The sequence below is a fragment of the Lissotriton vulgaris genome, chromosome 2_1 (genome assembly GCF_964263255.1).
Source record: "Lissotriton vulgaris chromosome 2_1, aLisVul1.2, whole genome shotgun sequence".
NCBI lineage: Eukaryota > Metazoa > Chordata > Amphibia > Caudata > Salamandridae > Lissotriton > Lissotriton vulgaris.
Genome location: NC_141687.1, coordinates 2,100,759,682 through 2,100,831,056, shown reverse-complemented (window position 1 = coordinate 2,100,831,056; position 71,375 = coordinate 2,100,759,682). Strand labels below are relative to the sequence as shown.

The 71,375-nt window shown below is 43.9% G+C and overlaps 1 protein-coding gene across 1 annotated transcript; it reads right to left on the bottom strand.

The window, feature by feature from the left end:
* Positions 1–41,040: 41,040 nt before the first annotated feature.
* On the bottom strand, positions 41,041–57,665 carry LOC147733768 (uncharacterized). The gene is made up of 5 exons (XM_086957453.1): positions 57,025–57,665; positions 52,171–52,206; positions 45,531–45,968; positions 42,766–42,981; positions 41,041–41,325 (listed from the first exon to the last, which is right to left on the bottom strand). The coding sequence occupies exons 3-5, from the start codon at positions 45,966–45,968 to the stop codon at positions 41,041–41,043; spliced, it is 939 nt and encodes a 312-aa protein (XP_086813579.1). The 5' UTR covers positions 52,171–52,206; positions 57,025–57,665.
* Between the last annotated feature and the right edge of the window lie 13,710 nt (positions 57,666–71,375).

Sequence of the window (71,375 nt, the reverse complement as noted above, 5' to 3'; positions counted from 1 at the left end):
GTGATTTACAGCTCCCGTTGCCATAGTAGGCCCATGGCCCCTGCACGTAGACACGTAGACATATATGCACGCACTAGTATTCAGTATAGATTAGCCTCTGCCCGAGAGACCTTTTACTTCAGATAATACGTCCTCCAAACATAAGATACCAGATGTGCTATAGGTCCAGGTTGTTCTGACATCCCAGACTTCTGTCTCTTTTGCTAGTGTTAAAGTTCCCCCCAGTTACACATCTATGTCACGTCATGCTAGTTGCGCGCGCATCCGCACTTTCTGCTGAATCTGCAACTTTCTCTATGCACCCACTCACATGTGACGATTCTTGTGACGTTTCTCTGACATGTACAGTGCACACCTCCGTGTACGCCTTCTTTCACGCCTCCTGTTACGCACATGTGTTCTTATCTTCTCTTTTTCACCTATTACGCCTACTGTATTGAATTCAATGATGTTTCTTTACTATATATAATGTGTAATGTTAATAAAACGTTGACTATCCCCTTCCCGAACCCTCGTGGTGACGGAACATGATCTCCAACCTCGAGGTTCTTCCATTAAAGCCCGTAAGACTCAGATACCACGGATTCTGCCTCTCGTTTTTATGAGCTGTCTTGTAATGAAAATTATACGGAAAAATAGATTAGGTAAAATATTTACCACAACTTTCTCACCAAGCCTCCAAGTGTTGCATGCTGATGGTCATTTCTAAATATCCCTTATATACCTACTTTAAGAGGTTTCAAATACATATTATTATTCTGTTACAAGTACACATGGGCCTGGTACATAAAGGGTGACAAAGGTCACCCCTATTAGTGGCATATGAGTGCTCAGTTGCCACTCTTGAATCCCATGTTTCCATCCTGAAGAATCCAGCTGACTCACATGAGCCATCAGGCAGAAACATGTTGACAGAACATTCCCCTTATCACAACACTTGTTTTTAATACCAAATGATATTTCCTGTGAATATAAATGTCTGTTTAGGATGTAACATTCGTTTTTAATCTTTAGAGATCATGGGTTCTTAGGTAGAAGTGCCTTCCTGATTTCGGGTGTAGGCCCGCTCTTCATCAAATCGTGTTTTTGGAGAGAGTGGGGAGTCCTATGATGAAGCATGACACCTGGTGATGTGTGAGGACATCCCATCACATTCTTGTGTATGTCCAGTAGTAGATTCCTTTAGGTAGAATCCTGAAGGATATATGATAAGCAAAGAGCAATCTTGGGAGGTTTTGTTGTGTGAAAGACTAGGTGTTTACCCTGCCATCGTAAGAGAGACTGTGGGGACAAGGGCTTAGAGGAAGGAGAGTTTGATTACAATTCGGCATAAAATGATGAAGAGGATGGCTTTCTGGATGATTTATTGGATTCAACCCTCCTGTAGGTCCACCATCAGAGGGGCAGGAGGTGGGAGAGCTGAGATCAAGTGCAACTAAGAATGAAAATGTACCCTTTGCACCAAATGCACTGGTATAAGAATTACTTCCTGTTGAATCAGGCCAATCTACTGATGAAACTGTCACACCTATGGTTACCACTGTTGCTGCCATAGATCCACAGCCTCTCCACAGAAAACAAGTGGGCACAAATATTAATTACATTTAATTACAATTAAAGACAGAATTCAAAGAGATACTGAAGGGTACAATTGGCATAGAGAAACCGAAAACATATAATAAGGCTGCGTTGAGATACTTGAGTAAAGAACCTGCCAGGGAGGCCTTCGAGGCTCACAACAAATTGGAAAACCTGACTGAAGAGCATGAGATCAATTTAAATAGAAGGATAAACTTGTGAAAGAATTTCTGAATGATAATGAGTGATGAAGAAACCAAAGAAATTAGATCACCTAGTCCGAGAGTGAACATAAAGTCATTAGTAAATTGTACAAAAGAAAGGGGAGAACTGTAAATGTTCATGGATCGATGGGCAAGGAAAGAAGGGTTCAAGTTGGAAAAGGCAGCAAGTGAAGAAAAGAAGTGCAAGTGAGCCAGAAACTAGAGTGACTAATGAGTTCCCTTTGGGAGAAGCGCACAGAGGACAATTTGTGCAGGTGCCTGGTAGTTGATCTGATCTTCTTTCATTTACAAAGATTTTCCCAAAGTTTAGGGGAGAGCCTAATACGTCGTATACAGAAGTAGAGGGACCTTTTACTATTTCCAAAGTACTTTGGGAGGACTTGGATACTCTATTTGAGATTGTGGTTCCCCAAAGCCCTGTGGATGGAATGTGACAGGGTTATGAATTGGTCAACATAGGAACTGGCAAGGGTTGCCCAAAATGATGGTCCATTTCTGAAAGCTATGAACAAATACAAAGCATCATTGGCCATTTGGATCAAAGGCTCTACACACAGGGGTAAATTGATCGAAACTCACAAAGGCTACCCAAGCTCCAAAAAAGTCAGTGCATCCTTTTATGAGAGGCTAATTTAAATCTATAGATAGTTCAGTAGAGTTGAAGAACCAGCTCACGAAAGCCTTAATGGATTAATTTCAATGTTTCTGCTTGCTTTGCTTCCAGATCGTAGTTCTCAAAAACCCCAGAATGTGATGTGTTGGCAGACCACACCTCTTGATGAAATCCTGAAGTATGTGAAATGTTGCAGTGACACTTATGAGGAAGATGAAGGAAACGTATATGTTGTCGCAAATGAGAATGTCTCTGAGGAGTGGGCAGAGAGGTTCTTTTGTGTCAGAATTAGGTTTTGATTCCCTCTCTGCCTAAAGCGCAGGTACAGATGTGTAATGAATTGTGTTCAAGGTTGTGTATAGTCTGAGCAAATGGGAAATGTTGTTCCTAAAGGAGGTCAAGGCCGGATTGGTAAGGCGGGCACTCTGGCAATGGCCGAGGGGTCGGCATCCAAGTTCCAGCTGTGGGCTGCTTTTTTGGACAGCCTGGGAGCCAATTTGGGCAGTGTCTGTTTTGTTCGGATGCCGCCAATGGCTCAGTGGGTGCCTGAGTGTCATTTCTGGTGGGCGTGCATTACCTCCCTTTTACCAACGGGCAGAGGTGTCACTCCCTTTGTCTCGCTGGGCGGACCCATTAATATATGCAGATTGAGAGGGGGCAGGGGGCCTGAGCAGAAAGGGCCTCACTTGTTTTCAGGTGTTTTTCACCAGTGTGAACTAATCCATGCATTTATGTTTTATCTAAGTAAAGTTCAGAAAACATTTCTCTTTCAGAGCTGTGTTTTGCAGAAAGGCAATATGCTAATGGAGGCCACGTTTTTTTTTGCGTGCCAGTCAATTTTTAATCCCAATCCAACCCTGAAGGAGGCATAGGTTCTGGTGATAATTTAAATGTGAATGTGAGCAATAACACCCTGGAAAGGAGCACACATTGCAATTATTGTAACAAGACTGGTCATCGGAATGTAGACTGAACCCTGAGAGAAACTGAATGAACAGGGTGATAAAGTCAGCAGTCCCAGCCTGACTGACCCCAGTGTAAAATATGCAGAATCAGAGACCATACAATGCAAATATACCACATGCCCCACTGATGCAACAAAACACACACAATAAAAGATTTCATTTTCAACCAAATCCTAGAATTCAGGAGAATGCTTTAATAACCAGCCTGTCCTCGTAAGTCATCACTTCTGAAAGTCCCACTGGAAGTGGCCCCTATCCGCCAATATTACAGTGCCTGAGGGGAGAGGGGGACTGCATGCTTGAAGTCTTTGTGGTAAACCAGAGTGGCCCATATGTAGATGGTGAAGTGAATGGCCATCTAGATTCATTTTTGATCGATGCAATAGCAATCCTTTCCACTGTACAACCGATGGAGGTTCCTAACCTACACCTCTCAGGAAAAGAAATCCAATTTGCAGGAATTTCAAATAGGCAGATCACTAATCAAGTTTTAGAAAATATCCCAGTGAAGATTTGCCCCAGTAAAAAAACAACCATGGGCACCTAATATGTGGCACAAGTTTTATAAACTTACTGGGAAGGGATCTTGTGTGCAAGATGAATTGCCCAAAACGAAGATTCTAACTTTAAATAAAATCACAAGAGTCAGATGTCTGTTTGTTCCCTGTTTTGACAATAAATGACTTACCTCCTGAATTGAAAAGTACAGAAAACAAGCATTGGAAATGCAATAGGTCTCGCATTAGAAAAGTTGGAGCTATTGGTATTGTAAATATAATTATTTTTTAAGTTATGTTTAAGTTTTTAAAATATTACATTTATTAATATTGTTCTTTGAAATGCCAATAGTTATAAAATTAGCAAATGTGACACCTATAGCATTAGTAAAGCTACATGTTTAGTTTTTCCCTGACTTACATGTTTTGATATTACAAATCCCAATGGCTTTGGTCTTTGCTTTGAGTGTTGCTGTGGTGGTGCTGATTTGTGTTGCTGTGGTGTACAGTGATGCTGTGGTGTTGCTGGTGTTGCGCTGAGTGTTAATGTGTTGCTGAGTGATGCTGGGGTGGCGCTGAGTGAATCTGGGGTGGCGCTGAGTGATGCTGGTGTGGCGCTGAGTGATGCCGGTGTGGCGCTGAGTGATGCTGGGGTGGCGCTGAGTGATGCTGTGGTGGCGCTGAGTGATGCTGTGGTGGCGCTGAGTGGTGCTGTGGTGGTGCTTAGTGGTGCTGTGGTGGTGCTGAGTGATGCTGGAGTGGCGCTGAGTGATGCTGGGGTGGCGCTGAGTGATGGTGGGGTGGTGCTGTGGTGGTGCTGAGTGATGCTGTGGTGGTGCTGAGTTGTGCTGAGTGATGCTGTGGTGGTGCTGTGGTAGTGCTGAGTGATGCTGTGGTGGTGCTGAGTGATGCTGTGGTGGTGCTGAGTGATGCTGTGGTGGTGCGAAGTGATAATGTGGTGGTGCGGATTGGATTGGTGCTGGATGGATGAGTGTATGGATGAATGCATGGATGGGTGCTTGAATGCATGGCGGATGAATGGATGCATTGCGGATGGATAGATGCATGCATGGATGGATGCATGGATGGGTGGGTGAATGGATGGTGGATGGATGGATGCATGGGTGTATGCATGGATGGGCGGATGACTGTATGGATGGATGCATGGATGGGTGTATGCATCGATGGGTGGGTGGGTGGGTGGATGAATGAATGTTCAGGCTCGCAGATGGGGACGGGGGAGGGGGAGCAGGCATATGGGTTGTGAGTGAGCACGCATGTATATAGAGATAACTATAATCAACAGTCTCTTCTTTGTCTTCTTTGCGTGAAGACATTTAAACATTTTTTATATTTGTATCTTTTATCAAACGCATGTAATCCAAAGTCCTTATGTTTTGCAACTGGTTCTTATGTAAAGCGCTCTGACACCTTCGGGTAAAGTTCACGCTATATAAAATCGCATTGAGTAAAACTTTACCCAAAAAATCCACCCCTCCATCCATTTGGGCCTAGGCTTAAGTTTTAGGGCTCAAAGAAGACAGAGAAGGGACAGTTTACGAAGTCGAGGCAGGGCGGGGTAGTTTAGGGATGTAGGGAATGGAGTTCAGGGCTCAGGGTAGGGGGGCTGGGGTCGGGGTCGTTTTGTGGCCAGGGCAGGGGGGGAAGGGATAGTTTGCAGGCCAGAGGGCCGAAGGACACAAAAAACGATTGAAACAGAGGGCAGAAGGACACAAAAACGAGGGATACAAAGGGCAGAAGGACACAAAAAACGATTGAAACAGAGGGCAGAAGGACACAAAAAGCGAGGGATACAAAGGGCAGAAAGACACACAAAACGATTGAAACAGGGGGCAGAAGGACAGAAAAAACGAGGGATACAAAGGGCAGAAGGACACAAAAAACGATTGAAACAGAGGCAGAAGGACACAAAAACGAGGGATACAAAGGGCAGAAGGACACAAAAACCGATTGAAACAGAGGGCAGAAGCACAAAAAACGAGTGATACAAAGGGCAGAAGGACACAAAAAACGATTGAAACAGAGGGCAGAAGGACACAAAAAACGAGGGATACAAAGAGCAGAAGGACACAAAAAACGATTTAAACAGAGCGCAGAAGGACACAAAAAACGAGGGATACAAAGGGCAGAAGGACACAAAAAACGATTGAAACAGAGGGCAGAAGGACACAAAAAGCGAGGGATACAAAGGGCAGAAGGACACAAAAAACGATTGAAACAGAGGGCAGAAGGACACAACACTTCTACAATCAGAATTCTATTAAAGGAGAAATCAGCTTTATTACTGATACAAGAATACGAACCCAGTACTACACTTCGCTTCACACATTCAAAAAATATGCTACACCTAGGAGGTAATTCAGTGCTATATGGTACACCTGCAAAAAGACAAAAAATATTCACCCTACTAATATAATTCCCATACCAAATGCAAGAAGTCTCAAATGCCTTTCTGCTCCCAATTCTTATTGAATTGAGTGAGTAACAGAGGCACCTCCTCCCAAGATCACTGTGAACATTTCTTCTAGGACTATAACTTTGGATATTCAAAGTTGGGAGCAAACATTTATGCTCTGAAATTCAGTGTTTTAGATGCTGAATTAATCATTAGCATATGACGGGACATAGTGGGGGCAAAACATAGAGAGATTGGATAGGGCGGATTTGTATGGCTTCCAGGACACAAAAATATGCCTGGCAGAGTAAGGACTGGTCAATTTCCAGCCACTGTAAATGTATTCTGAGGATTAAAATTACGCTTCCAAAATAAATAACAATTAACATTTTAATTGTTGAACTGGTTAACTAAACAGTTTCTAATTAAACTGCAAACGGCGCTTCCAGCTACGACGAAGTCATACCCAAGTACAAATGTCGATATAATTGAACTGTGGAGCATTGACAACTACTTTCCCCGTGTCCTGTAGGTGGCGCAATTGCGCCATTAGCTTGCAGGGTGCGCCTCATTTATGCGCGTGATCGCATATCGTACTCCAAACAATTAAATGTGGGGGTAAAGTATTAAAGGCTGGAGAGTCAAATCGTGCACCAATTCTAGGAAAATGTTATTTAGGGAAAGGGTTGCATCTGCACCAGTGTTGATGCATAATCTGCATGGACAGCATCTCACGGTCATGCCGAAGACACTAACGGATTGTTCTGATGTTGTGTTAGTTCCGCTGCTCCGTGACAAAACTCGATACTAAAGGCTGCAAGAGGACACCGTTTGTTTGTGGCCGTCTGAACATGTGGGAAACATATGTCATGAAATAGAGACGAGTTATGACATCCCCCCACGGTTATCAAAGCTTAATAACATGCAACCCCGACAGCAACAAGCATTAGCAAAGCAACCAATCAAGCGGAAAACGAAAGCCGTGGAAAACTAGATGCGCCGACAGGCCAGCAGTGAATAATTAGGGGAGAGAGAGGGGAGGTGCTGGGGAACAGATGGCCGTGAAGCAGGGGGCGGGGCAGCGGAACCCTTTGAAGTCACGGCCTGCGGCCGTGAATAAGTGACGGCGGGGGTCGGGGCAGCGGAAGCCTTTGATGTGGCAAATGCTGCTGGCAGGGGGAAGCTCGTGCACGAGGAGCTTGTCACGTGATTCGCTTCTCGTGAACTATTGAAAATCCGGATCGTAAAAAGTGGATGGACGGCAATAGGTCCGAGTAAACTCGACCTAAAAAGGAAGCTTGGGGTTTTACAGGCAAGGACATTGAATTGATAAAAGATGTAGAGCCAGTGAAAATAAAATTCAAACCATATGCAGTTTATCCTCAAAAGCTTCAATCCAACCTTACACCTGAGACAGTGCCAGGAATGACCCCAGTGATTGAACAGTTAATAGACCAGGGCATCATAAAAGAATTATTGGGCAGTCCAAGCAATTCACCGACAATGGGACTTCAAAAAGCAAATAAGAACAGAAAATAGTACAGGATTTTAGGAAATTAACTGAATTGTATTCCCATGTTGTTCTGTGGTACCAAATCCTGCTGTAATCTATCAGACGCAGAATTGTTAACAGTCATTGACTTGTGCCAAACCCTATTCTCTATTCCCCTGCATGAGAGCAGCCAATATTTCTTTTCACATTTAAATTTTTTAATAAAATCCTAATTTTCTTATTCTTATAGGGTTTCTCAGGGCTATACAGAAAGCCCTTTGATGTTAAATCAAATACTAAAAAATAATCTGAAGACCTTACAGTTGCCCTGTATTTCAGTATTGGTTCAACACATAAACGACCTCTAAAGGGTGTCTAAGACAAAAAAAATTGCAGGATAGAAAAAATTGCACTGTTAATTTATCAAGCAGAAAATAAGCACAAGGTGCCTAAGAAGAGTGTGTCTACACAATTCTGAGAATCAACCCACCCACACCACAGAAAGAGGTAAAAATGTTTCGTGAAATGGTTGGCTACTGTTGTCAGTGGATTCCTAACTTTTCCATAGTGGCAAAGCCTCTACAGAGGCTTATATTGATGTGAATGATCTGGTACCCTAGGGTGAAGAATGCCTTAGTGCCCTCCTAGAGCTCAGAGACTAACTTTGTAGCGCACCAGCATTAGGAATACCAGACAACGATAATGATTATTTCCCTTTTTGTCACAGACATCACAGGTGTGCATTTTCTGTGCTTGACCAAACTCCCAGAGAAGTGAAACTGCCTGAAGCCTTCTCATCAGCCACATTGGATACTGTGGCCACAGCACTTCCCCATTTCCTGAAATATGTTGCATCAGGCTGTGTAGGGAGTCAGCAGAGTGAGGGGATTGTGATGGGTTTCACTCTGATTGTGTTGATTCCTCACTCATGAGATTTTGCTGACTTTTAAGTGATTCTGCAGATGACATATAGCCATTTAACAAAGTATGAGCAAGTGATTTTGGCAGCTGAATCCATTTCCATCAGATGATTTAATGTTTTGAATCCTGCAACATTTTTGCCAATACCAGATCAGGATAATGAGGAAGAAGGTTTTGACCATGATTGAGTGGTGTCACAAAATTTGCATCAAGCCAACACCATGTATGATGAATGCACCACTAGAATCGGCCGATATGACATTATTTATAGTTGGATCTTGTTTGGAACACCCTTATGGAACTATGGATTGCAAAACATTTGGTATTATGGAAGCATCTTACTTGAGCAATGTAACCTCAGCACAAGTAGTCGAATTGATTACCCTAACGAGAGCGTGGTCTGTGGATGATGATTTGAGTGTTTCCATTTGCACTGACAGTCAGTATGGGTTTGTCATGGTCCATCAATTTAGACCAGTTATAGTTATAAAGGGGTTTCATGACCTCCTCTGGGTTCCCTCTACATAACAGGGAACACATTCTAAATCTACCTGAAACACTGCAGTTAACTAGAGAAAATGTGGTTGTATAATGTGCTGCATATAACAGTGGAGATGACCTGGTCACAGTGGGCAAGCGATATGCAGATCAGGTGGCAAAATATTGTGTTCTTGATTCCAGTTCATTTAATGTAGAGGAACCATGGAAAACTGACAGTGATCATGTGACCAGTATGTTTTTACCAACAGTTCAGACATTCAATGGGCTCAAAGAACAATTTGAAGCCCCAAAAACTAAAAAAGAACTGTAGGTAAGAGCAAGATGTAGCAAACATGCAAGTGACACCTGGGTTTCAAATGATGGTTGTCCTGTGTTACCCGATTCTAGGATGCATGCAATGGTGTGACACCTGCATCGACCTAATTATGGGGGTCATTAGGATGGCGGACGGACCTGCGTCCGTCCGACACCCCATGGGCAGCGGCGGTTCCTCCATGCAAATTAGGATGTGACTGCCACCCTGGCGGTCACATCCCGTATATTTAACCTTGCGGCGGGTGCTGCTTGAAGCAGCACCCGTCGCAAGGTTAAAAATGCATGATTTGCATTTACATGCACAAAGCGGCAGGCACCGCGCGGTGCCTGCCGCTTTGTTCATGTAAATGCAGGGGGGTATAATAGGTACCCCCCATGTGCACCCCCACCCCCTGACACCCTGGGGGCCCGCAACGGGCCCCCAAAGTGACAAGACCACATGCTTATCCTCGGCAGAAAAGCCGCCGTGGAAAAGCATGTTTCCTGCACCATCCTAATATGGCTGGTGGTGTCTGATAGACACCGCCAACATATTAGAGCTTTTCCGCCACGGTCGGAAGGCGACCGCGGCGGAAAAGTGGCGGACGGTTTTCCTATCCGCCGATGACCCCCCAGCCATCCTAATCTGGCGGGGGGTCTTTGGAGGCACTGCTGTGGTGATTCCGCATCCTCTGGGCCGGCGGTGGCTTCCGCCGGCCCGGAGGATGTGGAATCACCTCAATCCTAATCGGCCCATTATATTGGGAGGGATTGGATGATTTGTACCTTCCAAAAATACTCATTTCTCACTCACTTTTGCTCCATGGTTGAGATTTGCGCCAGCAATGCATCATATGCCAGCAGTTAGATTCCTGCAAAAGAACAGTTGTAACCATGAGTCAGATAGAAAATGTCATCGCCCATTTAATTGTATGAAGTTGGATACTTGTGTCCCTAAAGTGCCTTAATGAGGTCTTCGTTCCGTATGCAACAGTTCTTGTATGATGCCGCAATTGGGGGGGAATGTTTATGTTTTTTTGCATAACCAAAAATAAAGTTTAAAAAAAAATTTGTATGAAGTTGGACTTTGTGGCAATGTCTGTGTATAATGGGTTAAGTGATATAGTTTGGTGGTAGTATGTCTTTTTCCAAATGGGTTGAGACATACCCAACTAGGAGATGTGACAATCTCACTCTACCCAAACCATTATTGAGGGAGTTGATCCCTATATTCGGCAGGCCACCTTGTTTAGAGTCAGACCGTGGGACCTACTTCAAGAAGACTCTGTATAGCCCTGAGGTTTGGTCATAAATTCCATTGTTTTTACAGGCCAGAAGCATCCGTTGCCGAGCAAGTTATCAGTACTATAAAATCCAGGATTGTAAAGGTGTGTGCCTCCACTCCTTTCAGTTGGCCGATGCACTTCCACATGTTTTGGTGAGACTGAGAAGTAAACCAAATAGGAAAACAAGACTTTCTAGCCTTGAAGTGCTGAAGGTGAGAGCCATGGGAGCCTACAAATCTTCATAACATAACATGAGAATTCGTACTGTGCCTGCAGTTGCACATGTAAACATCAGAGATTATATTGTTCTTGAGTATTACATAGGACTGGCTGATGTGGTACTTTTTATCTCTTCATTTATCATAATTCTTTGTCTAACCTTATCAGTTGACAAACTTGATGGTGCACCCTTATCAGGGTACACCATCAAGAATGTCTTTCGAGGAGATAGCGCAAATCACTGCAAACAAAGCAGAAACACTTGTATACACTGCAGAAGCACCAACTGAAATGTATGATTTAATTCAAGAAGCCAGATCATCAGTCCTCAAGTCAACACTGTTACACAATTTGAATATGTGAGTAAGAAAGAAATCCACCAACGATTGCATGCCACAACACTTATCCATTACCATAAGACAAAACGCATCCCAAGAGAGCTTTGCATAACGTTAAACCCAATGCTAAAGTAGAAACAATAAATCATTTGTTGAGAAATGGTATCAAATTTTGAATAAATGTTCCCTAGATTTGATTTGATTAATTATAGAAGAATTATCAAACATTTTGAAGACACTAGAAGAAGAGATTACAACGATTAAAAGGGAATTAGATACACACTCCGATGAAAATCTCAGTAACACATTGGATGACATTAATCAAAAATTGGAAAGATATGCTAAAGAAATATATGACCGTAAGATTAAAAAATAGCGAAGAGAAATGATTGATTACAAACTTGAGGAAGTATATACTTGTGCAGAAGTATACAATCAAAGAAAATGGCAACAGAAATCCAACATAAGCTCATCACAAGAAAGCATGTTATCAGAATCTGAAGTTGCCCAAAATAGACCATCATTGAGTGGCATTGAAGGAACATCATCACAGCAATCGACAAACATGGCAGCACTAAAGCCAACTAAAGTGTCTTTTTTGTCCAGCAGCAAACAATGCTCCGCACACAGAAAGACCTGGGGCCAAGGAAACAGACGCAGAAACAGAAAAGAGAACCTTACGGAGCAAAACAAAGGCGACTTAGTGATCAACATATCTAACGTCAACCTAACCAAGACTCAGAAACTCTTGTTAAATAAAGGAACATCTTTCTACCAGTTTACCAAAGCAATGTGGCAGAAACAGAAGTTGCAATTTTTAAAGTCCTATGTTCCTTACGGTTGAAATGCTTCTTTAGCACAATGTAAACATCAATCAGTACTCAAGAGGATTCTGAATATAAAGATTTTAAAGCTAAAAGCACCTTTTGCTCTACAATCTCGCACAAAACTATTGATGCTTTTGAACCTCTCATCATATTGGAAGTGAATAAAATAAATTTCACAGAAGGTAGAAATTGCAATTTTTCCAAGAAAGAAAGGAGCACCTTACACAATATAGCTGAGACCCAACATCTCACGTTTCAGAAAGCAGATAAAGGAGGAGCACTAGTAGTTATGAACACTGATTTCCATGAATCAAATGTGAATGCTCATGTGCGAGATCAGAAAAAACGTATACGTTTCTGGATATTGAATATCCTCGCAGTACACAATTTTACGTGCTGCCACAGGTGCATAAAAATGTGATGCAACCTCCATTTAGACCGATTGTTTCAGCTTGCAGATCAATATTAGAACCCATTGGTCAATATTTAGATTTCTTTTTTATACCTATGGTATAAAAAAGGGGTACCTAAAAAAGGGATACCTACATGAAGGACACAAACACTTTTTTGAACATACTCAAGTCAGTGCCCCAATAGGATATGGAAACATGGTGGTTATGTACGGTGAATGTCACCGCTTTATATACTACCATCCCGCATAATGAAGGAATTGAAGCAATTGAATGTATCCTCTTAAACAATGAATGTACAGGAGCAAACAAAATCTTTTTCCTGGAATTAATGCATTTTGCACTATATCACAGTTATTTTCAATGGCAAGGAACCTATTTTTCACAATGTAATGGAAATTCAATGGGATTTGCCGGAGCCCCCTCATATGCAAATATATTTATGTCGAAGTTTGAACATGATTATATTCTTCAACAACCCACATGGTTTGAAAATTTGGTGATTTTCGAAAGATATATTGATGATATATTTATTATTTGGAAGGGTAAGCTCAGACAACTTCAGGACAACATAATGAAGCTTAATTTATGCCATGACCACATTAAATTCACTTATCAAATCGAAAAAGAATGCATTTCCTTTTTGGATGTCTTGGTACAGATAGACGAAAAAGGAATCAAAACTCATATTTATTCTAAAGAGACAGATCATAATAACTGCTTACATTACAAAAGTTTCCACCAGGAGTCATTAAAACTGCATCTTCTGTTTTCACAATTTATCAGACTCAAGAGAATCATATCTGATCCACAAGAAGCGTCAGAAAAAATCTATAGATTTGCAATGAGATATAAGCAAAGAGGATATCCTAATCACATTGTAAAAGAATCCATCAAACAGGTGAGCACCCTTGATCGACAAACATTATTGAAACCCAAAGAATTCAGGAGAGAGAAACCTATGATGTGTATTTTAAAATATTCCACTAAAGCCAATCAAATTAAAAACATCATTAAAAAGCATTGGACCATGATCCAAACAGAACAAGATTTGGAACATTTATTCAACACTAATTTAGTATTTGCATTCCAACCCTCTCGCAACATCAAAGAACTGTTGTCAACCAAAAGTTCAAAGCACATCTACAAAGGCATGCAAAAGTGTGAAAATTGTATACATTGTAATAACATTATTGACGGAAACCAGTTTACACAACCCACGCAAGGCACCACTATATCGCTTCTACAATCTAGTACATGTGATACAACCAACGTGATATACGCATTAAAATGTCCCTGTGGGAAGATCTACTTAGGCAAAACAGAGCGTAAAATTAAAGTTCATATAACAGAACATAAAAGTAACATCCTTTTGAAGAATGTGAAATCTACCATAGCCATGCACTGGTAAGAAGCTGAACACAATATTGCTCAAGTTCGTTTTACTATACTTGAAGCATTAAAAATTCGACCTGATATGGATCCACGTAAACATCTTTTACGATCTGAATTCCTTTGGATTAAAAAACTGAATACCATGCAATCCAACGGGTTGAATGATCGTACAGAACTCACATGTTTCTTATGACATATTGATTCACACATCATTTGTTTTTACTGTTTTTGGGTCTAATGTCGTGACATTCAAAAACGACAAGTTAGAGCTTGGTAATCATTCAGGTAACAGAATAGTGCTCTTAATTCTTTACATATATTAATTCCATCTTACATCCGCAAGCCATGACATATACAGCTAGGCATATTTACGCTGACTACACTGTTCAGTAGCAGCTGGGAACTGGTGTCAATAAAGTTCAACGCAATCATTATTTTTGGATTAAGTTTACATTTTCAACGTAAATTCGCTCTCGTGCGTTACAAATATTCACTTGAGTTATTTAGATGCGTCTTCACGTCCACGGGTTTTCATTACCCTTGGTGCGTAGCTTTCGGGAATTTTATTAACAATATTGTGCCTTTGTGCAACATTATATTAAGTTCTTTCACTTTAAAGATCCAGACCACTCTGGTCATTTAAAAACGTCAGCACGTTAGCGTGTAGGAGGAAACATTGGCGCAAATCAAGTGTTCAGCACGGACCCCTTTTTTTCAAATATTTTTTCGTACACCGGGTGAGTGCAATGCATGTTGCAGCGGTTTTAGGATTCGACGGGATAGATTTGGGTTCTTAACATCAATTCACTGTTTGTTTTGATATCAGCATCAGAACATTCTTTGTTAATGACATGAACGTACCATTTGTTTATCGACATGAGTAGCCTTCTCGCATCGTTTTTAAGCACTAGACTCAACATGTTTCAGAGCTCTAATTCTTCATAAACATTGTGAATTGGTGAATGTTTGCTCTAACTTTTATGCTTTGTATTTATGCGACACATATATTTTTGATTTATGTGTAAATCTATACGTTTATTTAGGCTGCTACATGAATGTTACATGAAGTCAGAAATGAATTGGCTCTTATTTTTTTTATAATTCATAGAAACCCTTGATAAAGGGTCAACTCAGACCCGAAAGGCATTGGGTTGCTTAAAAATGTTGATGTTATGTTCATCAAGCAATAAGACCTGATCACTAGAGAATTCAATGAATTATCAAGCAATAAATTGATGACAAAATCAAGAAAGAATTGCCTTTTAAGAGTCTCTTATTGATACATTAAGGATTTACTCAATTTTATGATGAAAAAAATAGTGTTTCAAAGTAAAAGTGCACCCATCTTCCGGGGACTGGTTCGCCTAACCCGACAATCTTTTGTTTTAAGTTGCACGGCACTGCCAGACACAGTGCTCACTATGGAGTAGCACACAGTTACTGTGGGAGAGCAAAGAAAAACTATGATAAAACGAGTGCACCCAAAATATATATTCTTCATTTATCAATATCTATCTCTCGCCAGGTTGAGTGGTGACACCACTAGTGAGGCAAGAGCAGCGTCACAATCTCAACTCTGAAAACTGGGTTCTGGTGGAAAAGACCAGTTTGGAACCTTGCTGGAAGAGACCTCATCAAATGATCCTTGTGACCAACACTAATGTAAAATGTGTCGGGTTGCCACTGTGGATCCATGCGTCGCACTTGAAGTGTCTGAGAAAAGCTGATTAAGAATTAGTAAAAACAGGAACTAATTTACCAAGTCAGACACCAGCTCGATGCATGGATCCTGAAAAAGAATACGTGCAAGTTGAGTCACTACAACATAATTCCCCCTCAGGTCTTCTCTTCTCAAGTCCTAGAGCTACTGGGGAAAGATAAGGCTGTGGGTACTCAAGAATTTCAATCTCAGGGAAAGAAACCAGGAATGAAGCTCACTATCTCCCAAACACCTGGTGATTCTTGGTTTACTGTGAGGGGTGAAGATGATCAAATCGAAAACAGTCCTCAACCTGTGGCAAATGAAGTAAGGCTGCCAGCAGGAGACAAAAACGGTTCTAAAGATGAAGGCTATTACAGTGAATCATGCCAGTTGTAAGCACATCAAGTAAAAAGGTGTATGGTGAAGAAAGCTGGCATGCAGGAGATCTTTCTTTTTGAATGAAGGGAGCGGCTGCATAACTGCTGAACTCACAATCATTTTTGCCCCAAATTTCGATACAAGTGATAATAGATGATCTACCCCACACTCGCCAAAAATATCACAACTGAGTCCCTAGTTTCTTGCTCACAGTTTGCTGAGGTTTTCCCACGCAATCAAGGCTGCCACATCTATGGTTGTGTATCTTTGTACTCCAATCCTCTGATTTTTGCTCACAGTTTGCAAAGTCTTTCCCATGCAACTAAGACTGATACATATACGGTTGTGGGTCCTTGTACCCCAATCCTCTGGTGTGTCCTCTTATTTTGTCCAGATGATAATCCTGGTTTAAGTATTTGTGCCAAGGGGTTGAAACGTCAACAACATATGGGGACTGATTTTAAATTATGATTGAAGTTTTTGACACTCATTGTTTGGGTGCCATGCAAAACAACATATAATCCCAATCAGTCACATGTACATATATTTATGTTTAGCACAAGTGCACTTTTGTATCCGATTATTTACTTTTCACTGTGACGGTCACCTTGCAGGAGCATTTTGTTTTTCGACTAATGTAAATAATATGTCATATTTTGTGAACTGTCTCTGCACTATTAGAATGTGATTGCCAAAAATAAATGCATTTACCTCATACCTATGAAAACTTGCAGGAAACATTATTTGCAATAGTATTGCTGTGGAAGTCTTAGACTACACTTCCCCCATAGAGACCAATTTTTTGATAATATTTGCCCCCTAGGTCCCTGGTTTACTGGGTTGGTGGCTCCTCCGCTAAGGCAGAGGAACGTCGCCCCACTGCCAGGAGCAGCAAAGAAAAGAAAACATAAATTGATAATAACAAATGGTATTATCATTTTATTGTTTCCTCCGGCTGCGGCAGTGCGTGAGGGGGCGGGGCAAGACTGCAGGGGAGGAGTGATATTCACTCCTGTGTGCAATGACTGTTTGGTCGGCACTCTCGGGCGGCCCAAAACAGTCATGCGCACTCCCCTGTTCTCCAATGAGGCTGCACCCCTACAGCCCCTGGCTGAGCGCCGTGTCACAGCGCTCAAATCAATCACAATGCTCCATTGGAGCTGATTGGCTTTGGGGTGGGAGCCTGGCTGCCTGCTTTCTGTTCCTACCTGGAGTGGGATACAGGCAGCAGGAGAGAAGACGCAGGACCTGGTGGCGGCGGCGGCAAGGTAAGTTTTATTTTATTTGTTTTTTTTTTAAAGCAATTGTCTCGGCAGACTATTGTTTTTCAAAAGAATTCATACATAGCATGCATATTAAGATGTGCTTGCAGTTAAAGGTCATCTATTTGTTTGTTGAATTGTCATTCACGTTTTCCTTCTGCCCTCCACAGCTTACAGCATGGAGTAATGGGTCAGCCTGCTATATCATTGGTTTGAGTGCCTGCTCAAAATTTTAATATTAAATCCCAGCTATTTATTTTGACAGGTGTATGAATCGGGTGACTGTTGGGTGAGAATCAAGATGTGATGTGTTATCTATTTGTCACAGTTAATATTGCAGGTACTGCTGTAAGCATTGATATGTCACAAAGCATGCAACCTATATGATACTCGGTTCTACACAATTCTGTTGTTTGCTCGTGGTGGAAGACTGTATTTCTGTAATGGTGCATAAATGCAGAGTATATTTTTCAGATGCTCTTTTGCAGTCTAAGAACTGCTGCACTGCTTTAAACCAAAATCCACATTAGCAACATTGTTTATTCTCAGGAAGTACCTGCTGATGAAATGGTGTTAATCGTTCCAGCCAGGATTTGGAAAAATGGCACGTAAAGTGCACAGACTCATTTAGGTACAATTTGATTAGTTTTTACATCTGCTAAGCGTACATGCTTGCATTAGAGAGATGCATGTCACACTAAAAGCTAAATATTTACAGACACACATAAGAAAATTAAATTAGAAATGCTCGCCTTTTGCAGAAAACCTAATTTGCCACTATTGTTAAACTTCATTGAATGCGAAAAGTGTTTGCATGATATGCAGACTGGTCTTCTCGAAATGATTTGATAAAAAAAATATTTTGTTAAAATGCTTAAAGTTTCTTGCGCATTGCCTTCTATGGCTGTATAGCATTTACAAGGTAATTAATTCCTTTGATTTTTTTGCAGATTCAATATCTTTTCATATTCGGTAATTGTCCACGATTCATCAGGAATTTCTAATACACATGTCTCTCCACTACCCCACCCTGCATGCAGAGATCATAAACTAAAATAAGTGAGATTTGAATGTTTTAGACCAAATCTTTTTTTTTAACAATTCTTTTTATTTAAGACAAGCATCAGTAAAAGACACAATACAGAGGACTGTTGTCATATTAAATAATTCACCACCAGGGGAATACGAAACAATAGCACAAACATGGAGGGTTCATCAAAAACAGCAGCTCTAGGTGGCACACAGATCTCTCCTCTATATTTATTCCACGGTCCCCCATATCGAAGCCCACTTACGAGGGCGGCCCCTTGCCATAAAAACAGTTTTCTCCCGAAACATACATCTGTCTAAGTTATTCTTCCAGATCTCAACGGTGGGAGGCTGCCCAGATCCCCGCTGCTGAGCGATATTCCTTTTCGCTATCATGAAACCCAATGTAGCCCACTATGTCTGTGCAGAGTTGAGATCCGTAGGTTCCCATATGTTAAGGAGGTACATCCTCGCCTCCGGTAGCAAAGAGACCCCCAGAACCTCGTGCATAATGCTGTGAATCTCACACCAGTACTCAGCAACATATCGACACTCCCAAATAATGTGAAGGAACGTCCCAACGAGACCACACTTCCGTTTGCACCAATTGGTGGCAGACAGACCCATCCACACAAGGCGGCGTCCCGTAACATAAACCCTATGCAGTATTTTAAGCTGAACGAGCCGCAGCCGAGCATGAATGGCAACTACTTTAGGAGAGGACACAGCCGACGACCAGTCCTCATCATCTAGTTCTATTCCATCCCGCACACACTTATCCCTCAACTCCCCAAGTAAATCCCCCCAATGATTAATTAACTTCTTATAAATCAGGGAGATCGTTTTTTTCGGGGCGGTGACCATCCAAAATTCTATCTTCAAGAGGCGAAGCCTCCAGTGGATCAGCGTCCACAAGCAGAGCAGCTTGTAAAGAATGCTGAATTTGTGCGTAGCGATAATACTCAGAGTTCGTCAGCTCAAATTCAGCCTGTAATTCCTCAAAGGACTTAATCCTCCCTTTGCCCCAGATGCCCCTAATGGTGGAAATTCCTATCAAATCCCACTTATCAAATCCTTTCGTATTCCAGAGCTTACCTAGCTGCTCTGAATCAAAAAGTGGGATGGCTAGCGTCAATTTGTCATTCCATCCCAGCGAGCTTGTGGCATCGTACCAGATCCGGACAGCATGCTTAGTCGGCCGTGTCAAGGCCAGCTTCGTCGGCCTAGAATATAGCGCTCCATTGTAACTACCTCCGGGGAGAAGCCATTTATCCAAGGCATAGCCAGGATCAGAGATAGGACCATACGTTCCATGGTTGATCGTAGACAGCTGGGAGGCCCAATAGTACCGTTTAATATCTGGGAGGGCAACGCCTCCATCATACCAGGGAAGCGTCAATTTAGCTAAAGCGATATGGGGTCTACCCTCCCATAAGAGACTATGCTGCAACCCTTCAACCTCACGGAAGTAACTGGCTGGCACTACATCTAAAGTATTCTGAAGCGCATAAAAAAAACGAGGCAGAGCCATCATTTTAAAAAGGGCCGCTCGCCCCAACAAAGAGAGCGGAAGTTTCTTCCAGTGGACGATATCACTCCTAAGCCTCTGCGAGGGGGGAAGGAGATTTTGGGCATACCTGACCGCTGGATCAAGAGAGATGAAAATACCAAAATATTTTAATATATCTTTATTTATTTGAATGGGACAATTACGCGCAGGGACCGGGGGGTTCTCCCCGCAGAACGAACAAGAGAGATTTACCGCAATTGATAGTGAGCCCGGAGTTCCTACCAAAAGAAGCCAGGATGTCACAGATGACAATAAGGGACTAACTGGGAGAGGTTAAATAAAGCAGTATATCCTCAGCATACAAGGAAATTCGGTCCCCGAATGCCCCGTATAGAGGGTTCCCAGCGCAACCAGCGCAACCAAGGGGTTCCAGAGCTAGCGAGAAAAGAAGGGGAGAAAGAGGGCAGCCCTGCCGAGTACCCCGACCAAGTTGAAAGGACGCGAATACCCGATTGATGACAACTATCTGGGCAAGTGGTTCAGCATACAGCAGGTGCACCCGGCTGATAAATTTGAGGCCAAATCCAAATTTAGTCAGGACCGCCCACAAATAAGACCCTTCTACAGTGTCAAAAGCCATGGTTGCATCAAGTGAAAGAATTGCGACTGGTTCCTGCAAACTGTGGGCCTGGGCTATCACGCTGTGCAACCAACACAAATTTAAGGCTGTGTTTCTGTGGGGGATAAAGCCTGACTGATCTGGATGGATGAGGTTACTTTTCACTTTCACCAACCTATTGGAGAGAAGCTTGGCCAAAATGTTGGGCTCTGTATTAAGTAAAGAAATGGGCCTGTAAGAGGCACAGCTCGTCTTGGGTTTGCCCGCCTTGTGAATCACCACCACTGACTCAATTCTCTGATCCCTGGGTAGGATCCCTTTTTCCCTGGCCTCAACAAACATACATTTAGGATAGGGAGCCAGCTTGTCAGGTCTGAGCTTGTAAAGTTCAATAGGGAGCCCATTGGGTCCCAGCGCCTTACCCGAATTCAAGGAGCCGATAGCCTGGGTGAGTTCGTCCGCTGTTAGAGCACTATCCATAAAGTCACGATCTTCGAGGGAAAGACACAGGAGCTGTATATCACGAAGCAACAGATGAGAGTCTTCCTCAGGTCGATCAGAGACCGAGGCATACACAGATTGGAAGTGCGCCGCAAAACTGTTGACAATACTTTGTGGATCAGTAAGCGAAGCTCCCTCCTTCTTAACAATTTCTGGGACGACACGGTCAGCCCAGTCCTTTTTGTCCAACCAAGCGATAAGCTTCCCTGCCTTATCACCCTAGGTCATAAAGCCTGCCCTGCTGCTCCCTACCAAGAGCCCTGGCTCTATCAGTAACCAAAGATTTGTAATCATACTGCTTAAGGCTCAAGAGATGTAATTTAGCTTGCATTACCTCCGGCTCCAATTCCCCTTCCTGCCGACCAATCGGCGCCTCCGCCTTAACAACCTCTCTACTCCTTTCCTTCTTAGTTCCAGCTAATAATGACAGAGCCTGACCCCTAATGACTGTCTTAAAGGCTTCCCAGAGGGAAATGGAAGAGGACACCGACCCTTCATTATCCACAAAATAATCATCTAAAGCCTTAATGAGGTCCTTTCGAAGCTTTGGGTTACATAAATACCAGGGGTTAATGGGGGCCACCCTACCCGCTGCTCCCAAAGTGATACTTAGCCGGAACCACAGCGGGGAATGATCAGAAATGCCCCAGGCGAGATGAACAGCCTCGGTGAAGTAAGACGCCTGAGCCGCCAGGACCAAACAATAATCCAGGCAGGAGAGGCTGTTGTGAGCACTGGAATTGAATGTGTATTGCTTCTGACCGGGATGGAGCAACCTCCAACCATCCACCAAACCCATGGCCTCAATAAAGTCGGGTAACCATTGCACAGCGCGCCCTATATCCCGCGGAGGATGCCTATCCATGACTCCAGACACCACAGAGTCGAAGTCCCCACCCAGGAACAAAAGCCCAACCGGCAATTCAAGCAGAAGTTTCCCCAAATCGGCAAAGGAGATGGATTGTAAACCCGGGGGTACATAGACTGACAGAAGAGTAAGAACAAGCCCCTCCCACCGACCCGTAATGCAAACATATCTCCCTGTGTCATCTTCCCATGTGGAATCTATCACCAAAGGAAGTGCTTTTCTTGTGAGGATGCCCCCCCCCCCCCTGGAACCTGATGTGAATCCAGCATGGGCCACCAACTTGTATCCTATTCTGTGCATAGCCCTGTAGGTATTACCAACTAAATGCGTTTCCTGAAGCAAAACCACATCTGGCGCCTGACGTTTAAGATACTGAAGAACCACGCTACACTTAATTTTGTCCCCCAACCCATTCCAGCTCAGTACCTTTAGCTCCCTACCCCTCGTCATCATGTGTGAAAAGGAATTGACATTCCTCTGTTTGCAACATATTAATCAAGTACAATTCGCTGATGTCATAAACTATCCACCCAACTGGTGAAACCAACTTCCCTCCCCAACACCCCCCCCTGCTGCCCTACCCACTAGGCTTCAAACTGCTCATTGAAAACACAGAGTGCCTGTCGCCCTTAACATTCAAAAGAAAGAACAAAAAAGTATTTAGGGGGATAAATCCTAAGAGCTCCGGTCAGTGCCCCAAAAAACAGAAAAATTGAGTCAGCAGTTAGCACAATTATACAAATGTTATACCCCACACCCCCCCACGGAATCAACAAAAGCCTCTCTTCACACCCCCGCCACCCCCCACTTAACTAAGATACATGACTGAACTTCCAATCACGAAGGCTGAGCCTCAGAGTCACCATCTCCCCCCCCCCGACCCGCACGATCCGGAGGCCCCCAAAACTCCAGCCACTCCGACACTGTCTCCGGCTGATCAAAAAAGCATGCTCTGCCCTCCGCCTCCACTCGCAGACGGGTAGGAAACAACATGGAGTACTTCATGCCTCTCTCCCGCAGGTCATGCTTCACAGTCAAGAAGGATTTCCGCTGTTTTTGCACTCTCTGCATGAAGTCTGGGAAGAAAGAAATAGTAGCGTTCTCATATTTGAGGGGATCGCTGGCCCTCGAGCACTGAAGAATAGCATCTCTGTCGAGGAAATTGAGGACACGGGCCAACATGGGCCGCGGGGGAGCACCCGGTCTGGGACGGCCGCCTGGGACCCTGTGAGCCCGCTCGATGACAAAGAACTTACTGAGACCCTTTGGCTGCAGATGCTTGAGAACAAGTTCCTCAACAAAAAGGTCCGGGACCTGCCCCTCCGACTTTTCCGGCACATCTAGGATGCGCAGGTTGTTACGGCAGAGGCGGCCTTCGTAGTCGCCCAACTTGAGGTCAACGGCCACACGTGAATCTCGCAGTTCTCCAACTTCCTTCTGCAACTGGGAGGCATCTTCCACGAGACTAGCGGTGGTAAGCTCGACCTGTTTCACTTTTTCATTCAGCTTCCCCAGGTCCGCACGAATCAGGTAAATGTCTATGGCCATTGAGTCCATCTTATGCTCTAGGGAGGTCCTGACCCCAGATATAGCGTCCATGACATCCTTGACAGATAGTTCAGTTTCCTCCCCGGCCAGCGCTTCACTCACCGACTCCTCCGACAACCTTCCCTTAGACATATCCTTATTAATAGTGTATCTGTCGGGGAGGAGCCAAGCTGGTGACCAAGATGGCCGCGTAGGCTCCCGGCTCCATGGACCTCCTTCTCCTCCCACAAGATCCTGCTACATATCCTGCGCCTATGCCATGCCCCCGCATAGATGAGACGAAACGATGCCCGACCGTGTGATCCCGAGTGATCTACTAGCTTTGTGGACGGAGTAATGTCGACGTAAAGATTGCGGCCTGCACCAGCTTCGGAACCGGGGCCCTGAGTAATGGAGAGGCCGGAGGCAAGTCAAACAACATCGGCCATGAGAGACCGAGAAGGACCGGTCGGCCCGGATCTGAGATTCGCCAATTTCACTGGTGGACCTCTAATTCGAACAGCAGCAACAGCGGAGTAAGGCAATATCACTCCGACTGTCACCGGAGTGCTTTGACCAACGACCCCGAAAGTGGATGGTACGGAGGCTGACTGCAACTTCGCCTGACTGGAGCGAGTGTAACTCGGAAGCAGCCTGGGGTATCCAGGACCTCAGCAAGATCGGTCGTTGGCCGTTAAATAACGTTGGTCCGGAGATCTTGCCTCTGGGCGCGGATTACTATAAACAGACACAGTGCACGACATGGCACCCGAAAGCGACTCAAGTGAAACCCAGACTCGTTCCACCAAGGGGACTACAGAGGCCCAAATGAACACTCCGGGACTAAATATCCTGCCCGAAGGGTCTCCGGTGGAGACGAAAACTGTCACTACTGTGAGAGAAGAGATGGGACCGGCGCTGGGAGATGTAATGGCGGCTGTTGTTGGATATCACTTCTCCATGAGCCTGAGAATGCTAGCCCTGGATTGTAAATTGGAGGATATTGCACCTGGGGTTGGGCTAACAAGTGCGGACCCCGTTGAATCGAATGGTAAAGCGAAAATCCTAGAACCCAATTTAGCTATGTTAACAGATGTCGGGAATTCCTTGGAGCAAGAGGTGAGGGAGACTGTGGACAGCGAGTTATCTGGCTTGAGGTGTATCAATGTGGCTCTTTCTTCTCTCCCGGATTTCGCGCCATTCACTCAACAGCATCGTCAGGGATTCTTGTCGGGGAAATGGGACAGCAGAGTAAACGGGGTCCAATATGCTTTGCTGTTTTCAACTGGCCTCCGGGCGGAACTTAACAGACAAGTATGGTAATTTGACTCTCCTGAAGTAGCAGCAGATGGGCTGGGAGTCTTCATGCTCCTGATCGGACAGGCCAAGGCAGAGCAATATACGATTATTGTATGACATTAGTGGACTCGGTGGCGATGCAGGACTCAATTCTTATATGATTAGTATGCGGGAGGTGAGGCAGGCGAATAATGATCCCCCTTGATTTGTATATTTTGACATTTTATTTATAAGATCCGTCAGCATAGGGGAAGCTAAGCTGTGGGGGGGGGGGGGGGAGGTGGCCTGTTCCAAGATCCTCCTCCATTTTCTATTTTTAGATATATTAGTTTAGTTTTGGGGCGACAGGCACACTGCTAGTTGGGGCCGAGCGAAAGCTACATGCAGGGGTGCAGGGTGGGAGGATGGAGTTTGCGCGTTAGCGTTGTTTATTTTATTTTATGGTGTGCATAATTATTCTTCGTTTATCCTGATTATGTTTTCGTATCTAGGGGCAATATAGTTTTTTTATCCTGTTTTCTTGGGTGGCGGGGGCTGAGAGCCGTAGCGCATAGAACGCATTCTAAATTGTATGTAGTCAAATATTGTCGAGCGATCATGGCATCGGTGTCTCAGTAACCTCCCTCATCATCTTGCAGAAATCCTGATATCTGAAATTGTTTGCTTTATTTTTGTAACTGAATGTGCTGTTCCTGATACGTTTTTGTTTCTTTTTGTTTTTTATATAAATAAAAAGAAATATAAAAAAAAATAGTGTATCTGTCGAGCTTGTTAGACTGAACCGGCTTCGACCCCTTGGTCCCAGTGCCCTTCACTCTCTCCATGACCCAACGTACAGGGTGCAAACAGGGGCAAGCTCAGAACCAGCCAGAAGGTACTCCCTACTCAGCTACTACAGACACGGACATAGCAGGATCAGCTGCAGCAGGGACAAGCAACCCAACCCTTCAACAATATGGGCGCCAAGAGGAGCTCCGTGACGGCAAAGGGGGGCAGAGGAGCAGAAGGGAAATCAATTCGCCACCGCAGGGGACATCCGCCGCACCCCAGCACCCCTACATATAAACAGCAAGTTGCGTCTTAGTGCCCAAGCGCCCCTCACCAGGCAATGGTGGCATCCAGAGACGTTCGATGCAACAGCAGTTGACCGTATCACATTACCTCGTGCCTCCGAAGAATGGCCATGGAAGGGGAGGGGAGAGACCCCTCCACAAACACGATGCCCGCACAAAGGACCACCACTCCATACTACAGCTCCACCTTCGCACCCCACCTCAGCGCTGCATCATGGCCCAAACAAAGAAGGCCCCCAGTCTCTCACATCGCGGTCATCACCTTCCCTGAAATCCTGCAGCCGTAGTGCCTGCACGAGGCCAGCAGCGCAGCCCCCCACAGCGCAGCGTCACAAAAATCTAGGCCGGGGAAGTGGGGACTGGGGGGGAGGGAACCCCTACCAACATCAGCTGGCATCAAAAGGCACCCCAACCAGTCACTACTCAGCTCAAGAGCTCCTCCACCGCCAGGCGTCCAGCACGTCATGAAGTGGCCTCAATGGCAGAAGAGACAAGCATTAGAAATGCAATAGGTCTCGCAGCATTAGAGTTAGTGCTTTTAGAATTGTTAATAGTTTTTTTGTTGTAAATTTTTTTTTTATTTTTTTTTTTTAGGCAATGCAAAAGAATTACAAATCCAAAAATCAATAAGCAAATGTAAAAGCTTTAACTAAAAATCCTGCGAGACCTATAGCACTGTGTGAGGGTGAGGGGTTGAGGGTGAGTGAGGGTGGGGGTGAGTGAGGAGTTGAGTGTGAGTGAGGTGTTGAGGGTGAGTGAGTTGTTGAGGGTGAGTGTGAGTGAGAGTGAGTGTGGGTGAGGATGAGAGAGTGTTATTGTGATTTAGGGTGAGGTGTTGAGTGTGGATGAGGGTGAGGGTGAGGTGTTGAGGATGAGTGAGGGTGAGTGTAGGGTCGAGGGTGAGTGAGGGTGATTGAGGGTGAGTGAGTGTGAGTTATTGTGAGTGAGGATGAGTGAGGGTGAGTGAGGGTGAGGGTGAGTCATAGTGAGTGAGGGTGAGGTGTTGTGGGTGAGGTGTTGAGGGTGAGGTGTTGATGGTGAGGTGTTGAGGATGAGGTGTTGAGGGTGAGGTCTTGCGTGTTATTGAGTGTGAGTGAGTGAGGGTGAGGTGTTGAGGGTGAGTGAGTGACGGTGAGGTGTTGAGAGTGAGTGAGGTAGAGGTGTTGAGGGTGAGGATTTGAGGGTGAGGGTGTGAGGTGTTGAGGGTGAGTGAGGGGAAGGGTGATTGTGGTATTGAGAGTTAGTGAGGGTGATGTGTTGAGTGTTATAGATGGTGAGGTGTTGAGGGTGAGTGAGGGTGAGGGTGAGTGAGGGGGACTGTGAGGCGTTGAGGATGAGTGAGGTGTTTAGGGTGAAGTGTTGAGGGTGTGGGTGAGGAATTGAGGGTGAGGGAGGGTGATTGTGGGTGAATGTTTGAGGGTGAGTGATTGAGGGTGAGGTGTTGAGGCTGATGTTTTGTGGGTGAGTGAGGGAGGGTGAGATGTTGATGGTCATTGAATTTGAGGTGTTTGTTGAGGCGTTGAGGGTGAGTGAAGTTGTGTGTTGTTGAGTGAGGATGAGTGAGAGTGAGGGTGAGTGAGTAGTTGCGGGTGAGGTGTTGAGGGTAACTCAGGGTGAGGGTGGCTGAGGTGTTGAGGGTGAGGTGTTGAGTGTGAGTGAGGGGTTGAGGGTGACTGAGTGTGAGTGAGGGTGTGCAGTTGAAGGGGAGGCGTTGAAGGTGAGTGAGGGTGAGTGAGTGAGGGTAAGGTGTTGAGGGTGAGTGAGTGATGTTGAGGTGTTGAGGGTGGGTGAATGAGGTTGAGTTTTTGAGTGTGAGGCATTGAGCGTGAGTGAGTGAGGGTGGTGTGTTGACTGTGAGGTGTTGAGGGTGAGGTGTTGAGGTTGAGCTGTTGAGGATGAGTGTTGCTGCTAGTTGTTGAGTGCGGATTATTGAGAGTGAGTGTGAGTGAGGTGTTGAGGGTGAGGTGTTGATGGTGAGGTGTTGAGGGTGAGCTGTTGAGGGTGAGTGTTGTTGATAGTTGTTGAGTGTGGATGTTCGAGAGTGATTGTGAGTGAGGTGTTGAGGGTGAGGTGTTGAAGGTGAGGTGTTGAGGGCGAGGCGTAGAGGGTGAGTGAGGGTGAGGGTGAGTGAGGGTGATGTGTTGAGGGTGAGTGAGGGTGAGGGTGAGTGATAGGGAGATAAGTGTGAGGATGAGTGAGGGTGAGGATGAGGGTGAGAGTTTGAGGGTGAGTGATGGTGAGTGTTTGAGTCTTAGTGAGAGTGAGATGTTTCGGGTGGGTGAGGGGGGTGTGTGAGAGTGTGTGTGTGAGTGGTGTGAGTGTTAAAGTTGTTGTGTATGAGGCCTGTTAGTATGAGGGATTTGAGGGTGAGGGGGTGAGTGTGAGTGTGATGGGAGGGTAGGCATAGTGAGTGATGTTGAGGGGGTAAGGGAGTGTAAGGGAGAGTGAGGGTGAGACTGAGCGGGGGTGAGCGGGTGAGTGAGGGAGTGTTTGAGAGTGTAAGTGAGGGAGTGTGTGAGGTGTTGTGTGAGAGCGTGAGTGATGGGGTGTGTGAGGGGTGTGTGAGAGTGTGTGTGAGAATGTGAGTGTGTGTTAGGGTGAATGAGGGTGAATGAGGGGGTGTGTGGGGGGTGAGGGTGGGGTGTTGAGGGAGTGAGTTTTAGTGTGTGAGTGCTGATGTAGAGGGGATGAGTGTGAGGGGGTGAGTGTTAAGGGGTGTGAGGGGGTGTGGATGAGTGAAGTTGTTTGCGTGATAGTGTTTCAAGTGTTGTGAGTGTGATAGTGTTGTGCTTTTTTTTAGGGGAGCGTGTTTGTGTGAGGGTAAATTTTTTGAGGCTGAGGGGGTGTGTGTGTGTGAGCGTTATTGAGGGTGTGTGTGGAGTTGTTTTTTAGAGTGTGTCTGAAGGTGTTTGACGGTGTGTGAGGGTGAGGTTGTGTGAGTGTGAATTTCAGTAATTGGGATTGAGTGGGTGTGTGAGGGTGATGGGGTGTGAGGGTGAGGAGGTGTGAGTGTGTGAGTGTGAGTGTGAGTAAGTGTGTGTGAGGCTGAAGGTGTGTGAGGGTGTATGAGGGAGATGTTGTGTTAGCGTTATTGCGGGGGTGTGAAAGAGTGTGATTTTTTTTTTGTGTGAAGGTGATGTTATGAGTGTGTGTCTATGTTAATCGTAACAAAGTAATGTGCTGTTTAGTAATAAAATGTGTCACATGTCCCCTTTGTATGACTTCTGTCTAATGTGTATAGTAGTATGTAATGTACGTGTGTATGTATTGTAGTAAGTGTGTTATTTTGGGTTAACGTGTATGTGGAGTCCCTTTTTTATTTTTATGTTAAAATGGCCGACGTATTGCGTCACGTCGACGTCTGCTCTGTTTAGCGGTCTAGTTTTTTTTTGACTTGTGTGTGTTTTGTGTTTACGTTTTTTTTTAGCCAATCGGAGCGCGACGTTTTTGACGTAGCGTTCCGATTTGCATACGTCAACTGTGGAATTCCCCATAGATCGAGAATGTTGGTGCGCGGAAGGCGTGTTCTTGTTCCTGTGGTGTTGCTGCGTCGTTTGACAGGTAAGAATGTAATTCTAAGTTTTTTTAAATGTAATGTACAGTAGTCTATATAGTATGTTAAAGTTAATTACTTGCGAAATGTATTTATTTCGCTCGTAATATTTGAAAATGTTTGTAATGTAACGTAAACTTCTGTTTTTTATTGGCGATATGTAAAGCATATGTATTGTTAAACTGTAATGTAAAGTATTAATGTGTTTTTTGCGGTAATTAGACGTACAAAAGGTGTTTGTTTAATTTTCACGTGCTAAATGTGTTTGATAATATATTGATGTAAGTTGTGTTTGCATTATTTATTTGATATGTTTTGTTAAACAGTAATGGAATGTATTTTTTTGCCTTATTTGGTAATTTGACGTTCAAAAGGTGTTTGTTTAATTGAAAGTGCTAAATGTGTTTTAATATATTGATGTAAGTGGTTTTTGCATTATCTATGTATGTGATGCTGAAGTAGCCGGATAATTTGTTAGTGACGTAGTTGAAGTATGAATTGAAAGTTTGTGTATTTGCTGACTGTCGTATTTTTAGCAATGTATGAACGACATGTACAGTGAAGCAATGTGTTATTCGTTTGCTTTTTGCGACTAAATAGTTCTAAGTTCGTAATATGTTTCTTCTATTCGACCAAATTCTGTCAGGATAAATGCTTTTGTGATATGCGTATCTATTTTTGTGTAACTGTAGACTATTGTATTGAATGTGTCCCATTTTCCGGATTATTCTTTCTAGTTTGTTTCCCTGCAAAAAATTTGACAGTTTCGGAATGTGTTTTTTTGTCGTCATATTTTATTTTTATTTCATGGAATTCCGTGTGAAGAAGTGCTATTGTTGTATGCGTCCGGTTTTTGTTGGTGTAAATGTTGACTAATGTCTATAATCCGTCCCATTCTCCGGATGAATAGTGATTGTTTATTGTCCGGCGAAAAAGTTGCCTGTTTCACTGGTGTCTTTGTACATCCTCGTCCTCCCTTACTGACACATATTTATAATTGTTTCCTTTGTGTATTATAGTTGTAATATCGTACGAATTAGATATAATTGTTGGCCCGAAGACTCATTAACATCCTTGCATCCTTTTAGGTCAATTATGTTTTTTTTTGTTTGTGTCTAACGTATCTGCAGCAGTACTCGTTCGACCCCATTGTTTTCCGTTCTGAAATTTTGTTATGTATAAGAAAAAGGGGTAACATTCGTAAAATTTCTGCGTGGGTGAATGCAGCAGAGTGGGTGAATGCTGCAGAGTGGGTGAATGATGCAGATGGGTGAGGAGTTGAGGGTGATTGAGGATGAGTGTTGAATGAGTAGTTGTGGATGAGGTGTTGATGTTGAGGGTGAGTTAGTGTTACGGGATGATGGTGTGATGGTGAGGGTGAATGATGGTGTGCGAGTGTGAGTTAGTGAGACTTTTAGAGAATGTGTGTGGGTGTGTGCGGAAGTGTAATTCTTTGTGAGGCCGTGTGTGTGTGAGGGTGGTGTTGTGTGAGTGTTGGAGCATGTGCATGTTTTTTTTAGTGGTCATTCAGGTGAGTGTGGGTGAGTGTGAAAGAGGGTGAGGTGTTAAGGGTGAGTGAGCGTGATTGAATTTGAGGGTGTTAGTGAGTGTAGATGTGTGTGAAGTGTTGATGGTGAGTGAGGGTGAGGGTAAGGTGTTGTGGGTTAGTGAGGGTGAGGTGTTGAGTGTTATTGAGGGTGAGTTGTTGACGTTGATTGAAGTGGTGCGTGATTGCGGGTAAGATTGCGAGGGTGAGTGTGTGTGACTGAGGGTGAGGGCTTGATGTTGAGTGAGGGTGAGTGATGGTGAGGGTGAGTGAGGGTGTGGATTTGTGGGTGAGGTGTTGAGGGTGAAGTTAGTGAGGGTGATTTGTTGAGGGTGAGGGTATGAGGGTCAATGAGGGTGAGGTTTTGAGGGTGAGTGAGGGTGATGTAGTGAGTTAGCACTATGATGTTTTATATTCGTCTGACTTTGCTTAGTTGTGTGTTTTTTAAACCGTATGTGAATTTTTTCACCGTGATGCATTTTATTGTGTGTGTGTCTTGTTGTAGTGAAATTTCTTATGTATGCAAATTTTATGTTCTATTTGTGTTTTTTCTTTTTTTATATTTTCTTTATTTCAGGCAATGAGCTTCTCCGATCGACAGGTAATGACAATTAAATTTGCAAATTATGAAAGAGTGTCTTTGTGACTTTGATACTTGTTTTTATGCATTTCCTTATTGTAAATCTAATGTAATTATAGTTTTATGTTTTTGTGCTCGCATTAACTTTCTGACTTTGTTCTTGCATTAGAGTGTTTTTGTGCATTTTCATAATGTCTGCCATTTCGGTGTATTTGTTGCCATGGATTGAGTTAGGTTTTGCCGTACGTGTTTTTTGTTCGCTCTTAGCTTGTATTTAGTATTTGTCTCGTCCAAGGTATCCCTGAAGTCCATTTCTGCAGCACCGAGCAATAGCACATTATTAACATTTGGCACCCCCACAGTACCATTGCGCAACATTACATTATCACTTTTGCCCACTACAGCCGTATTTAGTACACCCCTAGTCTCATTTAGATATAGTACTGCAGTACTGTACATCTGCAAAGCATGCTTCTTTTGCTGTAATTGTGTGTTGAAGGTAAAAAAAAATGTACTAAAGCGTGCACTTCTGGCTGGTGGTGTGTGTGACTGTTGAAAGCGTGGACTGATGCATGTTTGTGTGCATGTATGCATGTTGAAAGGATGCACTGCTGACTGATGTGTGTGTACGCCTGGTGAAAGTGGGCATTGCTATCTATTGGTGTATGTGCCTGTTAAAAGAGCACATGTTTTTATTGTATGACATTTGCCTGTTGAGTAATGCTGTAGTGGTAATGAGTGGTGCTTTGGTGTTAAATGTTTGTGTGTGGTTGTAGTGTGATAGTGTTTTTTTGTTGAATGATACTGTTTTGTTGGTCTAGAGTGATGTTGGTGTGTTGCTGAGTGATGTTAGTGTGGTGCTTAGTAATGCTGTTGTTGTGATGTGTTGTTCTGTGCTAGTGATGAGTGGTGCTGTGTTGGTGTTTAATAATTACCAGCACAGCATATCTCAGCACCACAACAGTTGCACTTCTCCCAACAATGGCATCACTGATGTCCACGAATGCAACACCTAGCAATTCCACTTTATCATTCTGCACCCCCACAGTACCATTGAGCAACAATACAGCATCACTCTGCCCCACCACAGCCCCATTTAGCTCTCGAACAGTGCCATTCATACATACTACAGCTGTCATGATGACTTGTGTATATACACCTTGTGATAGAGTCCATTGATGTGTGTGTGTGTGTGCTTCTTCAAAGAATCTATTTTTGTTTATTATGAAGTTTGTCTGCTGAGTAATGCTGTAGTGGTGATGAGTGGTGCTGTTGTGGTAATTGTGTTTGTGTGTAGTTGTAGTGTGATAGTGTGTTGTTGTTGAATGATGCTGTTGTGGTGGGGCAGAGTGATGTTGGTGTGTTGCTGAGTGATGTTAGTGTGGTGCTTAGTAATGCTGTTGTTGTGAAGTGTTTTTCTGTGCTAGTGATGAGTGGTGCTGTGTTGGTGTTTAATAATTACCAGCACAGCATATCTCAGCACCACAACAGTTGCACTTCTCCCAACAATGGCATCACTGATGTCCACGAATGCAACACCTAGCAATTCCACTTTATCATTCTGCACCCCCACAGTACCATTGAGCAACAATACAGCATCACTCTGCCCCACCACAGCCCCATTTAGCTCTCGAACAGTGCCATTCATACATACTACAGCAGTAATGATGACTTGTGTATATACACCTTGTGATAGAGTCCATTGATGTGTGTGTGTGTGTGCTTCTTCAAAGAATCTATTTTTGTCTTGTATGAAGTTTGTCTGCTGAGTAATGCTGTAGTGGTGATGAGTGGTGCTGTTGTGGTAATTGTGTTTGTGTGTAGTTGTAGTGTGATAGTGTGTTGTTGTTGAATGATGCTGTTGTGGTGGGGCAGAGTGATGTTGGTGTGTTGCTGAGTGATGTTAGTGTGGTGCTTAGTAATGCTGTTGTTGTGAAGTGTTTTTCTGTGCTAGTGATGATTGGTGCTGTGTTGGTGTTTAATAATTACCAGTACAGCATAACTCATCACCCCTACAGTTGCACTTCTCCCAACAACGCCATCACTGATGTCCACGAATGCAACGCGCAGCAATACCACTTTATCTTTCTGCACCCCCACAGTACCATTGAGCAACAACTCCGCATCACCCTGCACTACCACATGTGTTGTTTACACAACAACAGTGTCATTTATACCTACTACAGCAGTACTGATGACTGTTATGTGTGTATGCCTGGTGAAAGTTCCCATTGATAGCTGTTGTTGTGTGTGACTGTTAAAAGCGTTCAAGTTTTTATTGTATGACCTTTGTCTGCTGAGTCATGCTGTGGTGGTGATTAGTGGTGCTGTGGTGGTAAGTTTTTGTGTTGTTGTAGTGTGATAGTGTGTTGATGGTGAGTGTGGGTGAGGTGTTGAGGGTGAGGGGATGATGGTGTGATGGTGACTGTGTGAGGGTGAGGGTGAGTGATTGTTGGCGAGGGTGAGGCTCTGAGTCTTATTGAGAATGTGAGTGGGTGTGCGAGGATGTGTTAGATTGTGTGAGTGTGTGAGTGTGGATGTGTGTGAGGGTGGGGTTGTGTGAGCGTGTGGGCATGTGAGTGTGTGGTAGAGGTTATGAAGTTGATTGAGGGTGTGTGAGTGTGTGAGGGTGAGTGAGTATGTGTGATGTTGAGGATGTGAAGGTGTGTGAAGGTGGGGCTCGTTGAGGATGCCTGAGTGTAATTGAGGGTAAAGCGTTGAGGGTGAGTGAGGGTGAGGTGTTGAGGCTCACTAAGGGTGAGGGTGGGTGAGCGTTAGTGAGCGAGGGTGATTGAGTTGATGAGGTTGATGTGTTGATGTTGAGTGAGGGTGATGTGTTGTGGTTGAGTCAGGGTGAGTAGTTGAGGGTCAGTGAGGATGAGGGTGAGTGAGGGTGAGGTGATGAGGGTGAGGGCCTGAGGGTGAGTGAGGGAGTCTGATTGTGGTTGACTTTTTGAGGCTGTGGGTGAGTAAGGGTGAGGTGTTGAGGGTGATGGGCTGAGGCTGAATGAGGGTGAGGTGTTGAGGGTGAATGAGTGTGAGGGTGAGTGAATTTGAGGGTGATGTTTTGTGGGTGAGTGCGGGTGATTGATGGTGAATGACGTTGAGGGTGATTGAGGGTGAGTGGATGATTGTGTGAGGGTGAGGGTGAGTGATTGTGTGTTAGGGTGAGGGTGTGAGTCTTATTCAGAATGTGTGTGGGTGTATGTGGATGTGTGAGTGTGTGAGTGTGCGTGTGTAAGGGTGGGTGGTTTGTGATGTTGGGGCATGTGATGGTGTGGTTGAATTCATGATGTAGAGTGAGGGTGTTTGAGGGTGAGTGAGGATTTGTAGTGAGTGAGGGTGATTGAGTTGTTGAGGGTTAGGTGTTGATGTTGAGTGAGGGTGATGTGTTGTGGGTGAGTCATGGTGAATAGTTGAGTCTGAGTGAGGGTGAGGGTGAGTGAGGGTGAGGTGATGAGGGTGAGTGCTTGAGGGTGAGTGAGGGAGGCTGGTTGTGAGTGTGGTTTTGAGGCTGTGGGTGATTAAGGGTGAGGTGTTGATGGTGAGGGGCAGAAGGTGAATGAGGGTGAGGTGTTGAGGGTGAATGAGTGTGAGTGAAGTTGAGGGTGATATTTTGTGGGTGAGTGTGGGTGAGTGATGGCGAATGACGTTGAGGGGGATTGGATGATGGTGTGAGGGTAACGGTGTGAGGGTGAGGGTGAGTGATTGTGGGTGAAGGTGAGGGTGTGTCTTATTGCGAATGTGTGTGGGTGTGTGAGGATGTGTGAGTGTGTGAGTGTGGTTGTGTGTAATGTTGGGGGGTGTGTGAGGGTGGGGGCATGTGAGGGTGTTGAAGTCATGATGTTGAGTGAGGGTGTGTGAGGGTGAATGAGGTTTTGTTATGTTGAGGGTGTGAATGTGTGTGAGTGTGGGGGTGGGTGAGGGTGCGTGAGTTAGATTGAGGGTGAAGCGTAGAGGGTCAGTGAGTGTGATGTGTTGAGGCTGAGTGATGGTGAGACTTGTTGAGCGTTAGTGAGTGAGGGTGATTGACTTGTTGAGGGTGATGTGTTGAAGTTGAGTGAGGGTGATGTGTTGTGAGTGAGGTTGATTGTGTCACTGAGGGTGCGTTGTTGAGGGTGAGAGGCTGAGTGTGAGTGAGGGCTAGTTATTGTGTTGAGGTTTTGAGGCTGAGGGTGAGTGAGGATTGAGTTGTTGAGGGTGAGGGGCTGAGTGTGAGTGAGGGATAGTGATTGTTTTGAGGTGTTGAGGGTGAGTAAGGGTGAGGTGTTGAGGGTGAGGGGCTGAGGGTGAATGAGGGTGAGGTGTTGAGGGTCAGTGAGTGTGAGGTCTTGAGGGTGAGTGAGAATGAGTGTGAGTGAGTGATTACGTAGTTGAGTGTGAGGTGTTGAGGGTGAATGAGGGTGAAGGTGAGTAAAGGTGAGGGTGAGGTGTTGAGTGTGAGTGTGGGTGAGTAAGAGTTGAGGAAGAGGGGCTGAGTGCGAGTGAGTTGGTGAGTGTGAGTGAGGGGGAGGTATTGTGGGTGAGTGAGGGTGAGGTATTGAGGGTGAGTGAGGGTGTATTTTGAGGATGAGTGAGGGTGAGTTGTTAAGGGTGAGTGAGGGTGAGGTCCTGAGGGTGATTGAGCTTGAGTGAATGGGAGTGAGGGTGACTGAGGGTGTGATTGGCATATGTGATTGTTGCCCATGTGTTAATGTTGATTCTAATGTTAAAAAAACTATTTTCGTATGTGTATACGTTTTTAAATTTTTTTCGTGTATGTACTTAAAATGTGTATTATTTCTGTTGTAGTAAAGGGTATTACGCAATGTATTCCCTTTACGTTTGTTACGTAAGGGATGTTAGCGTTCTATCTTTTATTTGATGGTGATGTAATGTTGTGCGCTACGTTATTTTTAGTCAATCGCAGCTCTACGTTGTGTGACGTAGCGTTGCATTTGCCGTGCGTGAACGGGGCGTTTTCTACATTGGTGTGAATGTTTGAGCGGTAAAGGTGTGTTATTCCTCCGTCGTTGTTGGTGCGTCGTTGGACTGGTAAGATGTACATTTATTAACATTGAGTACATGAATTAGAATGTATTAATACTTGTGTGTATATACGTGTTATTCATAATGTTTTATTATGATGTATGAGTGTTTTATTTGTATTTCGCCTTGTGTATTATCGATTTTCGAGTTACAATCTTCTTTAGTAGTGTTGTAAAAGATATATGTTTGTTAAAAAAAAAATTTTCTAAAAGTTACATAAAGCAATGTTTTTTTTTGTATGTATTATGTCTTTGACATTGCGTCCGTTGTGATTTCGCGCTGATTTTCCTTGTGTTTAGCAATATTTCTAGATCTTTATGCGAATGTTGGCTCGTGTTTAAGTTGATAGTTCGGGATGCATTGAGTAATCTTTGCTAGTGTCTTCCTGGAATGTATTTTCCGGCGTTTCGTTTCGCCAGAGGTGGCACTGTGATGTTTATTTTTGCCTCTGACTTAGCTTTTTCTTGTGTCATTTGTACCGGTCTGTGACTTGTTTCGCCGGTATTCATTTATTTTGTTTGTTGGCTTTTGTACTTAAAAGTATTATGTATGCACTGTGTATGTTTTATTTTGTTTCTGTGTTTCTTTTCTAATTTCTTCATTTCAGGGAATGAGCTGCTACGATCGACAGGTAATGACAATTTTATTGCCTTATTATGAAAGAGTGCCTTTGTGAGTTTTTATACATTTGTTGATGCATTTCCTTTTCGTGATGTTACTGTAATGATTCTTTTCGGTCTTGCTTTGCTAGCTCGTATTTCCTGTCTGGCTCCTCTCATTTGAGTGTGTTTTGTATGTTAACAATGGCTGCTATTTCGTTTTATTGTTTGACATGGTTCGAGTTTCGTTTTCCCGTACGTGTTTTGCGGTCGCACTTGCCTTGTGTGTAGTAATTTCCTCTTGCACGGCCTCCCTTATGTCCATTTCGCCAGCAATAGCACATTATTAACATTCGGCACCCCCACACTACAATTGAGCAACATGAGATCATCAGTCTTTGGCAGTAGAGCTGTATTTAGAACTCCCCCAGTCTCATTTAGATATAGAACTGCAGTACTGTACAGCACCAAAGCATGCTTGTATTGCTGTGATTGTGTGTGCAACGTACCAAAAGTTCTTGTACAGTGTGCACTTTGGGCAGTTGGTGTGTGTGACTGTTGAAAGCGTGTCTTGATGGCTGTTTGTGTGGGTGTATGCATGGTGAAAGGATGCACTGATGACTGTTGTGTGTGTACGGCTTGTGAAAGTGTCCATTGCTAGCTAATAGTGTGTGTGCCTGTTAAAAGCGCACATGTTTGGATTGTATGTAGTTTGTCTGATGTGTAATGCTGTAGTGGTAATGAGTGGTGCTGTTGTTGTAAGTGTTTGTGTGTAGTTGTAGTGTGATAGTGTGTTGATGGTGAGTGAGGGTGAGGTGTTCAGGGTGAGAGGATGATGGTGTGAGGGTGACGGTGTGAGGGTGAGTGATTGCTGGCGAGCGTGAGGCTATGAGGCTTATTGAGAATGTGAGTGGGTGTGCGAGGATGTGTGATAGTGTGTGAGTGTGGATGTGTGTGAGGGTGGTGGTGTGTGAGTGTGTGGGCATGTGAGTGTGTGGTGCTTAGTAATGCTGTAGTTGTGATGTGTTGTTCTGTGCTAGTGGTGAGTGGTGCTGTGTTGATGTTTAATAATTACCACCACAGCATAACTTTGCACCACAACAGTTGCACTTCTCGCAACAATGGCATCACTGATGTCCCCGAATGCAACATGCAGCAATACCACTTTATCTTTCTGCAGCCCCACATTACCATTGAGCAACTACACTGCATTACTCTGCACTTCCACATCCGTATTTTGCACACCAACAGTCTCATTTAGACATAGTAGTGCAGTACCGATGACTGTTGTGTGTGTATGCTTGTTGAAAGTGGCCATTGATAGATGTTGTGTGTGTGACTGTTAAAAGGGTACATGTTTTGATTGTATGAGCTTAGTTTGCTGCAGTGGTGATGAGTGGTGTTGTTGTGGTAATTGTTTTTTTGTGTGGTTGTAGTGTGATAGTGTGTTGAGGGTGAGTGAGGGTGAGGTGTTGAGGCTGAGTGAGGGTGAGGCGTTGAGGGTGAGTGAGATTGAGGGTGAGTTAGTGTGAGGTGTTGAGGGTGGGTGAGGCTATGAGGGTGAGTGAGGCGTTGAGGGTGAGTGAGGGTGAGGTGTTGAGGGTGATTGAGGATGAGTGAGAGTGAGAGCAAGGAAGGTGTTGATGGGGAGGTGTTGTGCGTGATTGAAGTGGTGTTGTGGTGGTAATTGTTTGTGTGTTGTTGTAGTGTGATAGTGTGTTGAGGGTGAGTGAGGGTGAGAGTGAGTGAGACTGAGGGTGAGGTGTTGATGGTGAGTGAGGGTGAGGAGTTGAGGGTGAGTGAGGGTGAGAGGATGAGGGTGAGTGAGGTGTTGAGGGTGAGGTGTTGAGTGTGATTGAGGATGAGTGATAGTGTGGGTGAGTGATGTGTTGAGATTGACTTAGGGTGAGGCGTTGAGGGTGAGTGAGGGTGAGGTGTTGAGGCTGAGGGTGAGTGTGGGTGAGGCGTTGAGGGTGAGGCATTGTGTGTGTTTGTAGTGTGATAGTGTGTTGAGGGTGAGTGAGTATGAGGGTGAGTGAGGGTGAGAGTGAGTGAGAATGAGGGGGAGTTGTTGATGGTGAGTGAGGATGAGTGAGGGTGAGGAATTGAGGGTGAGTGAGGGTGAGAGGCTGAGGGTGAGTGAGGTGTTGAGGGTGAGGTGTTGAGTGTGATTGAGGATGAGTGATAGTGAGGGTGTGTGATGTGTTGATGTTGACTGAGGGTGAGGCATTGATGGTGAGTGAGGGTGAGGTGTTGAGGCTGAGGGTGAGGAGCTGAGGGTGAGTGGGTGAGGCGTTGAGGGTGAGGCATTGAGGATGATAGAGAGTGAGGTTCTGAGGGTGAGGGTGTGAGTGTGGGTGAGGCGTTGAGGCTGAGTGAGGGTGAGGTGTTGAGGGTTATTGTTGATGAGTGAGAGTGAGTGTGAGTGAGGAGTAAAGGGTGAGGTGTTTAGGGTGAGTGAAGTGTTGCTGTTGTGGTAAGTGTTTGTTTATAGTTGTAGTGTGATAGTGTGTTGACGATGAGTGAGGGTGAATGAGGGTGATGTTTTGAGTGTGAGTGAGGGTGAGTGAGGGTGAGTGAGTATGAGAGTGATTTGTTGAGTGTGAGGTGTAGAGGGTGATTGATGATGATTGAGATTGAGGGTGAGTGAGGAGTTAAGGGTGAGGTGTTGAGGGTGAGTGAAGTGAGGGTGAGTGAAGTGTTGCTGTGTTGGTAAGTATTTGTTTGTTGTTGTAGTGTGATAGTGTGTTGACGGTGAGTGAGGGTAAATGAGGATGAGGTGTTGAGGGTGAGTGAGTATGAGGGTGAGGTGTTGATGGTGAGTTTTTGAGGGTGAGTGAGGATGAGTGTGGGTGAGGTGTTGAGGGTGAGGAGTTGAGGGTGAGTGAGGGTGAGGTACTGAGGGTGAGTGAGGTATTGAGGGTGAGGTGTTGAGAGTATTGAGGATGAGTGAGAGTGAGGGTGAGTGATGTGGTGATGATGAGTTGTTGAGGGTGAGGTGTTGAGGGTGAGTGAGAGTGACGTGTTGTAGGTGAGGGTGAGGGGCTGAGGGTGAGTGTTGGTGAGGCGTTGAGGGTGAGTGAGGGGTTAAGGGTGAGGCGTTGAGGGAGAGGTGTTGAGAGCGAGGGTGATTGAGTGTTTGAGGGTGCAGGGTGGAGGGTGAGTGAGGGTGAGGTGTTGATGGTGAGTGAAGGTGGGTGAGGGTGATGGTGATGTGTTGAGGGTGAGTGAGGATGAGGTGTTGAGGGAGAGTGAGTGTGAGGTGTTGAGGGTGAGTGAGTGTAATTCAGGGTGGGTGATGAGTTGAGGGTGAGTGAGTGTGAGAGAGGGTGTTATTGACAAATGTGAGTGTTTTGCATGTGTGACTCGTTATTGTAAAGTGTGTTTGTATTTGTGTATGTTGTTGTGGTAGAATGATGCTGTTGCGGTGGTGTAGAGTGATGTTGGTGTGTTGATGAGTGTTGTTAGTGAGGTGCTTCCTAATGCTGTAGTTGTGAAGTGTTGATGATGAGTTGTGCTGTGTTAGTGTTCAACTATTACCACCACAGCATAACTCATTCCAACAACAGTTGCACTTCTCCCAACAACCTAATTTGTGATGTCCACCAATGGAACACGCATCAATACCACCTTAACATTCGGCCCCCCACAGTAACATTGCTCAACAACACAGCATAACTCAGCACCAGCACAGGCGTCTTTAGCTCAACAGTCTCATTCATACATAATACTGTAGTGCGTGTAAGCTACAAAGTATGTGTATTTTGTATATGTTTTTCTAATGTCAAATGGATTGGCTAAATCTTGTATGTGGGTGTGACTATGTTGTATAAATGGAGTGTCTTAGTTATAATTTGCCTTTCGAATTGAAAAAATCACCATAGAAGTAGTAAAATTTGTATTACACACTTGTTTATTTTTAAAAAAAAAACACAAATATTTATTGTTTAACTTTGTACAAAAAAAAGATATCCTGGCAACATGCAAAATTTAATCAGAACATATTTCATCGTCTTTTTCTTTAAGAATCTTTATGATTTGCCCATTACAAAAGACAACTTCAAAATTTTGTGGCAAAAAATGGACAAGGGCATCTCCGATGTTCTCAACGTCCTCATCTAACATAAACCATTTAATTAAGATCTCGTTTTCGATGGGCATCGATTGCAATTCGTCTGTGTTTGTCACTTTTATTGTGATGATACTTGTTTGCTCAGTAGAGCTTTCAACACCATAAATTAGAATGTCCATCTTTTCCTCTGGTGGGGCTGTTACCTGTTGAGAGAAAAGAAAAGCAATAATTATTTTTAAAATGTGTATACTTTATTTTTTGTGTAAGGCCTATAGTGGTTGAAAGGGACAGAGTTGTTGAAAGGGACACATTGGGTGAAATGGACTGAGTAGGTGAAAGGGTCCCAGTTGTTGATAGAGTTTGAGTGGGTGATAGGTCGAGACTGGGTGATAGGTGGTGGTAATAATTTTTTTGTGTGGTTGTAGTGTCATAGTGTGTTGAGGGTGAGTGAGGGTGAGATGTTGAGGGTGAGTGAGGGTGAGGCGTTGAGGGTGAGTGAGATTGAGGGTGAGTCAGTGTTTGAGGATGAGTGAGAGTGAGGGTAAGTAAGGGGCTGATGGGGATGTTTTGAGCGTGATTGAAGTGGTGTTGTGGTGCTAAGTTTTGGTGTGGTTGTAGTGTGATAGTGTGTTGAGGGTGAGTGAGTATGAGGGTGAGTGAGAGTGAGAGTGAGTGAGAATGAGGGGGAGGTGTTGAGGGTGAGTGAGGATGAGTGAGGGTGAGGAGTTGAGGGTGAGTGAGGGTGAGGGGCTGAGGGTGAGTGAGGTGTTGAGAGTGAGGTGTTGAGTGTGATTGAGGATGAGTGAGAGTGATGTTGAGTGATGTGTTGAGATTGACTGAGGGTGAGGCGTTGAGGGTGAGTGAGAGTGAGGTGTTGAGGCTGAGGGTGAGAAGCTGAGTGTCAGGGTGAGTGTGGCTGAGGCGTTGAGGGTGAGTGAGGGTGAGGTGTTGAGGGTGATTGAGGATGAGTGAGAGTGAGGAGTTAAGGGTGAGGTGTTTAGGGTGAGTGAAGTGTTGTTGTGGTGGTAAGTGTTTTTTTGTAGTTGTAGTGTGATAGTGTGTTGACGGTAAGTGAGGGTAAATGAGGGTGATGTTGTGAGGGTGAGTGAGTATGAGAGTGGTGTTGAGTGTGAGATGTTGAAGGTGATTGATGATGATTGAGATTGAGGGTGAGTGAGGAGTTAAGGGTGAGGTGTTGAGGGTGAGTTAAGTGTTGCTGTGGTGGTAAGTATTTGTTTGTTGTTGTAGTGTGATAGTGTGTTGACGGTGAGTGAGGGTGAATGAGCGTGAGGAGTTGAGGGTGAGTGAGTATGAGGGTGAGGTGTTGATGGTGAGTTGTTGAGGGTGAGTGAGTATGAGAGTGGGTGATAAGTCTAGAGTGGGTGATAAGTCTAGATTGGGTGATAGGCCTAGAGTGTGTGAAAGAGCCAGAGTTGTTGAAAGGTCCCGAGTGGGTGAAAGCTCCCGAGTGGGTGAAAGCTCCCGAATGGGCGAAAGGTCCCAAGTGGCTGAAATGTCCAGAGTGGGTAAAATGTCCAGAGTGGGTGGAAGGGGCAGAGTGGGTGAAAGGGCAAGACTGGGTGCAATTCCAAGAGTGGCTGAAAAGAGATAATTGCAAAACTTTGTTTGTTCGTTGTGCTTACCTCCATTTTGCTATGGCGCGTTGTATTCAATATTTTTTGGCAATTGAATTCATGTACAGTGACATGAGTCAGGGTCACATATTTCCCAAGATGTATTTTAAATAGTGACGCTTCTCTCCACAGTGTCACTTTTATATCATCAGTTGCATCTTTTATTGTAATGGATTTGAGTGGGGTATCTTGCCCATTGATAAACACCGTTTTTGCGTCCTCTTCCTACACAAAAAGAAAGCATTCTATTAAATAGTGATTGTAAAAACAGATATTACTAGTGCATTGTCTGAAAGGCTATATAATGTATCATATTTAACGACCCAAATGAACCTCCTTTCTAAAAGATTGAAATGTTTCTTGTAAAAAATGGCCTTGTACATAGTACTTTTTTTTGTAGTATACACCAAAGCACTGGCATCTTATATTTTTCAAAAGTAGTACTTGCTACTATGTGTGAAGAGTGCATAATCAAAAATTTGTCCAGTTAGTTATTGAAGTTACTAAAGGTGTAATGTGTGTGTAAGTGAACTATGCATTTTTTAAGTAGACATGATGACATGAGTGAGTGTGATGGTGAGGTGTTGAGTGTGAGGAGTTGATGGGGAGTGAGGGTGAGTGAGGATGAGGTGTTACGTGAGGGTGAGGTTGAATGTAAATGAGGGTGAGTGAGGGTGAGGGTGAGAGGGTGAGGGTGAGAGTTTGAAGGTGAGTGAGGGTGAGAAGTTGAGGGTGAGTAACGATGAGCGTGAGTGTGAGTGAGGCTGAGTAAGGCAAGTATGCATATTTTTAGTAGACCTGATGACATGAGTGAGGGTGTGGGTGAGGGTGAGTTATTGAGGGTGAGGTGTTGAGTGTTAGGGTGAGTGAGGGTGGGGTTGAGGGTGAGTGAGGACGAGGTGTTACGTGAGGGTGAGTGTGAGTGAGGCAGAGTTAGGGTGAGGCGTTGAGGGTGAGTGAGAGTGAGGGAGTGTTGAGGGTGAAAGATTGAATGTGAGAAGTTGAAGGTGAGTAAGGATGAGTGTGAGTGTGGGTGAGTGAGGGTGATTAATTGAGTGAGGGTGAGGTGTTGATGTTGAGGCTGAGGTGTTGAGGTGTTGAGTGAGAGTGAGGGTGACTGAGGAGTTGAGTGAGAAGTGTTGACTTTTTGAGGGGGAGGTGTTGAGGGCGAGTGAGGGTGAGTGAGGGTGATTGAGTGAGAGGTGTTGAGGGTGATTGAGGGTGATTGAGATTAAGGCTGAGTGAGGCATTAAGGGTGAATTGTTGAGTGTGAGGTGTTGTGTGTGAATGAGGGTGAGGTGTTGAGAGTTATTGAGGGTGAGAAGTTGAGGGTGAGTAAGGATGATGCTAAGTGAGGGTGAGTCATTGATGTTGATTGTGAGGCTGAGGTGTTGAGGTGTTGAGTGAGAGTGAGTGAGTATTTGAGGGAGAAGGGTAGAGTTTTAGAGTGGGAGGTGTTGAGGGCTAGTGAGGGTGATTGAGGCTGAGTGAGGAGGAGGTGTTGAGGGTGATCTCGGCTGAGTGAGATTGAGGGTGAGTGAGGCATTTAAATTGAATTGTTGAGGGTGAGGTGTTGAGTGAGAGTGAGAGTTGGGTGTTGAGGGTGAGTGATGTTGACTGAGGGTGAGGCATTGATGTAAAGACAGTATTTGCGTACTTTTGGTAAACCCAAAAAGAAAAATTCTACAAAATAGTGACAGTAAAAAAACATAGTAGTAGTGCATTGTATCACTGGTAATATAATGTATTATATTTCACGACCCAAATGAACATACTTTCTACCATAGTGCAATTTTTTTTTAGTAAAAATTGTCATTGTGGAGAGTACTTGAATTTGTACTATACCCCAAAGTACTCACATATTATATATCTCAAAACTATTCCTTTATACATAGTGTGAAAGAGTGTGAAAGAGTGTCTAATGCAAGCTTTTTTGATGTTGTCCGTGAAGTTCCTAAGGGCCCGATGTAGGTAAATCCCATTTTTGTATGTAGGTACCAACATCTGGATTCATTACAGAATCCTTAACAAATCTTTAATTACCAAATCGGTAAATAGCGAATAGGTAATGCGCATTAATTCATATGGGTTTTGAAGGACATAGGAATGATTAGGCATTACCGAATCGGTATTTACTGAATCTGTAATTAAAGAATTATGAAGGGTGCAGGTGGTGTCACTTTGACACCCTCCTGCACCGCCAACAAAGGCACAGGTGCCATGTGGCAAGCATACCTGCTGTAAGGGCAGGTCTGCCTGTCACATGCCATAGGTATTTTACCCTGGATTTGTATTCCATGGTAAAATACCGATTGTGTAAGCCATGTACAGAAGGTACATTGCCTACCTACATTACATTTCAGTTAATTTTATTGAATCTGTAAATCTACCGTTTCGGTTAATAAACAGATTTGCTAAAGTTACCTAAAATGTGCCCCTACATCTCAATAGCCCTTTACCGATGTGAAACGGGCCAAAATCTTTTTTTTTTGGCCGATTGGGATCGCTAAAGGGCTACCTACACCGGGCCCCTAAATGTGTAATTTGTGTGTAAGCCAACTATGCATTTTTGTACTAGACATGATGACATGTTTGTGTTGATACATCTGGCACATATTGTCCCTGAAACAGTCATCAGACTATTTATACTTGCAATTTCGAAAAAGCACAAATACATAAGATATGTCATTTACAATCCTAATAAGTCCAACTCTTCCACTGCAAGACAATATTTTTTTTAGTTGACATGATAACATGTTTGTGTTCATACTTACGGCAATTATTGTCCCTGAAACGGTCATCAGGCTTTTTAGACTTGCCCGTTTTATTTCCTTGATGGGAGAAGCCGATGGTGCAGGCGGATGCAAAATGTTGTTTGCTTGTTGGATCAGGCCCTCCTCGATTGTCATTGCGGGAAATTTGGTTACTTTAGTTTGTTTTGTAATTAAAATTGTTTTGTTTTTGAGAATAAAGTTCCGTATCAGTAGTCCACAGTTTATTTTCGTTTGCTCATATAAATTTTCTTGGTAACAAGTACATTTAATTGTTCCAGTTTTATCTGCTAAAGCCAAATGGAATAAAATTTTCTGCTCTTGTTTAGCATTTTTGTACGTAGTTTTCCCTGAGCAGCTGATGACATTAACTCTTATTGGTTTCTGGTATGGTTTGTTGTCATCAGTATTAATGTTCATTATTTCTTCAATAGACATCATCTGAAATAGAAAATGTGATATAACATGTTAAATACAAACCCATATTGGTTTATGATCACTGTAATAGCATTCTAAAGTACCATAGTTGTGTAGTTGGTCATTTGTATATATATGATCTAAAATGGATTGGTAGTTAGTTGTGTAACTGTTAATGAGTTGTTGACATTGTAATTTTGTTTCAAAGAATCCAAGTAATTGCTTGCTGTTTGCATTTGTTTGAGATACATCCACATTGAAATCCCCTATAATAATCAATTTGTGCATGGGGTAAAAATCCGTAATATTAGTGATGAAATCAAAAAGAGAAGTTATACTTTTTAGGGGTGGTTTGTATAAAATAATAATAAGGTAATCTGTGTTATCAATCTGTAGAGTAAAATGTAAAATGTCTATCCCTTCAAGTGTCTCATAAATAGGCAATATAAATAAATCTTTTTTGTAGTACATAATCATTCCATGGTTTGTGTTGTATGTATGAAATTTATCAAATATAATGTGATGATATTGTTCTATACTGAAATCATTAGCTGTAGCATTTCTTGTAGTGTTGATCTCAGTTAAGCAAATAATGTCTGCTTGTAATATATTCCTATCCGCTACCATAGATGAAAAATTTTTCTGTAGTGATCTTATATTGTGTGCAATGATATTGAAATGTGCACTGTATGTATGTAACTGTGGGATATGTATTTCAAGTGGCATTTCTGTCCTTAATCTGTGCATTTCCTCATTAACTTGTGGATGTACTACAATTTTACGTTCATCAAAATTGTGTACATAGACATTTTGTATTGATTTTGCCCTGCTAATAGCAACATAATGCAAATGATGAATCTTGCTGTTATTAAAGTGTATATAAAGTGGTTCAAGAGTTGCACCTTGTGTGCGATGTATAGTGCGTGCTGATGCTTGGCGTAAAGGAAATTGCTTCCGTATAATGGTAATAAATTTCTTAGTGTATTGGAAATGTCTAGCTATAGCATGTATTGGTGTCCATGTATTTTGTGTTTGTGAATGAAATAAGTGTTTATATTGTTGTCTGGTTGTTTCTCCTATAGTGGGATTGTCAAATAACAACCAAACAATAATAGGTGTATTGTTAATCAATTCTACTAATTGTACAACACCAGTTGCGCCATTTGTTAAACCATCATTGACATCCACATTGCAACTTAAATCATAACGAAGTTGTAAGGCAATGTGTAATGTATGTGAAAGGCCCATTGTTTTCTGTGGATCTTTGGGCAGTTGCTTAAGAATCGTTTTTTTCACACTTTCAGACAAATCAGAACTAACAGTATCGCTTGCTACTGTTATGTAGACAGGATAATCTTTGCAATGTTGTTCTAAAACCTTTTTGTTAATTTCATTAACTTCTAGATTAGTTGACATGATATATGGAATTGTTTCTAATAAAGTCTCATCAGGTTGTATTTCCCTTTGCTTAATTTGTGAAATATCTTCTTCAGTATGCTTGCCTTCTCTCAATCTGTTTAGTAATTCAGCAAATTGTAGATCTTCTTTTTGGCGCATAATTTTTGTTAATTCAAAAATTTTAAAATGTTCTTTCCACAAGTTAGCACTTAAAGGACCATACATTTGTGTCGAATCCTGAAAAATGTATCTGTCAAATACAGGTTTTAATTGGTAAAAGTCACCAATGGCTAAAATAGAAATTCCTCCAAATGGTTCATTAGATGATTTAATTTCTTGAAGCCTGTTATGTATAAAATTCAACATATTGTGGCCTACCATTGAAATTTCATCAATAATAACAACTCTAACATGCATCATTTCCATTTGTAGAGCAGTTCTATGTTCATGACTCAGTTGTTTATAAGACAAACTTTGCGACACAGGTATTTTGAAAGTGCTATGCAGTGTTTTGCCATTAATATTATGGGCAGCCTTTCCTGTTGGAGCAGTAAGTAAGATATAAACATTATCCGGATTTTCACCGGCCTTAGTGTTATAGTAGCGTAGTAAAGTTTGATAAAGTGCAGATATTACAAAACTTTTCCCAACACCAGCCCCTCCAGTGCAAAAAGTATAGCATGGAGTGCTAGTAGTTTTAAACCAATGCAAGTGATGGTAAACAAAGTTAAGTTGTTCTTCCGTTAAGTTTTGCATAAGTTGTTGGTATTTTTCATTGGGTAAAAGAACGTTAGTTGATCTTTGTTCTTCAGTTGTAGTTCTAATTCCTAAATCTAGAGCCAAATCATATCTATTATTATGTTCTGGATTTTGGTCTTCTGTCTGTATATTCACAGTTGGTGATAGAGGAGGTGAAATGACATTTTCATGAGACTGTTCATGAATAATGTTTGTAAGTTCACCATGCTGTTTGTTATAGATTTTTAGTTGTGTGTCAACAAATGTTTTAACTTCCAGATACCTATCATAGTAAGTTTCCTTGTTGATTAGTATTTTTTCTTCTTCCCTCCATGGATAGTGCAACATTAATATTTCTCTATAATACTCTTCCGGTTCATTATTTTTGCTAAATCTGCAAAAGCGTATTATTTTCCCTTGTCTGCGCTTATTTAAAGCATAATCATAATTATGTTTCTGTTGTTGTTTATTTCCGTCACTACATTCTATTTCTAATTCTTCCTCATCTGAGCTGTAAAAGTTTTGTTCTGCAAGTAAATCTTCGCAATCATTTATTTCTTTCCCATGTGTTTTTTTCTTCACATAGTTGAAATTAGCCGCATAGTCTGCTAACGTGCACATCTCTAATGATTGTGGCCGTTTGCAGTACTTAATAATAATATTTTCACATTGAATGTCAGTGGAATTTTCGGGCAAGTTATTAATAGTTTCGATATCACGCATTAAATAAGTTCTTTTCTCTGGACGGCTAGTATTAATAAATACAAATGATCGTGAGCTTTTCCGTAATGGTATTTGAAGAATTAGATATGCTGCTTCTTGAGCACTAATTTCTGTGCAGTTGAGGAATTTGTTCCCTATGTGTTTAAGTTGATCTTTGATATTACTATTGCTTGGTACCTCTTTAGCAGCTTGCGCTAGAAGTTTGCTAATTCCTCTTTGCGATTTACTGATATATGAGATAATATAGACTGCACAAGCATAAGGGTCTAGTATAAACTGCAAGTCTATATTTGCTCGCCAAGCTTCTAAAAGAGTACTATTGTAGTTATTGATGAAGCATTCGGCTGGTGTTCTTTTTAAAAAAATAGTTGTTTTTTGTAAGCTAGTTTGTATAGAAGTAATATATTCTTTATCATCCATTTTAATGAAGTCCAAAAATTCCTCAAAAGAAAGTGTATTAAAAGTAGTATTATTCATAGCTTCATGTATTATTTTCATATTATCTTGCCATTGGTTATTTGTCTCCTCCAGTGTTAATGGCTCTAATATGAGCGTTCTTGACATTGGATATTTGGGATATTGATATTTGCATGTCCGTTGCTGTTTACGTCTGCAATTTTTGGTGTGACCATGCCTTTGTAGATTTATTAACGGTTGTAAAACAGGGTTTTCAGACTTATGACAAGTGATATATTTGTCAATAAAGCTATTGACTTCTTCCACTGGTGAAACACCATACAATGGTGCTTTGTTTACCCAGAGTAATGCATGTATATGTGGAGAACCTCTCTGTTGGAATTCGACTCTGTAAAAGTAGTCTACTATTTCCCCAATTGGATTAGTGCCATTCAGCAAAACACAATTAAAGAATTTCCTAACTTGATAGTCAAACTGTCTTGCACATGTTATTGGATCTTCTTGTATTAATTTACTTTTAGTTTCCCAAGACATGTTTAAGAATTCTTCCTCTGTACATTCCTGTAAGTTTCTAACTCTCAATAGTATATTTATTAAATGGTGCCATTTTGTTTCTGCAGCAGATAATGTCAAAAAGAAAGTGGGAATGCCAAGTTGCCTTATCATAGCAAAAATATCTTTTTTGCAACCTTCCCAATATGGAGGTGAACTGCGTATAGTTTTTAATACTTTGTACCCCTCATTGAACTGTAAAACATTGGCAATATTACATTTAATGTCTTTAGCAGTTATTTTATTCCCATCTGTAAAATGTTTTCTGATGGAAATGTTGATTTTACCATGGATCTGCTTAATATGTAATTTCTTCAGTTTAAAAAAGACATTAGTAATAGATTTAGCGACTCTTCTATCATAACTCCTTAACTCTGCTTGGCAAATAGTACTATAATGTACCGGTATGTGTCTTTCCTTATTGTTAGGTCTTCGTTCACCACAAAAAATAGTAGGGAAAGCCAAAAACTCTGAATCTTTATCCTCATATAAACCTCTTGGCGTGTTATGTTCAGCTGGAGCAAAACTTAACACATTCAGCGAATTACTAGTAATAGTTTCATTTGTTAACATAGTATCCAAATTTCCAGCTTCTATGTTGTCCGAACTATCAGATGAATTGTTTGTTTCAGAAGTCTCATTGTGAGATTCTATTTCTGGAGGTATATACTCCCAGTCAGGGTTAATGGTAACACCATATTCATTAAACATTCGACTATTTTTAGCTAGCCATGTAGCTGCCTTTTTTACAGTATTTGGTCTAATATTCTCATAATGTGTATATGATTTATAGATTAATTTCCTTTTTAATTTCACTGGGATTGTCATGGCGTCATTAATTTGCCTTGGTAAAATTGTAACAGTTGTCATAACATCTGCAGGTACATTAACTACTGCACCTGATAATGATTTTTGAAAACCGCGTGGCAGACTCCGAATTTGTAAGAATGGTATCCTAGGTGAAACTAATCTTTCTTCTAAATCATATAATTCTAATTCAACTGGTACATTTGGGAAGCCCATGCCATTTACAATTGAACATGGTGGTATTTTGTTTTTGCGAATGTAATAATAGCAAGTCTTACAAATAAAAGTTGTTTTCTTGTTACTAATGTTACACTTGTTGAAAATTTCGGATTGGCTAACACTGCGTATATTTAGCAACGTTTGTTTATGCCACAGTTGATTGCAAAGAGTACAAATGTACTCTGGCCCATGCAATATTTCCCGGTGGAATTTGCGAATGATTGTATGGATTTGTTTACCTCGTTTCTGTCTTTGGCCCTGCGTGAAGATGGGTATGTTATTATCAGTAGCACTTAGTTGACTGTTGGTAATGTCTTCTTCAGCTGTATTAATTTTTTTTCTTTGTACAACTGTAGTTGGACATGTACTTGAATCCCTTTTTCTTTTCCGAGACTGTTTATTTGTTCCCTGGATAGCTTTACTATTACCTGGTAATTGTGGTAAATGATTGCTATTGCTATTCCCTCCCTTACTTGTATTCTGTAAATGATCAGAAGACATTGATGTTGATGTTATCGTCTGATTAGGAGTACATTCAGTAGTATGTACCCAAATTTTTCTTTCTTGCGGCAGTTGACTATTTTTTTTGTGCACAGTAAGTGCTTTTGTAAAGGATTTTCTTTGAATGACTTTTATATCTATTGGTGTTAATTCAAATTGGACACATTGCTCAGCCTGATGTTTTAAGTTATATGCTAGTTTCATAACATATTGAATTAGCCCTTCAAACGAATTAAATGCAATTGTAACACATGTTCCGTTTGAATGAGGCATGCCTTCATGGTCCCTACTATGTGAATCAAATACAAAGTATGATTGCATATGTTTGAAAATAGCTATTACATAAACATTCATACAAAGTAGAACACCACAGTGCTTCTTAATAGTAACATTTAATGCTGTGCTAATATCTGGGTAGGCTTTATCAAAACGTTTAAGGACATCACCGTAGTAAGCATTCCGTAGCAAAAGTGAATATATCTCTTGATTGTGGTCTATATACCTTGGCAGGTCATCTGGATGCATAAGTGTTTCTTTGTTAATAGAATGCATTTGGAGATATAAAGCGTCCCCACGGTCCATTATATAATGCAGATCATTAGAGTTCCAAGTAGTTACTGGCTTGCATAAATTGTGCAAGACAGCAAAAGCACTATTTGGTAAGCATTGCTTACCTTGTGATTTGCTATTAAATTTGCTATTCCCTTGATGGTAACTTGCTTTTAAGCATTTCTGCATCTTCAAAGTTATACTGAAATGTTGTTATCAACAAATGTAAATTGAGAAGGTTTGTGAACTAAAAAATTTTTTAGGGGACTGTAAGGTATGAACTTTTAACAATTTTTAAACGAAGTGGCAAAGTAGTATTTACCTTAACTTCTGTTTCTTTTGTTGTTGTTTGAATAATCTGAAAGTTGAAAAAAAACATATTGTTTAGAATATATTTCTCCGAATTTTTGCCATAAAAGACACATTAGCATGTAAATAGTCTTTTAAAGACCTGTTAAGAGCTCTAGTGCTGCTGTGAGTGTATGTGCCACGGCTGGCACACAGGCAGGGTGAGATGATAGAGGGAGAGAGAGGGAGTGGGAGGAAAAGGGGGACAGAGAGAGAGTGAGTGAGTGCGTGAAAAGTTAATACTGAGAGACGTTAAAAAATGTGTGTGTGTGTTATGTGTTGCATTGAATCAGAGAATGGATGAGGTGTGAGGAAGGTAAAGGGAGTGAGAGGGAGAGTGATAGGAAGGGAGACGGGGATGGAGGGAGGGAGAGAGAGGGAGAGGGAGACAGAGGGATTAACAAAGTTAGAGTGAGAAAGAGGAAGGCAAGAGAGAGGGAGGGGGAGCTAGAGAAGGAGAGAGAGGGTGAGTGTAGGTGAGGGGTTGAGGGTGAATGAGGATGAAATGTTGAGGGTGTGAGTGTGAGGGTGAGGTGTTGATTGTTGTTGAGGTGAGGTGGTGAGGGTGAGGGTGAGGGTGAGTGAGGGGGAGGGGATGAGGGTGAGTGAGGGGGAGTGGTATTGAGGGTGAGTGAGGGTGAGGGTGAGGGTGAGTGAGGGTGACGGTTTGATGGTGAGTAATGGTGAGGGTGAGTGAGGATGACATGTTGAGGGTAAGTGAGCATGAGGGTGAGTGAGCATGAGGGTGAGTGAGCATGAGGGTGAGTGAGCATGAGGGTGAGTGAGGATGGTGTGAGTGAGTGTGAGTGAGGGTGAGGGGTTGAGGGTGAGTGAAGGTAGATTAGGCTTAGAGATTGAGGGTGAGTGATGGTGAGAAGCTGAGGGTGAGTAAGGATGAGGCTGAGTGTGGGTGAGTGGGAATGAGGTGTTGTGGGTGAGTGAGGTGTTGAGGGTGAGTGAGGCTGAGGTGTTGAAGTGTTGAGTGAGAGTGAGGGTGAGTGAGGAGTTGAAGGAGAAGTGTTGAGGGTGTGTGTGTGAGGTGTTGAGGGCTAGTGATGCTCAGTTTTATGTTGTTGCTGTCACCCCGAGCCTTAACCACTGACCCTGCCCCCACCGATGCGGTCATTGGACACTAAGTAAACATTAAATTTTGCCCCTGAGAGAAAGATTGTGAGTAGGCATGTAATAGAGTGTGTGTGTGAAAGTGTCCTTGTTCGTGGAATGTGTGTATGAAAATTTTGTTGTGGTGTGGCGAAGTGTTGGTGTACCCAGTTACTGTGGAAGTAATGTAGAAAGATAGAGAGGGAGTAAATGGGAGACAAATGGAGAGTTATGTACAAAGACAGAAAGGAAGGGAAAGTTAGGGAAAGGAAGGGAAATGGAGGGAGAGGAAGAGAAAGGGAGTGAGATGCAGGGTGATAGGGAGGGAGACGGAGAGGGAGGGAGAGAGGAGGAAGAAAAAAGGGGGAGTGAGACAGAGGGAGGAACACAGTTAGAGTGAAAGAGAGGAAGATGGGAGAGAGGGAGGGGGAGCTATAGAGAGGGAGAGAGAGCTATAGAGATGTAGGGAGTCCGAAAGAGAAAGAGAGCGAGAAAATTATGTGTATGCCGGGAGGGCTCAGTGCACGAAGCCTTCGGCTGCAGGGTCCTGTGATTAACCTCATGGTCAGTTTAATGTTGTTGCTGTTGCCCCGACCCTTAACAACTAACCCTGCCCCCACCGATGCGGTCCTTGGACACAAAGTAAACGGTACATTTTTCACCTGCTTGAAAGATTGTGATTAGCCATGTAATAGAGGTTGTTAGCGAAAGTCCCCTTGATAGTGGATTGTGTGTATGAAAAATTTGTTGTGGTGTGGCGAAGTGTTGCGAACGGATTATGACTGTACTATTCCCCCTAATGTTGCAATGTGCCTGTGACTAGTGTAGTAAGTGTATGGGGAATTTTTTTTTGGGTAGGCAGCTAATTCTGGCTTGGAATTGTTGTTGGGGATGGAGAGGGAGTGAGTGTGTGCGTGAAGAGTTAATAGTGCGAGACGTCCTGAAAAATGTGTGTGTGTGTCATCGTGTAACTTAGATTACTTCCTATATTGTATTGAATATGAAAATGAAATGAATGCGGTGTGCGTGTAATATTGAAAGTGTACACAGTTAGTGTGCAAGTAATGTAGAAAGATAGAGAGGGAGTAAATGGTAGACAAATGGAGAGTTATGTACAAAGACAGAGAGGAAGGGAAAGTTAGGGAAAGGAAGGGAAATGGAGGGAGAGGAAGAGAAAGGGAGTGAGATGCAGGGTGATAGGGACGGAGACGGAGAGGGAGGGAGAGAGGAGGAAGAAAAAAGGGGGAGTGAGACAGAGGGAGGAACACAGTTAGAGTGAAACAGAGGAAGATAGGAGAGAGGGAGGGGGAGCTATAGAGAGGGAGAGAGAGCTATAGAGATGTAGGGAGACCGAAAGAGAAAGAGAGCGAGAAAGTTATGTGTATGCCAGGAGGGCTCAGTGCACGAAGCCTTAGGCTGCAGGGTCCTGTGATTAAGCTCATGGTCAGTTTAATGTTGTTGCTGTCGCCCCGATCCTTGACAACTAACATTGCCCCCACCGATGGGGTCCTTGTACACAAAGTAAACAGTACATTTTTAACCTGCTTGAAAGATTGTGAGTAGCCATGTAATAGAGGGGGTGGGCGAAAGTCCCCTTGATAGTGGATTGAGTGTATGAAAACTTTGTTGTGGTGTGGCGAAGTGTTGAGAACGGATTCTGACTGTGCTATTCGCCCTAATGTTCCAATGTGCCTGTGAATAGTGTAGTAAGTGTAAGGTGCATTATTTTTTGGGGTAGGCAGATAATCCTGGCTAATATGTTATTGGATGTGTGCTTGTGAAAATGTAATACTAGTAGTTGTACGAGTGGCTGTTTCTGTGTGTCAGCTTGTAACTTGGATTACTAACTGTGCAAGTAAAGCAACGAATGAATGCATTGTGCGTAAATCTTGTAAAGTGTTGCCTGTTTACGTGCAAATTAATGTTCAATTAGAACTTTTGACTGAAAGTTTGGTGCTGTAGTGGCGAAGTGCTATGATGTTACATTGCGTAGGAGTTGCACGTGTTGTATAAGGGTGGCAGTCAGTGTTTTGCCTAATGTGACAGGCTGTGTGTGATTAGTGTAAGATGCAGTGTTTTGCCTAATGTGACAGGGTGTGTGTGATTAGTGTGCTATAGAGAGGTAGGGAGACGAAGAGAGAAAGAGAGCGAAAAATTATGTCTATGCCGGGAGGGCTCAGTGCACGAAGCCTTCGGCTGCAGGGTACTGTGAATAACATCATGGACAGTTTTATGTTGTTGCTGTCGCCCCGAGCCTTAACCACTGACCCTGCCCCCACCGATGCGGTCATTGGACACTAAGTAAACATTAAATTTTGCCCCTGAGAGAAAGATTGTGAGTAGGCATGTAATAGAGTGTGTGTGTGAAAGTGTCCTTGTTCGTGGAATGTGTGTATGAAAATTTAGTTGTGGTGTGGCAAAGTGTTGGTGTAACCAGTTAATGTGCAAGTAATGTAGAAAGATAGAGAGGGAGTAAATGGGAGACAAATGGAGAGTTATGTACAAAGACAGAGAGGAAGGGAAAGTTAGGGAAAGGAAGGGAAATGGAGGGAGAGGAAGAGAAAGGGAGTGAGATGAAGGGTGATAGGGAGGGAGACGGAGAGGGAGGGAGAGAGGTGTAAGAAAAGAGGGGGAGTGAGACAGAGGGAGGAACACAGTTAGAGTGAAACAGAGGAAGACAGGAGAGAGGGAGGGGGAGCTATAGAGAGGGAGAGAGAGCTATAGAGATGTAGGGAGACCGAAAGAGAAAGAGAGCGATAAAATTATGTGTATGCCGGGAGGGCTCAGTGCACGAAGCCTTCGGCTGCAGGGTCCTGTGCTTAACCTCATGGTCATTTTAATGTTGTTGCTGTCGCCACGACCCTTGACAACTAACATTGCCCCCACCAATGCGGTCCTTGTACACAAAGTAAACAGTACATTTTTCACCTGCTTGAAAGATTGTGAGTACCCAGGTAATAGAGGGTGTTGGCGAAATTCCCCTTGATAGTGTATTGTGTGTATGAAAAGTTTGTTGTGGTGTGGCGAAGTGTTGAGAACGGATTATGACTGTACTATTCCCCCTAATGTTCCAATGTGCCTGTGAATAGTGTAGTAAGTGTACGGTCAATTTTTTTTTTGGGTAGGCAGCTAATCCAGGCTAATGTGTTATTGGATGTGTGCTTGTGAAAATGTAATACTAGTAGTTGTACGAGTGGCTGTTTCTGTGTGTCAGCTTGTAACTTGGATTACTAACTGCAAGTAAAGCAACGAATTAATGCATTGTGCGTAAATGTTGTAAAGTGTTGCCTGTTTACATGCAAATTACTGTGCAATTAGAAGTTCTGACTGAAAGTTTGGTGCTGTAGTGGCGAAGTGACATGATGTTACATTGCGTAGGAGTTGCACGTGTTGTATAAGGGTGGCAGTCATTGTTTTGCCTAATGTGACAGGCTGTGTGTGATTAGTGTAAGATGCAGTGTTTTGCCTAATGTGACAGGGTGTGTGTGATTAGTGTGCTATAGAGAGTGAGGGAGACGAAGAGAGAAAGAGAGCGACAAAATTATGTGTATGCCGGGAGGGCTCAGTGCACGAACACTTCGCCTCCAGGGTACTGTGAATAACCTCATGGTCAGTTTTATGTTGTTGCTGTCGACCCGACCCTTAACCACTGACCCTGCCCCCACGTCGGAGTGTTAGGAACGGAAGTAAAAATTGTGTAGAAGAGTGAACAGTTGGCTGTACTTACTTGATATATGTTGGTGCGCAGTTTCTTTCCCCCTATCAAGGAAATGTTGAAAGCGTACCAATAACCTACAAGAGATAACAAAAAAAAAACAATATGTATCTGTTGTTTTAAACCAAGGTATGACCTGTTTTAGAAATTACGTAGTCTTTTGCTAAGTATTACCATAGAAAATGAAGATTTGCAAACACACATGTCGCAGAATAATTTAACACAGGTGCAATGTTGATATAGTAACAGTTCTAATAAACGCAACTAAAAATATCAATACTGTCCCTTAGATGTATAGAAATAACACTTGCATGCACTTACGTTCTAAGATTGAATGCCGTAATTTTTCAGTGGCTGTTGGTCGATAGCAGCAAGTTCAGCGCCGTTCTGTAAGTCGAAGTTCTGTCCTCGCTGGTAAAAAGAGAGTATGACTTAAAGTGACCCGTCCCTCTGCTTAAATAGGGGGTAACGATGCAAGAATCTTTTTTTTCTTTTTGTGTTTAAGAAAGGATCAAAGCTTTTAGTCCTTCCCTTGCCCCAAGGAAAAGTCACACTAGCTGATGTGCGCGACTTGGAAGTGTGAATGTTTGAATGTGTATGCAGATGGAGTTTCGACATAGGCGCGCCAGTAGACTTCACTGGGCAACTCCCTTAAGGCCATATAAGAATTTGCTCGGAACTAACAAAGCAAAGGGCCTTTTTTTTACGTTAGTGTAATTGGACTTCAACTGTCTGCTCGAAGTTACACTTAAAAATGGCATATATAAAGCATCAAAAGTATACAAAGTTTCACTTAAAAACATACAACTCTTGTAATATAGTGGCTCGAAGTTGTGCCGTTTAGGTTTAGTATGAAAATACTGAAAATTGCCGCGGATGCGTCCATTAATGTGTGTGTGGTAACGTTAAAAAAAAGTGGGTGAATGAGAAAGATGGTGGATAATTTTGTTTGGCAAAAAATAAATGGAAAGACAGGTGTGGTGCTGAACGGGTCAAAGGCCGGATGCAATATTTGCCATAAAAGTTGTGTTTTCCGTTTCAGTATGAAAATAGTGAACATTGCTGCGTAAGTGGCCCTTACATGTGTCTGTGTGTATTTTTAAATGCTATGGGAATTTTGGCTGTGTGTGTACGTGTTGTAAATACAGAATTTCGCTGCGGGTGCGTCCCTTAATGTAAGTCTTGTAATATACAGGCTCAAAGTTGTGGCGTTTATGTTTAGTATGAAAAGACAGGACATTGCTGCAGATGCCTCCATTAATGTGTGAGTGTCACCATAGAAATACAGTGTGAGAATGAAAAAGATGGCCGATGATTTTGTTTGCCAATAGATAAATGTAGCGATAGGTGTGGCGAAATGTTCGGAGCTGATTTATTTGCCATCAAAGTTGTGTTGTTATTTGTTGTATAAAAATAGTGAGCATTGCTAAGGATGCGGCCCTTGAATGTGTTTGTGGGTAATTTTAAATGCTAGGAATTATGTTGGTGTGTGTGTACGGCATGGTATGTAAACTATAGTAGTTTTGTTAACGTTTCCAGACACCATTTTATCCTTTAATGTAAATCAACTTGAACTGTCTACTCAAAGGTACACTTAAAAATGGCATGAGGGGTTGAGGGTGAGGATGAGTGAGGGTGAGGCTGAGGTCTTGAGTGTAACTGGAAGTAAGAGTGAGGGGTTGAGTGTTAGTGAGGGTGAGGTATTGAGGGTGAGTGAGGGGAAGGGTGATTGAGGTATTGAGAGTTACTGAGGGTGAGGTGTGTAGGGTGAAGTGTTGAGAGTGTGGGTGAGGGGTTGAGGGTGAGGGAGGGTGAGTGAGGGTGAATGGTTGAGGGTGAGGGGTTGAGGTGAGGAATTGAGGCTGATGTTTTGAGGGTGAATGAGTGTGAGATGTTGATGGTGAGTGAAGGTGAGATGTTGGGTGAGGCGTTGAGGGTGAGTGACTATAGAATTTTTCTACCTTACTGTCATTCGACTTGAACTGTCTGCGCCAAGTTACCCTTAAAAATAGCATGAGACGTTGAGGGTGAGGGCGAGTGAGGGTGAGACTGAGGTGTTGAGTAAGGGTGAGGGGTTGAGGGTGGGTGAGGGTAGGTGAGTGTTGAGGGTGAGGGTGAGGGTAGGTGAGGGTTGAGGGTGAGGGTGATTGGTTGAGGTTGAGTGGTTGAGGGTGAGTGGTTGAGGGTGAGTGGTTGAGGGTGAGTGGTTGAGGGTGAGTGGTTGAGGGTGAGTTGTTGAGGGAGAGTGGTTGAGGGTGAGTGGTTGAGGGTGAATGGTTGAGGGTGAGTGGTTGAGGGTGAGTGGTTGAGGGTGAGTGGTTGAGGGTGAGTGGTTGAGGGTGAGTGGTTGAGGGTGAGTGGTTGAGGGTGAGTGGTTGAGGGTGAGTGGTTGAGGGTGAGTGGTTGAGGGTGAGTGGTTGAGGGTGAGTGGTTGAGGGTGAGTGGTTGAGGGTGAGTGGTTGAGGGTGAGTGGTTGAGGGTGAGTTGTTGAGGGTGAGGTGTTGAGGGTGAGGTGTTGAGGGTGAAGTGTTGAGGGTGAGTCGTTGAGGGTGAGGTGTTGAGGGTGAGGTGTTGAGGGTGAGGTGTTGAGGGTGAAGTGTTGAGGGTGAGTCGTTGAGGGTGAGGTGTTGAGGGTGAGATGTTTGAGAGTGATATGTTGATGGTGAGTGAGAGTGATGTGTTTGTTGAGTTGTTGAGGGTGAGTGGTTGAGGGTGAGTTGTTGAGGGTGAGTGGTTGAGGGTGAGTGGTTGAGGGTGAGTGGTTGAGGGTGAGTGGTTGAGGGTGAGTGGTTGAGGGTGAGCGGTTGAGGGTGAGTGGTTGAGGATGAGTGGTTGAGGATGAGTGGTTGAGGGTGAGTGGTTGAGGGCGAGTGGTTGAGGGCGAGTGGTTGAGGGCGAGTGGTTGAGGGCGAGTGTTTGAGGGTGAGTGGTTGAGAGTAAGTGGGTGAGGGTGAGTGGGTGAGGGTGAGGGTGAGTGGGTGAGGGTGAGTGGGTGAGGGTGAGTGGGTGAGGGTGAGTGGGTGAGGGTGAGTGGGTGAGGGTGAGTGGGTGAGGGTGAGTGGGTGAGGGTGAGTTGTTGAGGGTGAGTGGTTGAGGGTGAGTGGTTGATGTGTGTGTGGGAACGGTAAAATAGAGTGGGGGATTTAGAAGATGGTACATAATTTTTTCAGGCAATAAATCTTGAGACAGGTGTGGCGAAATGTTTTGAGCTGATGTATTTGCCATCAAACTTTTGTTTTTTATTGTGATAGCATGCCTACATTAATGTGTGTGTGTTAACGTTAAAATACAGTGGTGATTATCCAAAAGAAGGCAAAATTGGGAATGTTTGAGTGAGGCAACATCGAAAATCTTTAGTCTGTAAAAGCGCCATAGTCAACAAAGTAGGAATCGATGTTGGCTGCAAGTTACCCTTAAGAAAATAGAAAGAGAGGTTGGTGGTGAGTAGGTGTGGCGAAATGTTAAAATACAGTGGTAGATTGTATTTAAAGTATAAGAGTTATGATGTTAAAAAAAAAACGTTTTCAGACGCCATTTTAAGTGTTGAGGGTGAGTCGTTGAGGGTGAGGTGTTGAGGGTGAGATGTTTGAGAGTGAGATGTTGATGGTGAGTGAGAGTGTTGTGTTGGTTGAGTTGTTGAGGGTGAGTGGTTGAGGGTGAGTTGTTGAGGGTGAGTGGTTGAGGGTGATTGTTTGAGGGTGAGCAGTTGAGGGTGAGCAGTTGAGGGTGAGCGGTTGAGGGTGAGTGGTTGAGGGTGAGTGGTTGAGGGTGAGTGGTTGAGGGTGAGTGGTTGAGGGTGAGTGGTTGAGGGCGAGTGGTTGAGGGCGAGTGTTTGAGGGAGAGTTGTTGAGGGCAAGTGGTTGAGAGTAAGTGGGTGAGGGTGAGTGGGTGAGGGTGAGTGGGTGAGGGTGAGGGTGAGTGGGTGAGGGTGAGTGGGTGAGGGTGAGTGGTTGACGGTGAGTGGTTGACGGTGAGTGGTTGACGGTGAGTGGTTGACGGTGAGTGGGTGAGGGTGAGTGGTTGAGGGTGAGTGGTTGAGGGTGAGTGGTTGAGGGTGAGTGGTTGATGTGTGTGTGGGAACGGTAAAATAGAGTGGGGGATTTAGAAGATGGTACATAATGTTTTCTGGCAATAAATCTTGAGACAGGTGTGGCGAAATGTTTTGAGCTGATGTATTTGCCATCAATTTTTTGTTTTTTATTGTGATAGCATGCCTACATTAATGTGTGTGTGTTAACGTTAAAATACAGTGGTGATTATCCAAAAGAAGGCAAAATCTGGAATGTTTGAGTGAGTCAACATCGAAATTCTTTAGTCTGTAAAAGCGCCATAGTCAACAAAGTAGGAATCGAGGTTGGCTGCAAGTTACCCTTAAGAAAATAGAAAGAGAGGTTGGTGGTGAGTAGGTGTGGCGAAATGTTAAAATACAGTGGTAGATTGTATTTAAAGTATAAGAGTTATGATGTTAAAAAAAAAACGTTTCCAGACGCCATTTTCTGCCTTACTGTAATTCGTCTTGAAATGTGTGCTGCAAGTGACCCTTAACAAAATAGCAAGAGAGGTTGGCTGAAAGTTACCCTTAACTAAATAGAAAAAAAAACGGGTGAGTGAGAGTGAGTCTGCTGCGGATGCGTCCCTTAATGTGTGTGTATCAGAAATATGGTGGTTATCCAAACGAAGGCAACATCGTAATTTTCCCACTGAAGGCAACATTGAAAATATGTAGTCTGTACAAGCGTCGAAGTAGAATAGGCCGATGTTACATACTATGTTGTCCCACAAAATTGTGAAATACTAGGCCTGGTTATGTAAACTAAATAAGTTTTGTTAAAACAAATAACGTTTCTAATGTTCGTATTTACGTTCAGTGGGATTGTTTAAGTTTAGCGAAAATAATTCACGTTTCTACTTGATTTTGGGGTGGGGGGGGGATGTCTGTTGTTGTTCTCGAGCTAACACCCACCTTGCAGTCCTTCCCTTGCCCCAAGGAAAAGTCACACTAGCTGATGTGCGCGAATTAGAAGTGTGAATGTTTGAATGTGTATGCAAATGGAGTTTCGACATTGGCGCGCCAGTAGACTTCCCTGGCCAACTCACTTAAGCGCACATAAGAGTTAGCTCGGAACTGACAAAGTAAAATTTTTTTTTTGTCGTTTGTTTTATTTAACGTTTGTGTCATTGAAGTTCAACTTTTTTTGCTCGAAGTAACCCTTAAAAAGTGGAATATCTAAAGCTTGTAAAGTATACAAAGTTTCATTTAGAAACATAGAACGCTTGTAATATACAGGGTGAAAGATGTGCCGAAGTTGTGGCGTTTATGTTTAGTATGCAAATACTGAACATTGCTGTGGAGCCGTCCAGTCGGCGAATGAGAAAGATGTGTCTGTGGGTATTTGTAAATGCTAGGATAATTTTGGCTGTGTGTGTACGTGTTGTAAATACAGAATTTGGCTGCGGGTGCGTCCCTTAATGTAAGTCTTGTAATATACAGGATCAAAGTTGTGGCGTTTATGTTTAGTATGAAAAGACAGGACATTGCTGCAGATGCCTCCATTAATGTGTGAGTGTCAGCATAGAAGTACAGTAGGAGACTGAGAAAGTTGGTCGATGATTTTGTTTGGCAATAGAGAAATGTAGCGATAGGTGTGGCGAAATGTTCAGAGCTGATTTATTTGCCATCAAAGTTGTGTTGTTATTTGTAGTATAAAAATCGTGAGCATTGCTGAGGATGCGGCCCTAGAATGTGTCTGTTGGTAATTTTAAATGCTAGGAATTATGTTGGTGTGTGTGTACGGCATAGTATGTAAACTATAGGAGTTTTGTTAACGTTTCCAGAGACCATTTTCTACTTTAATCTAAATCGACTTGAACTGTGTACTCAAAGTTAAACTTAAAAAGTGGCATGAGGGGTTGAGGGTGAGGATGAGTGAGGGTGAGGCTGAGGTCTTGAGTGTAAGTGAAAGTAAGAGAGGGGTTGAGTGTTAGTGAGGGTGAGGTATTGAGGGTGAGTGAGGGGAAGGGTGATAGAGGGATTGAGAGTTACTGAGGGTGAGGTGTGTAGGGTGAAGTGTTGAGGGTGTGGGTGAGGGGTTGAGGGTGAGGGAGGGTGAGGGAGGGTGAGTGAGGGTGAGGGAGGGTGAGTGAGGGTGAATCGTTGAGGGTGAGGGGTTGAGGTGAGGAATTGAGGCTGATGTTTTGAGGGTGAGTGAGGGTGAGATGTTGATGGTGAGTCAAGGTGAGATGTTGGGTGAGGCGTTGAGGGTGAGTGACTATAGAATTTTTCTACCTTACTGTCATTCGACTTGAACTGTCAGCGCCAAGTTACCCTTAAAAATAGCATGAGACGTTGAGGGTGAGGGGGAGTGAGGGCGATGCTGAGGTGTTGAGTGAGGGTGAGGGGTCGAGGGTGGGTGAGGGTAGGTGAGTGTTGAGGGTGAGGGTAGGTGAGGGTTGAGGGTGAGGGTGATTGGTTGAGGGTGAGTGGTTGAGGGTGAGTGGTTGAGGGTGAGTGAGGTGTTGAGGGTGAAGTGTTGATGATGTAGGTGAGGGGTTGAGGGTGATGGAGGGTGAGTGAGGGGGAGGGGTGCAAGGTGAGGGGTTGCGGGTGAGGGTTGGGGGTGAGGAGTTGAGGGTGAGGTGTTGAGGGTGAGTGAGGGTGAGATGTTGAGGGACAGTGGTTGAGGGTGAGTGGTTGAGGGTGAGTGGTTGAGGGTGAGTGGTTGAGGGTGAGTGGTTGAGGGTGAGTGGTTGAGGGTGAGTGGTTGAGGGTGAGTGGTTGAGGGTGCGTGGTTGAGGGTGAGTGGTTGAGGGTGAGATATTGAATGCGAGTGAGAGTAAGGGTGATTGAGTCATTGAGAGTTAGTGAGGGTGAGGGGTTGAGTGTTAGTGATGGTGAGGTGTTGAGGGTGAGTGAGGGTGAGTGAGGGTGAGTGGGAGGGGTTGAGGGTGAGTGAGGTGTTTAGGGTGAAGTGTTGATGATGTAGGTGAGGGGTTGAGGGTGATGGAGGGTGAGTGAGGGTGAGGGGTGGAAGGTGAGGGGTTGCGGGTGAGGGTTGGGGGTGAGGGGTTGAGGGTGAGGTGTTGAGGGTGAGTGAGGGTGAGATGTTGAGGGAGAGTGGTTGAGGGTGAGTTGTTGAGGGTGAGTGGTTGAGGGTGAGTGTTTGAGGGTGACTGTTTGAGGGTGACTGTTTGAGGGTGATTGGTTGAGGGTGAGTGGTTGAGGGTGAGTGGTTGAGGGTGAGTAGTTGAGGGTGAGTGGTTGAGGGTGAGTGGTTGAGGGTGAGTGGTAGAGGGTGAGTGATTGAGGGTGAGTGGTTGAGGGTGAGGGGTTGAGGGTGATGGCGAGTGAGGGCAAGGCTGAGGTGTTGAGTGAAGGTGAGGGGTTGAGGGTGGGTGAGGGGTTGAGGGTGAGGGAGGGTGAGTGAGGGTGAGGGAGGGTGAGTGAGGGTGAATGGTTGAGGGTGAGTGGTTGAGGGTGAGTGGTTGAGGGTGAGTGGATGAGGGTGAGTGGTTGAGGGTGAGTGGTTGAGGGTGAGTGGTTGAGGGTGAATGGTTGAGGGTGAATGGTTGAGGGTGAATGGTTGAGGGTGAATGGTTGAGGGTGAGTGGTTGATGTGTGTGTGGTACCGTTAAAATAGAGTGGGGTATTTATAAGATGGTACATTTTTTTCTTATGCCAATAAATAAATCTAGAGACAGGTGTGGCGAAATGTTTTGAGCTGATGTACTTGCCATTAAAGTTGGTTTTTTTTTTTGTTATAGCATGCCTACATTAATGTGTGTGTGGGAACGTTAAAATACAGTGTTGATTATCCAAAAAATGCAAAATCGCAAATGTTTCAGTGAGGCAACATAGAAAATCTTTAGTCTGTAAGTTACCCTTAAAAATAGCATGAGGGGTTGATGGTGAGGGCGACTGGGTGCGGGTGAGTGGGTGAGGGTGAGTTGTTGAGGGTGAGTGGTTGAGGGTGAGTGTTTGAGGGTGACTGTTTGAGGGTGACTGTTTGAGGGTGAGTGATTGAGGGTGAGTGTTTGAGGGTGACTGTTTGAGGGTGACTGTTTGAGGGTGAGTGGTTGAGGGTGAGTGGTTGAGGGTGAGTGGTTGAGGGTGAGGGGTTGAGGTGAGGAATTGAGGCAGATGTTTTGAGGGTGAGTGAGGGTGAGATGTTGATGGTGATTCAAGGTGAGATGTTGGGTGAGGCGTTGAGGGTGAGTGACTATAGAATTTTTCTACCTTACTGTCATTCGACTTGAACTGTCAGCGCAAAGTTACCCTTAAAAATAGCATGAGACGTTGAGGGTGAGGGGGAGTGAGGGCGATGCTGAGGTGTTGAGTGAGGGTGAGGGGTTGAGGGTGGGTGAGGGTAGGTGAGTGTTGAGGGTGAGGGTAGGTGAGGGTTGAGGGTGAGGGTGATTGGTTGAGGGTGAGTGGTTGAGGGTGAGTGGTTGAGGGTGAGTTGTTGAGGGTGAGTGGTTGAGGGTGAGTGGTTGAGGGTGAGTGGAGGAGTTTTGATAAAAATCAATAAAGTTTACAGACGCCAATTTCAACCTTAATGTAATTTGACTGTAACTGTCTGATCCAAGTTACGCTTTACAAATGGCATAAGGAGTTGAGGGAGAGGGTGAATGTGAGTGAGGGTGAGGTTGAACTGTTGAGTGTGAGTGAGGGTAAAAGTGAGGGTGAGTGAGGCGTTCAGTGTTAGTGTGGGTGAGATATTGAATGCGAGTGAGGGTAAGGGTGATTGAGTCATTGAGAGTTAGTGAGGGTGAGGGGTTGAATGTCAGTGATGGTGAGGTGTTGAGGGTGAGTGAGGGTGAGGGTGAGTGAGGGTGAGTGGGAGGGGTTGAGGGTGAGTGAGGTGTTGAGGGTGAAGTGTTGATGATGTAGGTGAGGGGTTGAGGGTGATGGAGGGTGAGTGAGGGGGAGGGGTGCAAGGTGAGGGGTTGCGGGTGAGGGTTGGGGGTGAGGGGTTGAGGGTGAGGTGTGGGGGAGGGGTGCAAGGTGAGGGGTTGCGGGTGAGGGTTGGGGGTGAGGGGTTGAGGGTGAGGTGTTGAGGGTGAGTGAGGGTGAGATGTTGAGGGACAGTGGTTGAGGGTGAGTTGTTGAGGGTGAGTGGTTGAGGGTGAGTGGTTGAGGGTGAGTGTTTGAGGGGGAGTGTTTGAGGGTGACTGTTTGAGGGTGAGTGGTTGAGGGTGAGTGGTTGAGGGTGAGTGGTTGAGGGTGAGTGGTTGAGGGTGAGTGGTTGAGGGTGAGTGGTTGAGGGTGAATGGTTGAGGGTGAATGGTTGAGGGTGAGTGGTTGATGTGTGTGTGGTACCATTAAAATAGAGTGGGGGATTTAGAAGATGGTACATATTTTTCTTATGCCAATAAATAAATCTAGAGACAGGTGTGGCGAAATGTTTTGAGCTGATGTACTTGCCATTAAAGTTGGGGTTTTTTTTTTGTTATAGCATGCCTACATTAATGTGTGTGTGGGAACGTTAAAATACAGTGGTGATTATCCCAAAAATGCAAAATCGCAAATGTTTCAGTGAGGAAACATAGAAAATCTTTAGTCTGTAAGTTAGCCTTAAAAATAGCATGAGGGGTTGATGGTGAGGGCGACTGGGTGCGGGTGAGTGGGTGAGGGTGAGTTGCTGAGGGTGAGTTGTTGAGGGTGAGTTGTTGAGGGTGAATGTTTGAGGGTGACTGTTTGAGGGTGAGTGGTTGAGGGTGAGTGGTTGAGGGTGAGTGGTTGAGGGTGAGTGGTTGAGGGTGAGTGGTTGAGGGTGAGTGGTTGAGGGTGAGTGATTGAGGGTGAGTGGTTGAGGGTGAGGGGTTGAGGGTGAGGGCGAGTGAGGGCAAGGCTGAGGTGTTGAGTGAGGGTGAGGGGTTGAGGGTGGGTGAGGGGTTGTGGGTGAGGGAGGGTGAGTGAGGGTGAGGGAGGGTGAGTGAGGGTGAATGCTTGAGGGTGAGGGGTTGAGGTGAGGAATTGAGGCTGATGTTTTCAGGGTGAGTGAGGGTGAGATGTTGATGGTGAGTCAAGGTGAGATGTTGGGTGAGGCGTTGAGGGTGAGTGACTATAGAATTTTTCTACCTTACTGTCATTCGACTGGAACGTGGGTGAGGGAGGGTGAGTGAGGGTGAGGGAGGGTGAGTGAGGGTGAATGCTTGAGGGTGAGGGGTTGAGGTGAGGAATTGAGGCTGATGTTTTCAGGGTGAGTGAGGGTGAGATGTTGATGGTGAGTCAAGGTGAGATGTTGGGTGAGGCGTTCAGGGTGAGTGACTATAGAATTTTTCTACCTTACTGTCATTCGACTGGAACTGTCAGCGCCAAGTTACCCTTAAAAATAGCATGAGACGTTGAGGGTTAGGGCGAGTGAGGGCGAGGCTGAGGTGTTGAGTGAGGGTGAGGGGTTGCGGGTGGGTGAGGGTAGGTGAGTGTTGAGGGTGAGGGTGAGGGTAGGTGAGGGTTGAGGGTGAGGGTGATTGGTTGAGGGTGAGTGGTTGAGGGTGAGTGGTTGAGGGTGAGTGGTTGAGGGTGAGTGGTTGAGGGTGAGTGGTTGAGGGTGAGTGGTTGATGTGTGTGTGGGAACGTTAAAATAGAGTGGGGAATTTAGAAGATGGTACATATTGTTTATGGCAATAAATAAATCTAGAGACAAGTGTGGCGAAATGTTTAGAGCTGATGTATTTGCCATCAAAGTTGTGTTGTTTTTTGTTATATCATGCCAACATTAATGTGTGTGTGGGAACGTTAAAATACAGTGGTGATTATACAAAAGAAGGCAAAATCGGAAATGTTTCAGTGAGGCAACATAAAAAAATTTAGTCTGTAAAAGCGTAAACGTAGAATAAGACGAATTTACATACCACGCAGTCGAGGAAACTTGTCCAAAAATAATCATGGTTATGTAAAGTAAATAAGTATTGTTAAAATAACTACACATTTCTAGTGTTAATATTTGCGTACAGTGACATTGCTTACGTTTCGCAAAAAAGTTTTACGTTTGTAGTGTAAGTATTTCCTTTCAGTCTTTTTTTTTTTGGGGGGGTGGGGGGGGGGGGGGGGTTGGTGTTGTTATCGAGCTAACACCCGCGTCGCATCCTGCTGTTCTAAATTAGCACATCCCCAAAGGAACTTCACAAGTGATTACAATCTTGGCGACGGCGCTTAAAGTAGTCTAGCATCCTGTAGTTTTCGTGACGAAAGCCTTGCAGTCTGTGGCCTGACTTTGTGTTCATGTAAATGGGACTAAAATGTTTTATTTTAGGTGCAATGCTAGAGATACAATCGGTATTTTTAACGTAGCACGCTTTATTTCGTGGTGTAGACGATTTCAGTGGTAGTCCTGCAGATTAGGCAATGTACAAGCCGATGTAACTTTTAAAGCGTATGTCATTATCTCGTGGTGTAGACGATTTCTGTTTAAAGTATATACTTTCGTGTGCCAAACAGTTTCACGTGGGGAGACAAAATGGGGAGGGGGCGGATCCGGAGGTGCGTCTGGAGAGGGGGAGTTGAAATGCGAGCATGGCTGTGTACGGGGACAGAGGGGGGGGGTTCGGGCGTTAGTGGGTTGTGGAAGACATGTGGAAGGATGTACAAATGTTTGGTAACAAATAAGTATGTTTCATTGTCCACTAAAATACATTTGCCGAAGTTAGAGTTGAAGAGGGAAATGTTTTCTGAAAGGAATAAAAAAGTCGTGATAATGGTAATACTTTCGTGTGCCAAACAGTTTGACGGGGGTACGATCCGGAGGTGCGTCTGGAGAGGGGGAGTTGAAATGCGAGCATGGCTGTGTACGGGGACAGAGGGGGGGGGTTCGGGCGTTAGTGGGTTGTGGAAGACATGTGGAAGGATGTACAAATGTTTGGTAACAAATAAGTATGTTTCATTGTCCACTAAAATACATTTGCCGAAGTTAGAGCTGAAAGGAAATATGTCGTGGTAATGGTAAGACTTTCGTGTGCCAAACAGTTTCACGGTGGTAGACAAAATGGGGAGGGGGCGGATCCGGAGGTGCGTCGTGAGGGGGAGTTGAAATGCGAGCATGGTTGTGTACGGGGACAGAGGGGGGTGGTTCGGGCGTTAGTGGGTTGTGGAAGACATGTGGAAGGATGTACAAATGTTTCGTAACAAAGAAGTATGTTTCATTGTCCACTAAAATACATTTGCCGAAGTTAGAGCTGAAAGGAAATATGTCGTGGTAATGGTAAGACTTTCGTGTGCCAAACAGTTTCACGGTGGTAGACAAAATGGGGAGGGGGCGGATCCGGAGGTGCGTCGTGAGGGGGAGTGGAGAAGGAGGGGGGAGTAGAGTAGGGGAGGCACGGCCTAACATCCGTGCAATCAAAAAGTGAAGAGGCGGAGCTGGGGGAGGCTGTCAGAGAGAGAGAAGGCAATGCAGGCTTGTGCACGCGCTTTTAAGCTGTTTGCGCATGCGCATTAGTCTAAAATGTCTCGTGCACTGCAAGGAATCGCCACGATTCCTTGAAAGTTGGATAAAGAGTGGATAAGCCCCCATAGTCTCGCAAGCTCGATGCGCATGCGCATCGACAGGCGAGACCTAAAAAGGAGGGAATGGGGGAGGGGGGAAACCAAATCTTAATGTTTTAACGTGTGAATATAAAAGTCGTCGTGACAGTTTTGTCTGGCAGTGAGTACAAGTGAGGACAGGATTATAGGGTAATGGGAACCGAGGAAGGGAAGGGTTAGGGAGAAGGAGGGGAAAGGCAGGGAAGGGGAGAGGAGTAGGAAGACAAGCCGTGGAAACAAAAAAGAGTGGGGTGTATTTTGGTCTTCTGTTTAATAAGATTGCATCAAAACCTGAGGTAAGAAGTTTATTGTATAAACATTTACTGTGTTCCCGTGTGGGGCATCGGAGTATTCACCAGGGTGAAGTAGCTTCCTTTCTGCTATTCCTGTCCTCATGGGAGCCAGGGGTAGGTTATTTGTTTGTGAATCTGTTCAGTGGCTCTCGGTGGGGGACAGAGGGAGCAAGTTGCTGGTCAGGAATGGCTTGAAGCTGGGCGGTGAGTGATATGGTAATGAAATATAGATGGGGGTGGGGTGGTTTGTATTAGGAGGCTAGCGCACTGTGAACGAGGCATGACAATTTAGGACACCGTAGTTTGGCTAATGCGGTGTAAGATAATGTCCTCTGGGCAGGGATGCTCCAGAGAGAATGAAGAGAGACCAGTATCTGAAGTGTGCAACATAGGTAGTCACAAGTGGCATTTTGGTACAAAGTGCATGGATGTGGGACAAGTACCCAGTTTCAGTAGTGGTAAACTGAGGCTTAAGTTGTTTGCGTTGGTACCTCTATTCTCAGCCAGAAAGGCTACCCAAGTCTTCTGGTATGCCAAGCTTCCAAGTTGTCTGCTCATGTAGTGCCACTCTGTGGAGCTCTATAATCCAGTCAGTAGAAGTAGGACTCGTGGGTTGCCTCCGGTGATGTAGCATGTTGTTGGCAGTGCAAGGGATATGGCTGGCCATCAGTATATATGTACATCCAGATCGGGGGTATCAGACACGTCATGAAGAAGTGTCAAGTGGACAGATGGCTGGAGATAACTAGGGTGATGTCTTTTTAGTGGGACCATACCGTTTCCCAGTAGGGTTAGAGCCCTGGGATGAACCATAATATGGTATAAGTTACATTCCTCTGCATTGCACCTCCAGCAGCCACTGTGTGGCAAAAGACCCTCAGTCCCAATTCAGTCCCTGTGGAGACCAGTACTATTTGTAGAGAATGTTGAAGTATAGAACTTTCCCTCTGGACTCTCAGAGAAGATTGTCATGGTCTAAGAGTAGTGCTGAACAGTCTTTAGGGGAGTATTCTCTGCCTAGGGTTACCTGCCACTCTAATATTGGCGAGTGTGGGGCCCAAGTGTGCAACCATAAATAGGACTTCTTACAGGCCTAAGTTCATGCCCTGATAACGGCTTCAGAGTCCTAGGTGCTATAAAATAGGAGACCTTGGGAGGACTACTGGAGGGGAACAACGACCGCCCTAAGGCGCATGTTTACTTTTGTTTTATTTTTCTCTTTACCATGGAGTCTTGGGGACAGGGGATGACAGGAACTGATGGGGACTGGTGGGCACTGTTATAAGTGCGCATGACGGTTTAGCCGACCGTCTCAGGCCTGCCAAACCGTCATGCGCACTGAAGCTGTCTCCAACCTGAGCTGCGTTGCCGGCTTGGAGACAGCAGGCACAGCCTCCCTGCCTCCCTGGAAGTGCAAATCTATGGCGCTCAAGCCAATCCTAACACTGGTTTCATGCTGTGAGAGCAGCATCAGGATTGGCCGCAATTTGTTTTGTGCCCCTCTTATTCCCCACCACTTTACCCCGATACCAGCCGCGACTGCATTT

Bases quoted from the DNA above. Each gene is read 5' to 3' on its own strand.
- LOC147733768 (XM_086957453.1), bottom strand. From the start codon at position 45,968: ATGATGTCTATTGAAGAAATAATGAACATTAATACTGATGACAACAAA. The intron at 42,982-45,530 runs GTAAGTATGAAC...CTTTTTGTGTAG, and splicing joins TTTCAGGGACAATAATTGCC to GAAGAGGACGCAAAAACGGT. The intron at 41,326-42,765 runs GTAAGCACAACG...TTCTCTCAACAG, and splicing joins CGCGCCATAGCAAAATGGAG to GTAACAGCCCCACCAGAGGA.